The sequence below is a fragment of the Trachypithecus francoisi genome, unplaced genomic scaffold, assembly GCF_009764315.1.
Source record: "Trachypithecus francoisi isolate TF-2019V2 unplaced genomic scaffold, Tfra_2.0 Lachesis_group15, whole genome shotgun sequence".
NCBI classification, from domain to species: Eukaryota; Metazoa; Chordata; class Mammalia; order Primates; family Cercopithecidae; genus Trachypithecus; species Trachypithecus francoisi.
In genome coordinates this window covers 65,438,189-65,508,201 of record NW_022681460.1, presented here as the reverse complement: position 1 = coordinate 65,508,201, position 70,013 = coordinate 65,438,189, and the positions used below count along the sequence as shown (strand labels likewise).

The following is a 70,013-nucleotide window of genomic DNA, read 5'->3' as shown; positions in this document are numbered from 1 at the left end:
CTCTACCACATGGTTTCTGAGGGAGGAAGAGACAGAGAGGGAGAGAGAGAGGAGACTGAGATGGAAACTGCTGCCTTTATAACCTAATATTGGAAGTGGCACATCATCACTTCTCTCAACTACTGTTGATCACTCCCACCAAATACGGTGCTACATGGCGGGGGACAGCCAAGTCCCAGAGAGGGGGCTCACTGGAGGCCAGCTACCACAGACTGGGTGTCTCTTGTTGATTCAATCTCTTATTCAAAAAATGGGTGGGGGTGGTGGCTCACGCATATAATCCCAGCACTTTGGGAAGTCGAGGGGCAGGGTGTGGGGGGTATTATTTGGGGTCAGCAGTTCTAGACCAGCCTCTTCAACATGGTGAAACCCCATCTCTACAAAATATACAAAAATAAGCCGGGCTTGGTGGTGCACAACTGTAATTCCACCAGCTCCTCGGTGACGTTCCTGCATCCCACACTCAGCCCACTCAGGTCCTGCCCTCTCTGGAACACTCTCCCCAGGCGTTTCCATGTCCCGCATCTTAGCTCAACTAAGACTTCACGGAGTGGACTTTCCTGGCAGTCCTCTTGGGAGACCCCTCTCTCCTTATGTCCTTTATCCCAAAGGCTGTTTACTTTCTCTCCATACTCCTTGTTCACCTTACTTGGTGCCCCAGGAGCCTGACTTCTAGGTACCTTCTCCCAGGATCCAGGATGATGGGAGCATCTAGAGCCCAAACCTTTTGGCACCAGGAACCAGTTTAATGGAGGACAATTTTTTTCATGGACTGGGGTGGGAGTGGGAATGGTTTCAGGATGATTCAAGTGCATCACATTTATGGTGCACTTTATTTCTATTGTTATTACATTGTAATATATAATGAAATAATTACACAACTCATCATAATGTCGAATCAGTGGGAGCCCTTCACTTGTTTTCCTACAACTAGACAGTCTCACCTTCAGGTGATGGAAGACAGTGACAGATCATCTGGCATTAAATTTTCATCAGAAGCTTGCAACCTAGATCCCTTGCATGCACAGTTCACAATAGGGTTTGCGCTCCTATGAGAATCTAATGCTGCCACTGATGTGACAGGAGGTGGAGCCCAGGCGTTCACCTTCTGCTGTGCAGCCTGGTTCCTGACAGTCCACAGATCGGTAGTGGTCTGTGGTCTGGGGGTTGGGGACCCCTGGTCTAGAGCCATTTGTATCCATTAGGGCCCTTTGGCTGCAAGTGGCAGACACCTAACTCAATCCAAACAGGGACTTCGTGGTTGGCTCTGTGGGGTGTTCTCAGACAAAGGAGGGACTGGGGACCAGAAGTAAAGAGGATGAGTCCAGGGTCTTACCAGGAGGTCTCAGCAGCAGGAACTGGGGGGCAGCCTGTGCAGGCCCCATCCTGGCATCCACAACACATCTGGTCTTTGCATTTGAGGGAGAAGAATGCACAGAGCCATGGCAGTTTCATGATGCTACACACAAGGAGCTGGATTCCAAGGTCATGCAGCGTGTCCACTGTCACATGGCCAGCAGGTGCAGAGGAAGGGTGCCTCTCCCAGCCCACAGGCTCCCAGGCTTAGATTTTCCTACTGCAACAGAGCTCTCAAATCTCAGATGTTCTCGAGCTACTGTCATGATTTTTATCATTTGCATTATACAATCTCTTCTATTACTATTTTTAATTCTTATGTTTCATATGCTAGTTTTATTTTTGTCTAATGTACAAGTACTCTTATACTATTAAAATTAGCAGCACAGGCTGGGTGTGGTGGCTCATGCCTGTAATCCCAGCACTTTGGGAGGCTGAGGCAGAAGGATCACTTGAGGCCAGAAGTTCGAGACCAGCCTGGGCAACACAGTGAGGCCTCATCTCTATTAAAAAAAAAAAAAAAAAAAAGCAGCAATAATTTGTGAAAAGACTCAAATCATCTTTGGAGCCTTGTTTTGGAAACGCTGCACCATAACTTAATGTTCTTTTCTATCTTGGGGGTGATGTAGACTGATTATTTGCAGTCACTTTTAGCAAAGAACCCTTGTTGTTCACTGGAATCATTTGCAGAAGAAGTAGGGGTGGCTCTTCTGGGAAAGGAGTGTGGGGACACTCATCCTCATTGGCTCAGAACTGAGGGGTTTCCTGGGACGCGGGACTATCGGTGTTAAAACTGGAGAGTTCTGGACAATCCCGGATATTTGGTGACTCTGGAGAGCAAATTGGAGGATTAGAGTCCAGCCCACCTGGTTTCCAAGCCCTCACCATGTGGCAGATGTGAGGATGCTTCCTTGGATCCGGGTACATGAATGAAGGGGGTCTGTGTCAGGAAAGCAGAAGCAGTAGCCGGAGGTCAGTGTGTGATGAGTATTATGGGTGGACACCTCCGCCTGGGCAACTTCCAGGGCTGCAGAGACCAGAAAGCTGAAACCTACATTTCCCAGGCTCCTGGATGTGTAGGAGTTGAGGCCCCTACTTCAGTTAATGCCTCCGGCCGGTGGCACAGTGGAAAGGGTTGGGTTTTCTGCATCAGCGTTCCAGGGCATGGCCATTCAGTTTGTGGGTTTGTTCCAGGGATTTGGGGGCTGATCGGGGGAAAATCTGACCACGAAGTGGCAGTAGCACACACTCGCTTCACTGGGCAGTACTTTGACAGGTTTGCAAGCAGAGAAAGTCCCTCACAGCAAAAGCCAGGGAGGGCAAGGGAACTCTGGGGACAGGGGCTTGTGTGACGAAGTGATGTTGCTTAGCAGTATAACCTGCCAGGGAGTCTCTAGGTGAGGGTGTTCCCAAGGGCAGAGAAATTTTGGGGGCGCTATAATGACAAGGCTTTCTATCTTATGCATGAGTAAGAGCTGCCACAGGAGGTTTTGCAGGGTAGGCAAAGCAAGCAGGCTCTAAATGGCAAAAAATATCTTTGGGTTATTTTAAAAATAATTGCGTATGTAAAAATTTGAGTTTGACACCGGTGGACTTTCGAGGTAACAGGCCTCAGTTTGCTGTGAAGAAAGAAATGGGCCAGGCACAGTGGCTCACGTTTGTAATCCCAACACTTTGGGAGGCTGAGGCAGGCAAATCACCTGAGGTCAGGAGTTTGAGACTAGCCTGGCCAACATGGTGAAACCCTGTTTCTACTAAAAATACAAAAATTAGCCAGGTGTGGTGGCATGTGCCTGTAGCTCCAGCTACTTGGGATGCTGAGGTAGGAAAATTGCTTGAACCCTGGAGGCGGAGGTTGCAGTGAGCCGGGATTATACCAGTGCACTCCAGCCTAGGTGACAGAGTGAGGCTCTCTCTGAAGGAGGGAAAAGAAGAAGAAGAAGGAGGAGGAGGAGGAGGAGGAGGAGGAGGAAGGAAGGGAGGGAGGGAGGGACAGCCCAGGGACCAATACTCAGAGGCTATCTTTGGCTTCTCTGTGTAACAATGGGGTGGGGGTGCATTTTGGAAGCAGCTGCTTCTTGACCCCTGGTGTGTCCTTCAACTCAGCAGTTCCTCCCCCTGCTCCCCCAGCCAGCCCCCTAGAGTGCCTGGTTATGTGGTTTATTTACGTCCTGGTGGATCAGTTCTGGGGTCCTATTCTGGGTGTCACTTCTGAGGACCTAGACTACAGCCTGCACCCCTGCACTTCTCATGATTTTGGTGGGACCCTAGTCCCCTGTATTTAATCCTTTTCTGCCTAACATGGCTAGTGCGGTTCCTGGCATCTGGAACTAAACCCTCCTAAGACAAATAATAGCTGACATCTGGTTTTGGTGCCAGGGAGACAGTGGCCAGCACCGGGGGCTCTGGAGGGCTCTGCTTAGCTCCTGCCATGTAGGCTTGGCCAGTGTCTAGAGTTTCGGTGAAAGAGATTCTTATGTAAGATAATTTGAGTCTTGGCTGTTGGCTCATTTAACAAAAACAAAAACAAAGGAGAGAGGGCCAAATGAAACATGTCTGTTGGTGAGGACACTAATCTGCAAGGGCGGCTATAACACAGTATGCTAGACAAGGCACTTTGACAGCAGAAATGGATTGTCCTGCAGTTCTGGAGTCCTGGAATCCGAAATCAATGTGGCAGCAGGATTGGTTCCTTTTGAGGGCTGTGAGGGACGGCTGAGTTCCAGGCCTCTCTTCTTGGCTTGTAGATTGGCTTGTAGATGGGCCATATTCTCCTTGCATCTTTCCTCTATGTGTGTTTCTGTGCTCAAATTTCCTTTTTTTTTTTTTTTTTTTTAGTGAGGACACTGGTCATATTTGATGAGGGCCCACTGGAATCACCTCATTTTACTTTTTTTTTTTTTTGACAGAGTCTCACTCTGTTGCCCACGCTGGAGTGCAGCGGCACGATCTTGGCTCACTGCGCCTTTGCCTCCCAGGTTCAAATGATTCTCCAGCCTCAGACTTCTGAGTAGCTGGGATTACAGGTGCACACCACTACACCTAGCTAATTTTTTTTTTGTATTTTTAGTAGAGACAGGCTTTCACCATGTTGGCCAGGCTGGTCTCTAACTCCTAACCTCAAGTGATCCACCTTCCTCAGCCTCCCAAAGTGCTATAATTATAGGCACGAGCCACCATGCCTGGCCTTCATTTTACTTTGATTACCTCTACAAAGAAGGGCACATTCTGAGATACCAGAGGTTAGGATTCCAAGAAAGGAATTTTGAAAGGGACACAGTTCAACCCAGGACAGTGAGATGCATGGAATGGGCTCCAGGTCATGGCTGCTGGAGTATCCAGGGCTAATGACCAGCTAAAGGAAAGAAGGGCTGAAGAAGAGCAAATTTGCACAGGCTGCCTGGGCACCCTCCCATTTAGGAAGCCTGCCCCAGAGGTCCCTGTGTGAGAGCCAGCTTTGAAATGCACCTTCCCCGGCTGGGTGCAGTGGCTCACTCCTGTAATCTCACTCTGGGAGGCCAAGGCGGGCAGACCATGAGGTCAAGAGTTTGAGATCAGCCTGGCCAACATAGTGAAAGCCCGTCTCTACTAAAAATACAAAAATTAGCTGGGCATGGCGGCGCATGCCTGTAGTCCCAGTTACTTGGGAGGTTGAGGTAGAAGAATCGCTTGAACCTGGGACGCAGAAGTTGTGGTGAGTCAAGATTGTGCCACTGCACTCCAGTCTGGGCAACAGAGTGAAACTCAATCTAAAAAAAAAGAAAGAAAGAAATGCACCTTCCTGGCCCAGGCCAAGGACTGTGCTATGTGACGATGTGTGAACCAGAAAACACCCATTGGCATACCAGCGACACACCTCACAGACCTGAGACTGTCTTCTCCTCCTATAAGTAAGTCAGCAAGTTTCAGGATCAGAGCAACCAGGCAGGTGACAGGTCAGCGATGTCCCCTTTGCATAGTCTGCAGGATGCCCGGGGCAGATTAGCTGGGCAGGGAGATCACAGAGCAACCAGGCCCTGAACTGCTCCAGTGAGGAGGCAGAACTTTTCCTCCCTGCCCTTTTCAAACTTGCTGTGGTGGATTCCTTTTTTTAATCAAAGGAAGACTGATGATTTCATTATTTGTGTCACTCAGCAATAAATCTCGGAGTTGCAGCTAAAGTGAACTCTTTCTCCATGCTGCATCTTCTGCTCTGTTATTCATCATGTTTAATCATTCGCTTACCTCGGGCCACTGCCAGCCTTGGGGAGGGCAGGGTTCTATGGACTTGGGACAGTTTTACACTTTAGAGGCTGAGGGGAGGGGACTGTGGTAGAAAGAGACAGGGCTGGGGTGGGAGGGTCATGGCTCAAGGAGCCAGTGAAGCTTCAACAGAGGCAACAGAATGACCAATAAAAGCAAGTGACAGCAAAACCCTCCTGGGACTTCAAAGCCTGGCCCTGTTTGCCAATAAAATCTCTCATAAAAGGGGTCCGCCAAAAAGAAAAGGAGAGAAATGGCTGAAGGGTTCTCTGCAGAGGGAAAGTTGAAGATTTTAATTTGAAATGAAATGTGCTCTTGTTTGTGTACACTTAACTTTCTCCCCAAATGAAAGGTTTTGTCTATCACATGAGTGTTTCAATAGCAACCGCATAATTAAGGTAGCCTGTGCCTCTTCAAATTTCGGAAGCAGCCATTTGTGTTAACATGCTGGGGAAGCACACATTGCTTGGACTGGTTCCTGGGTCTAAGAAGGTAGAAAACAAAACAAAACACAGAGAGAAAGGAAGAAAACACCTCCAAATAGAGCCTTGGCTCCCGCGGGGATGGCATCATCCAGAAAATGTGAGCAGGACCTTCCCTGAGAACCAAGAGGCCTGGGCTTCCTGACATGGGAGAAAGAGAACTTAGACAGTTTCCAGAAACTCTAAAAATGGAGTCACCAATTCAAATGCCCACGGGGGTCAGGTAGGAGGTATATGTTCGGGAAGGGGTTGGCTGTAGTTTTTCAACACAAGTGTGTTTTGTTTGCATAGCAATACATGGGTGTAAATACTTCAGTTCCACAAAGGAATATGCACTCTCAGTTGTGCTGAAATTTATGGATCTCTTAACTCAACTTTCGTGGGTTTCTTTTCTTTTTCTTTTTACTTTTAATAAAGAGATGGTGTATTACTTTTCTACTGCTAGTTAACCAACTGCCACAAATTTAGGGGCTTAACACAGCAACCGTGTCTTATCTTACAGGTTTTCCAACATGATGTGGCTGGGTTTTCCTCTGAGGGTCTGACCAGGCTAACATCAAGGTATCCACCAGGCTTTGGTTCTTATCTGAGACTCAGGTCCTCTTTCAAGTTCACTGGTTGTTGGTAGAATTCATTTGATTCTTATGTTTTCCATGTGGTCCTCCCTGGGTTCAAGCTGGCTATGGAGGGTGGAGTCCTACTCATGCTTTGCATCTCTCTGCCTTCCCTGTTGGCTTTTGAGGGTTCATGTTATTATCCTGAGCCCACCTGGATAATCCAGGATAATCTTCCTATGTTAAGGTCAGCTGACTATTTAATCTTAAACACATCTACAGAGTCCCCTTTGTTCTGCAATATAACATAATAATGAAAGTCCCATCTGGTGGTGGAGGTTATGGAGACCAACTCAATGTTGAGAAGTGAAAAACCTGGTTAAAAAGAGACGAGAGATCTGAACAGACATTTTACCAAAGAAGATATCTGAGTGGCAGCCGAGTACATGAAAAGATGCTCAACATATTTGTTGATGCAAAGTAAAATCACCATGTGATGCCACGACACACCCAGTAGAACTGCTAAATCTAGAGAGACTGACAAGACCAAGTGTAGGCAAACATTTGGAGCAGACGGAACCCTCCTACGTGATTGGTGGCTGTTCCAATGGTATCACCGCTGTGTCAAAACAGCTCCCAGTTTCTTACAAAGTTAAACACACACTTACTGTTTGACCCAGTGATCTCACTCCTCGCTATTTATCCGAAAGAAATGAAAACATATGTCCACACATAGCAGCTTTATTCATCACAAAACAACACAAAGGCGCATCACCCGGTGAATGGGTAAACACACCAGTGTATGTAGTTACAATGGAATATGATACTACTCAACAGCAATGCAAAAGAAATGATTTACCACTAAAAGCAGCAGTAATGGAGTTCAAAAGTATGATGCAGCCGGTCCCAGTGTGCTGTGGCTCCACGTGGCCTGTAGTCCCAGGTCCGTACCCCACATTGCCTGCCTGCCATGGAGCCTGACCATAAGGCCCCTGCTGCCCCTGGCCTCACTGCCATCCCCGAGGGCTGGTTCCACCAGACGTGCAGCCTGTGGTCCAGGCAGGCCTTGTCTCTGCTCCACGACCAGCACTCGCACTACCAGAACCTCCTTGTTTTCTGCAGTAAAACCTACAGCAATGTGCTGGTGTTGGATGGCATCATTCTGAGCACAGAGAGGGATGAGTACTCCTGCCAGGAGATGGTAGCCATCCTGCCTCTCTGCAGCCACCCCAACCCATGAAAGCCACTCCAACCACGATCATAGCGGGCAGAGATATGTGTCTTGCATGAGGTGGGGAAGCACCTCTCCATGGAGTCTTGTGGTCCAGTGTGACATTGACAAGGATGTCATCCAAGCCTCTAAGGAGTTCCTGCCAGGCATGGCCAATTGCTACTCTAGTTCAAAGTTGACTCTTCATGTGGGTGATGGTTTTGAGTTCATGAAACAGAACCAGGATGCCTTCGATATTGTCACTGACTTCTCAGACTACATGGGCCCGGCTGAAAGCCTCTTCAAGGAAGCCTATTATCAGCAGATGAAGGTGGCCCTCACAGAGGATGGAATTCTCTGCTGCCAGGGAGAGCACCAGTGGCTGCAGTGCACCTTATAAGGAGATGCGGCAGTTCTGTCAGTTACCATGGTGGGTTACACCGACTGCATGGTCCCCATCCACCCCTGTGGCCAGACTGGCTTCATGCTGTGCAGCAGAACATGAGCATCCATGTCCCTGGGAGCCTGTGCAGCATCCAACACAGCAGCAGGTGGAGCAGATGCAGCTGAAATACCATAGCCCAGATGCACACCGCACAGCCTCCGTGCCACCTGAGTTTGCCTGCAAGGCCTTGAATGATGGGAGCTGAGCCCCATTGCCACCACCACCACCACCTGGGACCTTGGATCAGGGAGTCTCCAGGGTGCCTTGGTGCCTCCAGCCCTGGGCCAGACCTTCCGCCAGTTCTCACTGATCAACCAAGTCTTATAAGCCCCATAATGCTGCCCAACCTGCCCTGCTGGGTGAACTGTCTGTCTGTGTGTCTGGGTCTTTCTGTGTGGCATTCAACCTTCAAGCCTATACAAGCTGTGCACAGCACTGTCTCTCTCACTTCTGTTACCCTCTTCACTCACTATACACATGTACTTACAACAGCAACAACAACAACAACACATAGTATGTTTAGGATGAAGCCAGGCACAATGTAGATTCCATTTGCATGCAATTCTAGAAAATTCAAAACAAAAGTGAAAAAGCGTAGTGGTTGCCAGGGGCTGATAGTGGAGAGAAGAGATTGACTGCTAAGGGGCAGGAGAGAAATTTTTTGGGATGAGGGAACATTCTGGATTACTATTGTTATGGTGGTTATTTATATAACTGCATACAATTGTCAAAACTCAACAAAATACTCACTTAAAATTGGTGGCTTTTATTGTATGAAATTATATCCTTGTAGAACTGACATTATAGAATTACTATAATGGAAAAATCAGTGCTCCCTGCCAAAATTTCAGGCAACTGTAAAAAAAAGTACAAAAATGTGACTGGGTGCGATGGCTCACTCCTGTAATCCCAGCACTTTGTGAGGCTGAAGCGTGTGGATCACTTTGAGCTCAGGAGTTAGAAACTAGTTTGGTCAACATGTTAAAACCTCATCTCTACAAAAAATACAAAAATCAACTGGGCATAGTGGCTTGTACCTATGGTTGCAACTACTTGGGAGGTTAAGACTGGATGATCACTTGAGCAGAAGTTGAAGTGAGCTGAGATTGCACCACTGTACTCCAGCCTGGGCGACAGAGTGAGACCCTGTAACACACACACACACACACACACACACACACGAAATACATATATGTGCCAGGCGCAATGGCTCATGCCTGTAATCCCAGCACTTTGGGAGGCCGAGGTGGGCAGATCACCTCAGGTCAGGAGTTTGAGACCAGCCTGGCCAACAAGGTGAAACCCTGTCTCTATTAAAAATACAAAAATTAGCGGGACATGGGGGCACATACCTCTAGTTCCAGCTACTCTGGAGGCTGAGGCAGGAGAATCGCTTGAACCCATTTAAGAGGCATTAGGAAAACATGGCAGGCCCCCCTCCTCCTCCTCCTACCATTTGACATTGACTTATTCACGTATGAAATTGACTCTGTGATGGTGAAGTGTTAAAGACCCGGTGTAGTCAAATTACTATAATGGAACCAGCGAGTTAAAACAGATTACTAAATGTTCCTGGTTCCTCCTCATTCAAACAGGTAGAAGAAAACAAACAGAAGGCTTAGATGCAAATGTGCATTGATGCCCAGTTGTTCACGAGAAACGATATACACCAAGAAAGGGAAAGCTGGGTGGTGCCCAAGATAATTCGGGTTAAAAAGGCTTTTATCAGAAGATCAAAGACATCCAGGCACAGCTTGAAGATGCAGCCATAGTCGATCCATCATGTCTTCTTGTGAATGAGCCTCAGGTTTCATGCCAACACGGAACACACTAAGTGTCCCTGTGACATTCAGTGGAAATGCTGAAGCATCATTGAAATTCCTTGAGGCAAGATTCACTTGTTCAGGTCCCAAGATCTTTTCTGAGAGCTGGACAGAAAACGTCCAGCTCCTTCACTGGGCTTCAGTTCCCTTATTTAAAACTACACATTCCTTTGAACATTCCTTGTTTGTTGTCCTATGCGAGATAATGGAGAGGTGGTAGAAAAGTTGAACCTGTTTCTTCTGATGTTCCCAGAAGAAAAATCTTGATCTCAGGGCATCCTAAGAAGTGTCCTGGGGAGAATGTCCTTGATGTTATGAATGTATTGGGTAGGAATCACAGCCTCTAATGGAAAGTCAAACTTTCAGACTCACCAAAAGTTCCAAAAAGAGGGCTCTGAAGTGCATGTGGGATCTTCATATGTCTTTTTGCAAGTACATTATTCATTCATTCCCAAGGCATTTGGCCATTCCACTGTAATTCACAGTTAGTTGGTTAATTGCTGCTGTAGACCCCAACATTCAGATATCCTTCTTCCTTGCAAGCAGAGCTCTGATTTTGCTCAGATGTTGGGAAGCAATGTGCTGTCTGACACCAGGGAGTGGATTACCATTGGTCTGAGCCCATGGTGGCAATCTCATTTACTTTTAGTGATTGGCTTGCTGGGGGACATGTGAGTCAAAGCTAGTCAATGAGATGTAATTTGGGAGTCTTTTGGTGGGGCCTTCTGGGCTCTCTAATTTAAGGGGATCTTCCGGGTTCTCTAATTTAAGGGAATCTCTTTTCTATCTTCTTTATTCTGGTCATGACTCTGAGTGGATGTCATGGCAGGTGAGATGGCAACCGTCTTGTCTCTATGAGGGCACAAGGCAGAGGAGAAAGCTGCCGCACAGAGGACAGGAGAGTAGAGCTATGGGGCATCAGCAGCAAGTGGCTAAGGTGACCAGCAGGGGACTTGTCCATGTGTGGCTCTCAGACTTTTCCTTATTGCTGTAAGCATTTTACTCTGAGAAGGAACAGCTCTTCCCAAACTCTACTACTTCATCTATAAGCCGAGAGGTGCCTGGGAGTCCCTTGGCCTCCACATGAGGCCACCCCTTCCCTGGTCCACACTTCAATTGACAGGGAGTGATAGGAAGCCCCACAATGCTGCATGAGCCTGGAAAGACCCCCACTTTTCTGCCCCTAAACACACACCTTCCCCAGCACATTTCACCCTGAGAGCATGGAGTTAATCGTGGGATGCCTTCTATCCCTGTTGAAGTCTATCTCCTCCTGGATTCCAGGGCTCCTGGGTCATCCTTTTTCTCCTGGACTGTCAGCCCCACATGACCCAGTGGGAAATGAGGCCAAAGTTCTATTTCTCTGGCCCTTTCTGCCCTGTTTCTGTGTCAGTTTCCTTTACAGCATTGTCACCATCTGACTCAGTCTTTCCCAGGGATACTGGAGGAGATCATCTTAGCCCAGACCTCCTCACCCAGAGCCCAAGGTCAACCACAAGAGTCAGTGCCTTTGGGGTAGATGCAGTCCCAAGGGTCCAGGGTGGGGAAACAGGAAGCAAGGTGGGGAGGTTGGGAAGTGATGACTGAGCTAGTGACAGCCTCCCAGAGACCCAGCTGATCACCAGGTCACGTAAACCATCTCCAAAGAAGCTGTGTGGAAATGGCCCATATGAGGATGGTTGGGAGGGGCCATTTATAGCTAATCTCTCTTTTTTTCTCTCCCTCGAGGGTCCAGGTTTGCTCTTCAGGGAGTCGTCTTCTTTTCTTTTCTTTTCTTTCTTTTCTTCTTTTTTTCTTTCTTTCTTTTTTTTTTTTGTTGAGACTGAGTCTTGTTCTGTCATCCAGGCTGGAGTGCAATGGCATGATCTTGGCCCACTGTAACCTCTGCTTCCTGGGTTCAAATGATTCTCCTGCCTCAGCCTCCCGAGTAGCTGGGATTACAGGTGCCTACTACCATGCCTGACTAATTTTTGTCATTTTAGTAGTGATGGGGTTTCACCATGTTGGGCCAGGCTGGTCTTGAACTCCTGACCTCAAGTGATCTGCTTGCCTCGGCCTCCCAAAGTGCTGGGATTACAGGTGTGAGCCACCACACCTGGCTGCGTCATCTCTTTCTTAACATCGGGGTACATCACCCAGTCCCTTGGTGGCTGCTGGGGAAGCCAGATCCTGCGCTCATTTTTGTGGCACCTTAGCTGAATCCAGAATTGGTGGAGGATCCAGAATCTTGGGGAGTTGGTCTCAGGACATGTGTGGTGTAAGGCCTGAAATTGAGGTGCAATGTTAAGTATGGCCTTGATGTCTTTGAGCTTCACAGGGTTACAGAGGCCAGACTACTAGTTCCCTTCCTTCACTGATATGCCCCCAGCTCAGTGGGAAAGGCTCCCACCTGGCAGGTTCCCTGTCAACTGGAGCAGCCGCATTCTACCTGGTCCTCAGCTTAACTGCCTTCGCTTCCCTGCCCATAGGAACCAGGGGCATCTCATCCCCTGTTACTTCAAGGTTTGCTTCCCCCAGCCCCTCCTGTTCTCTCTGTTTCTAGGCGCACCTCCTGTGCCTCTGCAGGGTGCGTGTTGTCCTCCCCTGTGGGCTGTGAGTGTTTGTGACTGACCTGCTGCCCATCTCATCTGTCCAGCACTGGGTGTCGTGTGCTCGGCCATCTCATACTAGTTAGGGTGAGGATGCCTCCCTCACCCACGGGGTGAGCAGGAGGCAGTTGGAACACAGTGGCATCCTGTGGACCTGCACTGAGTCAGTTCCTGCAGTAGAAGTTGGGGAAACCTGAGGTGACACACTGCATGGGTCTTATACACAGCCCGGATGGTTTGCATCTTATTTGCTTGCCAGTTTCTCTCTAGTGGAAAATATACTTAGTTTTTTTTTTTTTTTTTTTTTTTTTTTGAGATGGAATCTTGCTCTGTTGCCCAGGCTAGAGTGCAGTGGCACCATCTCAGCTCACTGCAACCTCCACCTCCCGGGTTCACGCCATTCTCCTGTCTCAGCCTCCTGGGTAGCTGGGCCTGTAGGCACCCATGACCACGCCCGGCTAATTTTTGGTATTTTTAGTAGAGACAGGGTTTTATCATGTTGGCCAGGATGATTTCAATCTCTGGACCTTGTGATCCACTCGCCTCAGCCTCCCAACATGCTGGGGTTACAGGCGTGAGCTGCCGCGCCCGGCGGAAAGTTTACTTCTTAAGGCAGGAATTTGAGGCTTCATTTTCTACGGCCACATCTCAAGCATTTGTAAGATTTCTGGCACATAGTAAGCCTTCAGTAAGTATCTATGGAATGAATAAATAAATAAACCAATGCATTCACTAAATAACCCTGGCTGGGAAAGAATGAAGATGTGATTATTGAGGCTAGGTGTATTAGGGCTCTCTAGAGAAACAGAACAGATAGGCTGGGTGTGGTGGCACACGCCTGTAAACCCAGCAGTTAGGGAGGCCAAGGTGGGTGGATCACTTGAGGTTAGGAGTTTGAGACCAGCCTGGCTAACATGGTGAAACCCTGTCTCTACTAAAAATACAAAAATTAGCCAGGTGTGGTGGTACGCGCCTGTAGTCCCAGCTACTCGGGAGGCTGAGGCAGGAGAATTGCTTGAACCTGGGAGGTGGAGGTTGCAGTAAGCTGAGATCGTGCCACTGTACTCCAGCCTGGCAACAGAGTGAGACTCCGTTTCAAAAAAAAAACAAAACAAAACAGAACAGGTAGAATATATATATTATAGGAATGAGCCTGCATGATTATGGAGGCTGAGAAGTCTTGTGATTTCCTATCTGCAAGATGGAGAGCCAGGAAGGCTGGTGGTAGAATTCGGTCCAAGTCCCAAGGTCTGAGAACCAGGAGAACAAGAAGCAGTTATGTCTGCGGTCAGGAAGAGACGCATGTCCCAGCTCAAACAGAGAGTGCAAATTGGCCTTTCCTCTATCATTTTGTTCTATTATTTTATCCAGGTCCTCAATGAATGGCAGGATGTCCACCCACATTAATGAGGGTGGAGCTTCCCTACTCAGTCTACCGATTCAAATGCTCATCTCTTCCAAAAACATCCTCACAGAACTACCTAGCATAATATTTTACCAGCTATCTGGGCATCCTGTAGTCTATTCATGTTGACATATAAAATTAACCACTACACTAGGTTATGCAGGAAAAGTTGTCAATATTTCATTCCTTTTTTATGATCTTGAAGAAGACAATGTAGAGGGAGAACCTTCAGGTCTTCAATGAACCACAGCTTCTCCCCACTCTCTGTTTCTCCCCAAAGTGGTGATGGAGTGGACAGGTGGATGGTGACAATCTTTCTCCTTCCTCCTCTCCCTGTCCCTGCACTAGCCCCAGCCTCCTCCCTCTGTCATGGGAACCAACTTTCATGGCTGCAGCCTTGGGTCCAACACTTTAGCCCATTGCATTTCTTCCAACACTTAAGGTCAATGTTTTAGGGTAGGAATGAGTATGCAGTGCACCTGCCTGCTCTTCTGTGAGCTTTGGAGTAGCCTGAAAGAAGTGGGAGCCTCTCTGCTGAGCACACTTCCCATGCAGGGCAGCAAATCCTTCCTTAAAAGGGGATCGGTGCAGCACATCTCCACGTCTGCCACTGACTGGAGATGGTCCCCAGGAAGCTGAGGTCACGCAGAGGCTTGAACGCCAACCAGCTGTGCGTGAACACATCAGAACATTTTGCAATCTGTCTCTGGTCTATCAAATGGAGAGAACACTGAATTTCATTGATTCTAAGACACCTTTTTCCCATGTTAATATCTCTCTAGTCTGGTTATGTCACATAATTGATGGGATCTGATCACGTGTCAGAATTTAATTGTCAATGTTTTTTCTTTCTCAGTGGTACATAGTACAATGACGCATCATACAGTCAATCTGGTCTTAGATGTGTGACCTGCAGGATCACGCCCATTGGCCAACCATTATGAAGGTCAGATGAGGCAACAGGGTGTGACAGGCCTTTGCAAATTATAAAATGCCCCACAGTCTCTCATCCAGGCTCTACCCAGGGAGCATCTCTGGTCAGTGTTTCTCTGCCCCAGGTCTCATGTGCCTCATCCTTTCCCAAGGACGATGGACCGGACATGATGTTGATATTTGCTCTACTGGGTGATGGGTGGAGGTGATGTCTCCAGAAACCCAGGACCCAGGAGCACCACCAGGCCCCTGTGAACAGAGTTCAGATGCAATGGAGACAAAGCCCCTGGGTGAGATGGTCCCAGGGCTCCTTCCAGATCTGACATTTTAGGGCCCAGGGCTGGTTTCTCTGAGGTCTTGAGGAAGGGAGGCTGGTGAGGCTGGCACTGCACACCCCCAGTCACAGTAATGCCCAGCCCCAAGCTCACTGCTCTGGGAGGTCTGCAGCAAGGGACACATCCTCACAGCTGCCGGCCTCTGTGTGGCTCATCAGAGCATGGGGGAAAGACCCCGAAGAGGTTCTGCTCAGCAGGAGGCTGCTTCAGAGAAGAGGGACATCTCACAGACGCCATGTCCAAGAAACGTCGGCAGCGAGAAGTGTATATGCTGGCCGTGTCTGCACAGGGCAGATGGCAGCAAGTGCTGTGGTCCTGATCTAGTCTTTCCGGGAATCTCAAGGTTGGGCCACAGGAGAATGGGAAGCCCGGCTGGGTGCCCGGGGCCAGCTGTGTCCACAAGACTCACTGTTCTGAGCTCTGGGCATCGAGCACAGTGCTGGAGCCACCACGGAGACCAAACCTGTGCAGATGACCTGGCTGGAGGCATTTGTTACCCATCAGCCTTACCTGCTAGCTTGCCAGTCTCAGAACTTATAGCTTTCAAATTTTCTAAATAAAACATCACTTTTATCATAAAAAAATTCATCATAAAAGCAAATAATCCCCTGAGCACCGCCTTGCCACATGTCACCTGGAGTTGAGATGCTGAAAGGTGGTGGCGTGGACCTGTCTGTCACATGTGGAGATCTGTCATGCGTTTCTGCCCATGCTGCTCTGTGGAGAGCTGAGCTGTGAGCCCAGTGTTCAAGGCTCCCTGTGGTCCCGGCCCAGGTGACACATAGGGGAACAGAAATCATTTCTGGCTGCCGTGATCCATTTCCCCTCCCTGAAGTTGCCTGGACTTCCTTTTGGGAATTCCCCTCCCATGTGGGAGGGTTGCAGGGGTCAGGGGGGTCCCTGGTGATACTTCCCTAGGAAAGCTGAGGGCGCAACCCTGCCTCCCCGCTGCGGGTTTTCTGAGAGGCGAGCTCTATTCTAAGTGGCCCCTCACATGCGCTCTCCTGGGACTTTGAGTTTTGAGCGAGTGAGGGAAAGAAGGGAGATGGTGGGGCCGGGGATGGGAGTCTGTTGCCCCAGATGCAGCATCCTGATCTCCACTCCAGTTCTGGGTGGGGGCTGTCTCTTGGCGGATTCTGTGGTTCCTGCCACTCTTCCCCACCCTCCTCTGCTCTGGGGGCTGGAGACCCTGCTGATGAGGTCTTTTCTGCTCATGCCCTTCAGGTGCATCCTTGTTGCTCATGGGCGAGACCCTCGACTGCACCGCAGTCTGTCTGGCCCTCCAGGTGAGGACATCCCTGGATTCCCCACACTCCTGCTGCCAGAAGACACGAGACCCCTCCCCTGCCAACTCTTAGAGGAGCCCTCCTCTGAATCTCTGGAATCTTCTCTCTGGGAGAAATCAAGGGGTCTCAGTGAGGGGACCTTGGGTCGTGCATGGAAGCACCCACTCAGCGTAGCTGCAGGGGAGGACTGGAACCTGGGACCAGGACACGGGCCATCTAGAGGAAGTCAGTGGTGAGAGGTGGGTCCAGGCTTAGAAGGGCAGGACCAGACCTGGGAAGCCATCAGGATACCTGGCGGTCACTCTGCCCCTCTCCCTGGAGCCTCACGTGCTCTCTGGCCCATTACTTCATTCTTTTCTTCTTTCTGTCTCCCTAATGACATGGCTGAAAATGGCAGCCTCCATGGTCCCCAAATGTGCATTTCCTTAGTTTAGTGCCTTAAAAAGATTCTGATTGACCCCCAGGTCAGGGGGCTCTGCTCCCTTTAGTCTGCTATGGACAGGAGTCAGGTCAGAGAGGGCAGTGGCGGGTCACGCCTGAGAGTGTGAGGAGGCTGCTGTTTGAGAAGGATGTCAGGGCTGGGCATGTGTTCCCAAGGCCGTCTTCAAGAGCCCTGGAGATTGTGCCCCTTGCTGGGGAGGATGGTGGGCCAGCAACATTCGGACCTTCCCCACCGAATGGCTGAATGGATTAACTCCGCCCCATATGGTGGAAATCTACAAACTACCTTCTTTTTTTTTTTTTTTTGAGACGGAGTCTCGCTCTTTTGCCCAGGTTGGAGTGCAGTGGCACGATCTCTGCTCACTGCAAGCTCTGCCTCCTGGGTTCATGCCATTCTCCTGCCTCAGCCTCCCGAGTAGCTGGGACTACAGGTGCCTGCCACCGCATCTGGCTAATTTTTTATATTTCTAGTAGAGACAGGGTTTCACCATGTTAGCCAGCCAGGATGGTCTCAATCTCCTGACCTCGTGGTCTGCCTGCCTCAGCCTCCCAAAGTGCTGGGATTACAGGCGTGAGCCACCACACCCAGCCCAAACTACTTTTTGATGAATGGCCTCTTCGGAAACTGCGCTAGGGGGAAGGATGACTCTGGTTCTTGCAGCCAAAGTCTGTTTCCCTTTGCACTAAGACTGATTTGTAATATTCATCATAGCCATTCATTTTACTTTTGTGGAATGAATTCCGGAAGAATTTCTCTTTTACAAGCCTATCAAATATTAGGTGGTTTTGAGCAACAGCTGTCAGAAGCAGTGTGTCAGCCTAAGCCGCAATAATGTTAGAAATTTAAAAAATAATTTGATTATCTTCCTTACTTCTGCCTCCCCAGCAAATGGGATGGCTGTGACAAGTGTGATGGGGAAGATGACTTCAGAGGCAGGGCTCTGTCTTCACAGAGAGAGAGGCCATGCAGCCTGGCTTCTCCCCGTCAGACCATAGCTGTGATTTTTTTGCTCTCCTTTTATACTGAGACACTTTGTTTGTTCATTTCATTTTGATTTTTGAGATATAAATCAAAATCCACATACAATTCACACTTTTAACAGTATAAAATTCAGTATTTTTTAGGATTCGAAAGGTAATGCAACCCTCACCAATATCCAGTCCCAGAACATTGTCACTGCGGCAAAGAAACCCTGCACCCATTAGCAGTCATTCCCCAACTGTCCTAGGGAATTACTAATTTATTTTCTGTCTCTATGGACTTGGCTGTTGTGGACATTTCATAAATGGGACCATATACTATGTGATCTTTTGTGTCTGGCTTTTTTCACTTGTTATAATGTTCTTAAGGTTCATTCACATTGTAGCATGAATCAGCATTTCATTCCTTTTTATGGCTGAATAACATTCCATTGCATGGATAACTCTTTTGTTTTGTTTTTTTGAGATAGAGCCTTGTTCTGTCACCCAGGCCGGAGTACAGTGGCATAATCTCAGCTCACTGCAACCTCCACCTCCTGGGTTCAAATGATTTTCATGCCTCAGCCCCCTGAGTAGCTAGGATCACAGGTGTATGCCACTACACGCTGCTGATTTTTTTATTTTTAGTAGAGATGGGTTTTCACCATGTCACCTAGGTTGGTCTCGAACTCCTGGCATCAAGTGATCTGCCCACCTCAGCCTCCCAAAGTGCTGGGATTACAGGCGTGGACCACCACACCCAGCCTACTCTTTTGGTTTGAAGTGAGGAACAATTCAAATTACCTTAAACAAACAAACAAACAAAAGAATGTTAGGCCTCACATCACTGAAGAGTTCAGAGGTGTGGTGGGCAGATTCCAAAATGATTCCCAATGACCCTCGTCCTGGTAAAGCCTCTTCCCCTTGAGTGTGGGTGGAGCTTGTGACTAGGTTCCTACTCCTGTGACATCATATGACAACGGGGATTGTGCAGACCCAATTAAGGTTATTAGTCAATTGACTTTGAGCTAAGAAGAAGGCAGATTAGCAGGTGGACCTGACCTAATCACACTAGCTGTTTGAATCTGGGCCTAGAGATCAGAGACAGAAGTTAGGAATTCAAATCACAAGAGTGATTCAAAATGCCACTGGCTTAAAAATGGAGGGGCCCGAACGCCAAAGACTGGGGAGGCCTCTAGGAGCCGAGAGTGATTCCTGGCCAGAAGATGGAAATCTTGGAACCTTAGTCTTTTCATGTGTTGTTTTGTTTTGTTTTGTTTCTCTGCACTCTCATGTTTATTGCAGCACTACTCACAAGAGCCAAAATATGAAATCAACCTAAGTGCCTGTCAGTGGGTGAATGGGTTTTAAAAAGTCTTATATACACAATGGGTTATTATTCAGCCATAAGAAAGAATGACGTCATGTCGTTTGCAGCAACATGGATGGAGCTATGGGCCATCATTTTAAGTGAAATAAACCAAGCACAGAAAGACAAATATCACATGTTCTCACTCCCACGTAGGAGCCACAAAGGTGGATCTCATGAAAATAGAAAGTAGATTGGTGTCTACCAGAGGCTGGAAAGGGTAGGGGGTAGGGGGCATGAAAGGAAGTTGATTGATGGGTATGAATGCACAGTCATATAGAAGAAATATTTAGTATTGTATAGATCAGTAGGGTAACTACACTTTACAATAATCTATCGTACATTTCAGAATACCTGGAAGGAAGAGCCTTCGTCTTGTAACCAAATGGAATTAAATTGTGCCAACAACATTAACTAGCTCAGAAGCAGATTTTATTCGCAGAGCCAATAAGAACTCGATGCCTTGATCTCAGCCTTGTGGGACTCTAAGCAGACCCCAGTACTGCTGGGCTGAACTTCTCACCTGCAGAATTATGAGCTAATAAGTGGGTGTGGTTTTGAGCCACTAAATGCATGGTAATTTGATACAGGAATAGAAAACTAACACAACAGGCCAGCCGCCTTCAGGTACTGCTGCATCCCGGTGCTCAGACAACGTTGCGAGGCCTTCCTGTCTCTGTGTCTCTCCAGGCTCGTTTGCTTAGACTTATTGGTGCATTTGGAGGATGGCTCTCTCCTTGTGGTGACGGCGCCTCCAGGAGCCGTCAGCTTCCCTATCCCAGGGGAAAGGGAGCCTCCTTTGCCATTCATACAACAGCCCTTGGATCGAGTTTCATTTGAAGCATGATTCTCACAAGTTCCTCCCTGAACCAACTGCCACAGCCAAGGCTAAGCTCTGGACTGAGTGAGCAGGGCTGGGTCCACCCTACCCATGGTGGAGAACTGGGGAGGGGGGGCTTTTCCAAAGGGTACTCAGGACCCAGCTGGAGCAGCAGGTGCTGGGGGGGAAAACCAGGGGTGTCCCCCACACTCATGCATCTATCTCTCCTGCAGCTCATGGGGCACAGCCTGTGCCACCCCCTCTGTCCTGGAGGACCAGCACCCATCCTCCATGGCTCCAGGATGGAGCTGGCCCTTCCAGAGTCCTCACCATGGGCTGTGGAGGACGGGGTGTTGAAGGGGCAATAATTCAAGTCTTGATTAGACATCTGGCTGGAGCCCTTACACTGGACATCTCCTCGTCCTCGTCGGCTGTGACTGACTCTTCCTTGTCATTTCTGAGATGGTGGAAGGAAGATTTTTGGAGCATCTGGGAAGGGTCTGGTGAAACAGCTCTACTCTAGGCTTTTTGAAAAACTAAAAAATCTCTGTAGGATCTTAGAGACCCATGAAAGGGAATGACTTCAGTGTAACTGGATGAAGACAAACTTGGGGACTTCGTTGCTCCTGCAGAGCTGGGTCTCGGAGCTTTCATGTAGTGCACAGGTGAATACGCAGGCTCTGGAGTCAGACCCCATGGGCTCAGGTCCCAGCTCTGCCTCTTACAGCTCTGCAATCTTGTCTAAGTTACTTTGGCTGTGTCTCAGTTTCTTCATCTGTAAAATTGATGTGATAATAATGCCCACCTGAAAGTGTGGGTGTGAGGCTGAAATGAGCTAACATGTGCTTAGTGTGGCACACAGTGAGTGCCTGCAGAGCGTGACCTGCCACGATGCTATCTGAGTGCGCATTGCCCCTGAGAGAGTTAATACTTCGGTCCATTTCAAAGATCACGAGCCTGTGACCAAATGTTCAGTATTTCTGGAAAACACTTCCATTTATGCTGTCTCCAAATTGGCAGCATTAGGAATAAAAGACAGATAAATTAGATCATCCAAGATGATTTGCTCTGAACGCCCTCCTCAGGAGCTCTTCAGTGTCACCTCCTAATGTACAGTGAAACTATGCTTGGTGCTATCCTAGCCAAGGCTAGGGAAAGAAGGGAACTAACCTCCTCGGTTATTGGCCTAAGCATCTCATCACCTACCAAGTAGGGCACAAGATATTCTATCTGTGCCATTTCCTTTATCGGTACATCAACCTTTGCGGCATCACACGCATTTTACGGATGACTAAACTGAAGTCCAGGGAAGTTAAGTAACTTGCCCAAGGTCACGCAGAAAGTATGGGAGTTAGATTTGAATCTGTGCTGGTCTGCTTGCAAGGGCCAGAGGATCTCAGCTCTACCTGTTTTATTTTTTCGCAGAGAAACAAGAGAGAAGCTGAGGGCACCATCTGTGGTGGATTCAGGCTGTAGGATCGCTGAATAGTGTCTACGTTTGTGTTACGGAGTCATTTTGAAAGAGCATTTCGAAGACCCTCCAATCTGCAGCACGGTGTTTTGCCATCATCTGTCCCCATGTGCATCGGGAACCGTGTATTCACTCCAGATGGCTTGAGAGGGGCCGTGACGTTGCCCTTTCCTTGTTTCTCAGAATCCTTATTTCCTCTCCTCATTTTGCCCCTTTCTCCACAATGTTCTTTTCAAGACTTCGACTTTGGGCAAGAATCGGGCAATAGGTTCCATTGTCAGGAGCTCAATGCCTCAGATTTTCTAAGGCAGTCCTGCTCGCCAACTTTCTGCTCCCGGCCCATGTCTGATCTGGAGACCCAGGTCGTGTTGGTTATAGCTGGTGGCTTTGGTGACTGCAGCACCACTGCTCTGGAGTCATTCACTCCATAGTGAGGTTGACACCCTGAGTCCCACAGGCTCCCTCCATTGCACCCACACCCCGTTGTGTTGGTGTGACCAAAGAAGAGGAGGAGAGACAAGCTTCCCCAGAGATCTCTCCATGCTCCTCATGAGTGTTCTTTTTTTTCTTTTTTTTTTTTTTTGAGAAGGAGTATCTGTCGCCCAGGCTGGAGTGCAATGGCGTGATCTTGGCTCACTGCAACCTCTGCCTTCTGGGTTCAAGCAATTCTCCTGCCTCAGCCTCCCAAGTAGCTGGGATTGCAGGCACCCGCCACCACGCCCGGCTAATTTTTGTATTTGTAGTAGAGACGGGGTTTCGCCGTGTTGACCAGGCTCGTCTTGAACTCTGACCTCAGGTGATCTGCCTGCCTCAGCCTCCCTAAGTGCTGGGATTACAGGTGTGAGCCACCACACCCGGCCACAAGTGTTCTTGGCTTTGTTCGTCTGTGCATTTGTCTCTGGGGAGATATCACATTCACTTTCCATCTTCGTGGACTTGTACCTGTAATATGACTACAGTCTATGCTTTCTAGAATTTTCTCAAATCCCTCATGAAATGACGTTTTTCATGGCAGAGGTTGTGTCTTCAGTGTGTCCCAACAGGGCTTGATCAGGAACCTCACCCAGAGTAAGTGTGGATTTGAAGCACCAGGGTCTTGGAGATCTTGGAGGAGCTTGGTCTTCTTAGCCAGACCTGTGTGGTGGGGATGCCGAGGGGAGGAATGATTGATGGGAGAGATCGCATGATCAGCACAGAACACTGTCCTGGGGCTAAAACAACGTTAGGGTCTGCTGTTGCAGGCTGGCCAGCCTGGTGGGTATACAGATTTGGTGGGAAATTTTTGTCAGAGTCATTAACGTTTTTCTCTTCTTGTTTTCCCCTTTTCTTTTCTTCCATTTTAAGCAGGGAGGCAGTCTTGTTAATGTCAGAAGTTAGGGTTTGGGGTGATATGAAAGTTAACATTATTGTTTAGCAGATAGTCAATCCCCTCACTCTCTGACTATGGGGTAAAAAACTCATCCCTGCCCCACTGATGTTGGGCTTGGCTGAGTGACTTGCTTTGGCCAAAAGAATATGAATGCGTGAGCTGTGAGCAGAGGCACTGAGTGCACTGCCACAAGAAGCGTGTGTCCTGCGGAGCTGCTGACCCTTGTGCCAGGGTCTAGAAAAAGTCATGTATTGCAAATCCAAGCCCAACCTGTAGCCTGGAGCAGAGCTGCCCTTAGACCACCCCAGATCATCCAAACCTTAGTCACCCTGCAGACTCTCAGAGTGAGAACAGAAGCTCATGTTACAAGCCATTGAGTTTGGGCTACGGTTTGTTATGCCCCACCGTTGTGACAACAGAAGACTGATATAGGTGGTGTCTGCTGGGAGGAACTAGGTGGCAACGGCAAGTGAGTCAAAGAAGGCCAAAGTTATTGGCTTTTGCAAAATCCTGGACCCAGTGAGGAGATTTGCCCAAGTGTCCAGAAGGGTGAGAGCCTTTGACCAGCAGCTAGGTGGGCCGAGGAGCTTTGTGTAGAGCTTCGCAGGCTTGCTAAAGTCTGTGTTTGGACAGTAGTGGAGACTTGTGTTGCATTCCCGAGAGTGTCAGGAGGTATTATTGCCAGTCTTGGGCCTGAGATGGAACAGCCTCTACCGCCCGAGGAACCCCTGTTTGTGAGGGATTGGTCTAAGCATCTCCTATGGCCTTACTGTACCTTATGAGCAGGTGGGTGCTGTCACTGGACAGATGAGGAAACTGAGGTGTAGAGTGTTTAATCACTGCTCAGTGTCACACAAGGGGTAGGTGGCAACATGTGGTATGGAGTCTAGGCAGTCCGCTTCTGGAAGCTGTGCTCATGATGCTACACTGCCTGCCCCAGTGCACCTGAGGGACTGCAAGGGCTGGGTGGAACGCAGGCATCTCAAGATAACCAGGGACCGAGAGCAGAAGGCTTGGCTTGGCTTCCCTTATTCGCAACGTTAGCCTAGGCAAGGCCTGCAACATGGACCTCCTCTCAGGTTGGGAGAGGAAGACTGGCTGAGATGGCATTTCCTAGCAGCCCAGGGGGACGGAGACTGCAGTCACAATGAGGTGGACTTAAAGAAAAGTAAGAGGCACAGCATTTCTTACCCACCAGACTCTGCACAGATGTTCACCCTTGCAGCCCGTGGTGTTGGGTGGCAGGCTTGATGCTCCCCACCTGGCACAGGCTGCATTTCTGATGGACTCAGGGACCACAGGCTCTAGGCCCCTGCAGGAACCTTGGACATCACTGGCCACAAAGAAAGAGACTCCCAGAGGTCAAATGCAGGAGGCCTTGGCCTGGAGCCAGGGCTGGGGTCAGACCTGGAACTGCAGAAGGGAACATATTCTGAGCTTGCTGCTGACTCTGGGGAGGAGGCACAGCTGGCTATGGAGCTGCCCTGAAGCCATAGGAGGTGGGGGGACCACGTGGCTGAAGCACAAGATACACATTTTCTGAGAACATTTTTTTCCCCAATGCACTCCCTTTGCTTCATTTTTAGACACCACACTTAAATCATGTATAGATCTGAAATCACATTGAAAGGGAATGTGAGTTTTCCAGGTTTACCAAAGGGGACCTGGGTCAGCAGTAGTGGTGAGGGGGCCTGGCCTTGTATGAGTGAAGGAAAAGGTGATGGTGAACTCAGCTTCCCTCCTGTAGCATCTCCGGAAGATCATTTCTCAGCCCCTACTGTTGAAGAAGGGTAATAATGAACCAAATTTCCTTTGAAAGGCTTTTGACAACATTTAAACTCCATCAGGCAGCCTGAGGAATATTTTCAAGAAAAAATTCATCTTGAGCTAAAGTTTCTGCCTTACTGAATTCATCTTTTCGGAGGGGGTGGTTGTCCCTGCTGAGATAATTGTGACTGAATAGCAGGACCTGTGTTCACTGTGAACCAATGTTTCCTCCGAGGGCCCGAAAGATCCCGAGTGTGAACTGCCCGGTTGGGTGTGGGTCTCTCACCCTGTGAGTCCTCCCATGAGGGGCCCCTCCTTCCACCCACTGTCCCCAGTGTCTGTTTGTCTTGAGATCTGAGCTGGGGTGCCCAGTGAGGGGTCATCCCTGCTGTGAGATAAAACCGAGGAGTGACTCCACCCCCACGCAGGGCCCTAGAGGGTTTGTGTGGCTTCAACCATCTGGTCAAGAATAGATTCGACTTGATCATCATGCCCCAGCGGCATCTCGATGGGGTAATGTAACGGACACAGAAAACCGAAGTTTGGGTCTGACGGGATTAAACCCCCAACTGGTGTCCCTGTGTCTTCTTTTTCCTGACACCAGACACCAGGAAGAAACAACTCCAAACACACCCGTCAGTGAACTCCAAAGGGTGAGCTTGGGGCCAGGCAGCCTTTGAAGGCTCCACATGGGTTTTGAAGTTTAGATTTTTGCAGCAGCAAATCCACTGCTCTGGGCTGGGAATTGGTGCTTGCTAAATGCACAGGTGGTTTTGAGTCATGTTTTCCTTCTTTAGCAAAGTAACACATGCTCCTTACAGAGAGTTAACACGCAAAGAGGCAAGCATGTTTTTAAAGGGTAAGTTAAACATTCAACAGGTCCACAGGCACTGGTGAAAGATCTCCTGGCAGCTCAGCCCCTCAGCCTCCCAGTTTCTTCTTGGGGAAGCTAGTGCAGGGCCCTGCGGTGGGGGCGGTGGGTTGGAGGCTGTCTCAAGACACCAGGAAGTGATTAGAGGGTCTTAGTCCATTTTAATACCTTTGCTTGGGAGTCACCTGCTTGGACTGGACTCCTGGCAGCACCCAATGAGAAAGGGACAAACCAGACTGTGACTCTGGCCGTTTTCTCCTCTGTGATATGATTTCCTTGCTGCAGCCCTTTCTGGCCCATCCACAGAACACAGACATGTACTTACTGGCTGACATTTCCCCTGCTTCCTGAGCCCGGGTGTGCACCCTGGGGGTGCTCAGAAAGTGTCCTTGGATTGATTTCACGGCCCTCACTGCTCGGAGGAGATGTCATTTCCTGCAGAGCTTCATTCACCTGCTCTGAGCACTCCTCGTCCTGCCCAAGGATGTTCCCACTGGTTTGGCTGAGGGAATGACTCCACCATGCCAACTCTGGGATTCAGGCAAATCAGAGCTACTGGGTGCAGGCTGTGCTGTCCAGCCAGCCCAGGTGTTTGTACTGAAACACACCTGTGTCCCCGCCGGTTGGTGCAGAGATGCTCTCTGTATCCCAAAGGAGATCTTGTGCTGGCACCCAAGATGCATCAGCACAAGGGGCACAATTGCTGGCCCAGCAGGAACTTGGGGACCCTACACTCAAGCAATGGTCAGCGTCCATGATGACTGGTCAGGTGCCAAGTGAACAAGGAGAGGGGCGTGAGCAGACCTGCTGTGTGTGCGAGTGGCCGGAGTGCTGGGTGTGCGAGTGCTGGGTGTGCGAGTGGCCGGAGAGGGTGTCTGAGCTGTCCCAGGTGTCTTCACAACCAGACTTGGACCTGCCAAAACCTAATGGCCCGGAGAGTCCCAACCAGAACCCTGGGGGCCAACCCAACATTCTGGAAGTGACCTTCGGTGCCAGATGGGCTCTGGGCAGCTGGGGAAGGGTCATCACCTCAAATGTACCACTACCTGGCTCCTCCTCTCTCCTCAGGGACCTGAATCTGCCTACTGGGCACAGGTTCTCACACAAAGTCTAGTCCAAGAAAAAGAGGACCACATTGCCAGGTGGCCTGTCCTTCCTCTCCCCACAATCTGTGCTCTGATTCCAGAAATGATGTGCTCATGGCCAGAGATGCCAGGCAACAGAGAAAGAGAATCAAGTGAAAACTCACAATCATTCTTCATCCTACCCCTACAGAACGCTACATTTGAAATAACTAAGTTCCTTGATTGCATCTGTAGGGAGGCCTGAGTTCCCATAACTGAGCTGTCTGTTTTCCTGTTTTCTCTTTATTTTTTTTTTTTTTTAAGACAGGGTCTCACTTTGTCACCCAGGCTGGAGTGCAGTGGCTTGTTATTGGCTCACTGCAGCCTCTACCTTCTGGGTTGAATTGATTCTTGTGCCTCAGCTGTGTGCCACCATGCCCAGCTGATTTTTGTAATTTTAGTAGAGATGGGGTTTCACCATGTTGGCCAGGCTGGTCTCAAACTCCTGACCTCAGGTGATCCACCTGCCTCTGCTGGGATTCCACCAAAGTGCTGGGATTACAGGCATGAGCCACTGCACTTGGCCTTGTCTGTTTTCTCTTAATGAGTGCTTGATGTCAATGGCAGAAGCAATCCTGGCCTGAGCCTCTAAGTCAAAATGTCTGGGCTCAGCTAGGGCCAGTCAACATGGACCTGGGTATTGTGGTCCTGATGGTAGATTGTGGTCCTGGTTGGCACAGGTAGATCATCACGGTCTCATGTGTAGCTAGTTTATGGAACATCTGAACTGGATATGAGCAGGAAATGACTTCATTTCTCTCCAGCTGCTGCCTTCCAGCAGCTTCTGTGAGGCAGAGGTGGGTTAGGGTGAGCGAGTGAGGCCAAGTCATTCAAATGCAGGATTGGACTGCGTCTTAGTTGAAATGTTGATAACTTTTCCCATTAGGGATTATTTTTGCATTAAATTTGATTTAAAAAAACAATTCTGCATTCAAATATTTATTTTGATCAATGAATTTTTTGGTGCCCCCTTAAATTTTATGCCTCACTAGCTCCACCCTGATAATCCAGAGATGAGCGCCACTCTCCCCTGCCTCACCCTAGTCCCCATCCTGCTGATAGTTCTCTGGTCTCTGCTGCTTGATGACATCTGGGGAAGTTTCCCTAGGATTTTGGTCAGTTTGATTTATAATAATAGACTTGTTAATAATGAATGGAATATAGGCTGGATACAGTGGCTCATGCCTGTAATCCCAGCACTTTGGAAGACTGAAGTGGGCAGATCACTTGAGGTCAGGCATTCAAGACCAGCTTGGCCAACGTGGTGAAACCTCATCTCTACTTAAAATACAAAAATTAGCTGGACCTGGTGATGGGCCCCTATAATCCCAGCTACTCAGGAGGCTGAGGCAGGAGGATTGCTTGAACCTGGGAGGAAGAGGTTGCAGTGAGCTGAGATCATGCCACTGCACTCCAGCCTGTGTGACAGAGCAAGACTTTGTCTCAAAAAATAAAAACAAAAGTGAATGGAATTACTTGTGTTGGGTGTTACAAAATTCCGGCCAGACAAATCTAAACTTTAATCTCACACCCAGTTCCTAGATGATTCCCTTCTCCAACTCAAGTTCAGCCTCAGTTTCAGGGGTCTTTAGTTTGGGGGGTGGGCACCACCTGCTCCCTTCCCCACATTTGTTCCTGTTTTTTCTCTGCTGGCTCCTCTGGGGTTGGGTGCATTCAGAGGTAGGGACAGGCTAAAGGTCTTTGGCTTTTTGGTTCTGTTGGTAAGAGAGTTCCAAATATTAGCCTTCTCTTGTAGGATAGTTTATTTATTTGTTAAAATTGTCTATTTAGAACACATCATTCATGTGCCAGACACTGTTCCAGGGACTGGGAATAGAGTGATAAATGAGATCAACAAAAATACCTGCCCACGTTAAGCTCCTATTCTAGGGAAGACAAAAAAGAAAGAAAATACACGTGTACTTAGTACAATAGAAGGTTCCAAGTACTGTGAAGAAAAATAAAGCAGGCTGGGCTCAGTGACTCATGTTTGTAATCCCAGCACTTTGGGAGGCCAAGAGGGGTGGAATGCTTGAGCCCAGGAGTTCAAGACCAGCCTAAGCAACACAGCAAAATCCCATCTCTACAGAAAAAAGAAAAAAAATTAGCTGGGTGTGGTGGCATGCACCTGTGGTCCCATCCACTGGGGAGGCTGAGGTGGGAGGATTGCTTGAGCCAAGGACATGGAGATTGCAGCAAGCCAAGATCGCACCATTGCACTGCAGCCAGGAGACAGAGCCAGACCCTGTCTAACAACAAAAAAAAAAAAACAGAAAGCAGAGATGGGGGCAAGAGGCGGCTGGGGATGCAAGCTACCCTGAGCTCCCACAGTTCTCTGCCCCTCTCCTGTCTCACTGGGCATAGGCCACCTGGGGCTTGTAGTTGTTTTGTGCCAACCTAATATCTTATTCTTCCCAACAGTCGAAGGCTAATTGAGGCTCCTCTGTCCTCCACAGGGAACAGCATTGGCCTAAACTTGCAGACACCAACCATTAATTGCAAAGGGAAGTCAGCTCAGGTGAAACTGCTGGTGAAGAATGATTCCTGTGTAGGGACATAGAAGTTAACATTTCTTACTGTAGTTGATTTAACATTGGGCCTCAATATTTCACTCTCCCTGTAAGAGTATGACACAGCCACATCCTTGCCAGGGCCTGAGGGAGGGTGGATAGACTTACCCATCCCACAGGTATTGCTCGTGGCTGGGTGACTTTCTTATGCCAATGAGATTTCATAAGCATTAGCCTGGAATGTGTCGGCACTGCCAGGCCTGTCCTCTAATGCTCTTGATTTTTCCCATGAGATGAGCATGCCCCAGGGAACTGTGGCTCCAACTGCAGGAGGAGAGGCATGTGGAGCACACATGGTTACAACCCTCAGCCTGGAGTCAAGCCCAGACTAGATCAGACTAAGCCCAGCCAACCCACGGGTGCAGGAGTGAAAAGCAAATGCTAACTGTCCATGACATTGACTTTCAAAGGGGCGTGTCATGTTATGCAGCTCATCCCAGCAACAATGAAGGTGTTTCTCTATCAGTCAGTCAGCAAATAAGGGTTGTGGAGGTGAAGACCTAGGGAGGAACGTTGTTGTTCTACTTTGAGGGTCATGGAGCTTGAGACTCAGGGAGGACCTGGTGCTGCTGTTGTTTAAGGCTGAGGGTCGTGGAGCTGGAGACCCAGTGGCAAGCTGGTGTTGCTGTTGTTCAAATCAGAGGGTCATGTGGTTCGAGTTGCAGGGAGGAGCCAGTGCTGCTGTTGCGTGTTGAGGGTCATGGAGCTGGAGACAACCAGAAGAGCAGCAGCAGCTCCTCCCAGGGTCTCCAGCTCCATGACCCTCAGACTTGAGGAGATGGAGACTCAGGGAGGAGCCAGTGCTGCTATTCTACTTTGAGGCTTGTTGGAGCTGGCACCCAGTGTGCAGCTGCTACTGCTGTTCTAGTTTGAGGGTCTTGGAGCTGGAGGCTTTGTGAGGAGCTGGTGCTGACTTTCAAGTCTGAGAGTCATTGAGCTGGAGATCCAGGAAAGAACCGGTGTTGCTGTTCTAGTCTGAGGGTTGTGGAGCTGGAGACCCAGGTAGGTGCCAGAGCTGTAATTCAAGTTTGAGGGTGGTGAAGCTAGAGACCCAAGGAGGAGCTGGTGCTGCTGTTCACGTCTGAGGGTTGTGGAGCTGGAGATCCAGGGAAGGAGGAGGTGCTCCTTCGACCAGGGAGGAAGTGGTGCTGCCGTTCTAGTTCAAAGATGGTGGAGCTGGAGACCTGGAAAGGAGTTGGTGCTACCGCTGTTCAACTATGAAGGTCGTGGAGCTGGAGTCGTGGGGAGGTGCTGGTGCTGCCTCTCAAGTCTGAGAGTCACTGAGCTGGAGATCCAGGAAGGAGCCGGTCCTGCTGTTGTAGTTTGAGGATCATGGAGCTAGAGTCCAGGGAGGAGCTCGTGTTGCAATTGAAGTTTGACGGTCCTGGAGCTGAAGACCTAAGGAGGAGCTGGTGCTACCACCGTGTAAGTCTGAGGGTGGTGGAGCTGGTGGCCCCAGGGAGGAGCCAGTGCTACAGCTGAAGTTTGAGGGTCGGGGAGCTGGAGACTCAGGGAGTAGCTGGTGCTGCTGTTCTAGTTTGAGGGTCGTGAAGCTGGAGCCTTGGGGAGCAGCCAGTGCTGCCTCTCAAGTCTGAGAGTCATTGAGCTGGAGGGGAGCTGGTGCTGCTGTTGTAGTTTGAGAATCCTGGATCTGGAGACCCGAGGAGGAGCTGGTGCTACAATTGAAGTTTGAGGGTCGGGAGCTGTGGAGCTGGAGACCTTGGGAGGAGCTGGTGCTGCTGTTTAAGTCTGAGGGTCATGGAGCTAAACATGGAGCCAAATTTGGGGAAATAGAGAGAGAGTCACACGGTGCCACTTGAAACTGTAGATGTAGCTATAACCCAAGCAAGTTAAGCTTGGAAACTTCTCAATTGTAGTGACTAATACATTCTTTTTCCTCTTACACAGTCTGGATTTGTTTTCGGTCTCACGAGACAGAAAGATCCTGATTAATACCAGTTGGAATTGAAAAGCTTAAAAAAACTAAATGGTGTTGGTAATAATAATAATAGGAATAGGAATTAAATCACGATTATCTTGACTGACAGAGAAAAAAATTATGTACACAGACTACATATCCTTTCAATAAGTTAGCAAAATAAAAAATAAATTGAAAAATAGACCCAAGCAAAGCTATAAAAAGTTGTTTCATGGAGAAGTGATAGAGGACAGAGATTAATCTGAGAGTTGCTATTAATGGAGAAACTGAGAACTTACCATTTTTCCTGGGAAGTTTTGGTGCAGAATGATATTCTGTGAGTTCTGGCAGCTGAGTCACTTTGCACGGCCTGGTGATGCAGTAGGTGTCACAGAAGGACCCTGATCCAGCTGATCCTGCCTCTCTGCTATGATGAGTGTGGCCTCTGATCCCTGACAACTGACCAACTGACCATATCTTGAGAGAAGACCAGGCCCATGAACACAAGCATATCCATGGTGAGGTTCCATGGATGGAACACTATGGATGTTCCTGATGTTCCTTCCTGATGTGGATCTGCCATCTTGCTATTTAATGAATCTTGTTTATAACTGTCTTCTAAATACTGAATAGAAAAAAGTATTTGTACAATATGGGTAAGGTATAAAGAATATCGGCACAATGGACACCCAGGACCTCCACCAAGTTTAGGGAATAGAATCTGAAGAGATATAAGTTTGGATGCTCCCTGGAGGTCCCTCCTGAATCCCAGTCCCTTCCCTTCTACAGAGGGAATCACTTTCTGCTTTAGTCTTTATTATTCCCACACTTTTCTTCATAATACATTTCTTTCACCATGTATTTGTATATCCCTAAACAATATGCCATTTAGTTTTTGAACTTTCTGCTGTCTTTTTGAGACAGCGTCTTGCTCTGTTGCCTCAGCTGCAGTTTTTGAACTTTGATGTGAAGGAATTCTTTTGTGTGAATGCATTGGGTCTGAGCATTTGCTTGATGTCTACTTTTGTCCTCTATTCTCTTCCTGAGACCCATCCACATTGACATGATTCATTTTCATTACTGCATGATCTCCCGTGCTATGAGGGGAACATGGGAAATGTCTCTATTTTCCTGTTGATGAGTGTTTGACCAGGTTGGGGACCTTAGGACTATGTTGCTAGAACGTTCTTGGGCATTTCTTTTGTACACAAGTGCAAGTCTGTTCCAGTCAGTAGCTTTCAATTATTAAAATTTCATCCCTGGTAAGAAATGTAATTTTCCTCATAATCTAAAACACACATCCCTTCATATACAAGTATACTTAAAAAAATTCACAACCATTCTTAGCAGTGGCTGAATGTTCTTGTTGCTCTCCATTCTCCCCAACCGTTGCATTTACTGGGTTGTGGGATTTTTGCCAGTCTGGTGGGTGTCATGTGATACCTCATCCTGTTAGGCTGAGACCCTCTTCATGTTTTTATTGGCCATTCTTTCACATTTCCTCTTCTGTGAAGGGCTGGTTCAACTCCTTTGCCCATTTTCTCTTTAGTTGTCTGAATTTTTGCCTTTTTCTTTTATTATTATTTGAGACGGAGTCTCCCTCTGCTGCCCAGGCTGGAATGCAATGGCACGATCTTGGCTCACTGCCACCTCTGCCTTCCAGGTTCAAGTGATTCTCCTGCCTCAGCCTCCAGAGTAGCTGGGATTACGGGTGCATGTCAAACTCTCCCTTCTGGCTGGCAGCTTGTCCATCGTGCACTCTTCATTTCTGGGCCACCGGGAATTCAAGCCTTAGCACATTCAGAGGCCTCCAGTAGATCAGGATGACCCCATAGACTCAGCATCTCATGAACCTTAATTCCTTTGGCAATAATCCTATCACTGAAATTTCTTAAAATACTTTCTCATTTTCTCTCATGCTACCTGATGGAAGAATTCCTGCATTTAATGTTTTAACTTACTGAAGAAGAAATCTCCACAAAAAGAGCATTTTCTGTTTTCTGCTTTGGTTGTGGAAAAAAAGATGCTTCTCTAAACCACGATTTTGTTCTTCTAAAGCATTGCCACTGAAATATCATGGCTGACTTCAGAACACCAGGAATTCTTTTCATGTCCTGAATCAGAATTTTCTAATTTGTTCATAAGAAAATATATATAGGCATGATTCTTTCCTTTAGTAATTTATCTCTTACTGATATTTAAATAAAAATATCTATTTTCTAAAAGGCTTATTGACTTTCAAATGTTGCATTATAATCCAGTAGAGAATTAATGGGATTTTATTCTTCCTTATGTTATGGGTTAATAAACTAGGGATTCCGCTAGACTATTTGGGAAGCAGAGAACTTAATGATACTTCTAAATTACAGGTCCTCTGTCAGTCTTGAACATTGTCCTGATACCCTGGACAGACACCAATGTTCCTGTTCTTAAAAAACATAACTTTTCTGGTTTGGCCCTAGCACACTACACCCTGGGCAGTGATGTTCCTTGTCATTCCTCAGCCCTGAACACACCTACTTCTTTAGAAGTAATCCCCACATCAGATTAATCTCTATTTTTAAAAGTTATTTTATTCCCCTATGGACAAAAGATCAGATTTGTAATGTATAAAGAACTACAAATAAATAAAAATACATATAATTGTCCTAAGATTGGGCAAATGCTATGAGCAGTTCAGAGATTCTGAGGAAACCCGTGAAAGAGTTGACATGTCCTACATAATCAAGATAACACACATAAAGAACAATGGAATGCCCTCACACACGCATTCTACTGACAAATGTTTAAATCTGTCTATACCAGGTGATGGGCAGGAAGTGGAACATCAGAGACCTCTTCCATTGTGGGTAGGAGTCTATATTGAATTGTTCCTTTGACATCGACTCAGATGATATTCACGACAGTGGATGCTGTGCTCATCCCACTAATTAGCAATGTCAGTCAGTTCCAGGCTTCAAGCACGTTCTAGAAAGCATGGAGATATTTGGTTATTTACTTTGCTGTTGCTTTCATAACAAAAAGTTAGCAATAAAATATTCCACTAAAGTGCAGCATGTTTTCTCATTTGGTGTTACATTTCTGTTTCTATGTCAGACTAGAACATCTGAACTAGCAAAAAATTAAGCAACCCAAATGCTGGATAAAAAGATGTTAAATCTTTCAAATATATTAATGAGGACTTCTGAGTGATACACAATAAGAAGCACCACATCAATCCAAATCTCTCCACCTATTTCCAAAAATATAGAGATCGAATAGTGGGGCAAATAAAACATCATGATTTATATTTTCAGCTAAATAATGAGGTAGGAAATGCCTAAATCCATCAGATAATCAAAACAACTGGTGAATCTTGGGTGGTGTCTGAGCATGAGATGGATCTAATGTATGGATGCAGAATCTGTTTTGGTGATTGTATTGTGCTTATTAGGAGAGTGTCGTGGTTTGTAGGAAGAACACTAAAGAATGGGGCACGAGGTGGCATCATTAAAGATGAGGCATCAGCGTGGCGGCTAGCTCTCAAGTGGTGCAGGCAGAGAAATTCTCTGGATTCTGCTTGCAAATACTTTGCAATTCTTGCTTGTTTCACATTGGTTTTGCTTTGTTCTGTTTTACTAGTTGAAAATGGGAACTTAAGAAAAACATTCTTTTCGGAAACTGATGTAAAGAGATAAATCCCTCAATAAATCCACTATGGTTCCTTCTTCTGCAAAGCCAGGGCCTCCAGACGTTTCCCTCTCACCCTCTGTTTTCTGCTTTAGGCAGCTTCTCCTCCCTTCACCTCTCCTGCAGGCAACTCCCAGGCCCTTCCACAGCCTGAAGCAGCTCAGCCCAAAACAGGAGCTGGGATCATTCAGGTTCACAGGCTTTGACCTTCATTTGAATGCCAGAGCTGGCAGGAGGTGAGTCAGAGAAAAGGCTAAGCAGCTATTCTGAGATTAGATCTGCTGTCTTACTAAATAAAATAATCATGAAGGTAATACTTTTCCATATAAAATACTTAAAAATTTCTACAACAGGCACTGTGGTTCATGCCTGTAATCCCAGAGCACTGGGAGGCCAAGGTGGGAAGACTGCTTGAGGCCAGCAGTTGAAGACCAGCCTGAGCAACATAGGAAGACCCACTCTTCCTAAAACTAAAACAATTTGCCGGGCCTGGTGGCATGCGCCTGTAGCCCCAGCTATTCTAGAGGCTGAGTCTGGAAGATTACTTGAGCCCAGGAGCTGGAGATTACAGTGAGTGAAGACTCTGCCACTTCACTCCAGTATGGTTGACAGAATGAGAAACTGTAAAAAACCATAAAAATAAAAAAAAATAATAATGCAATTCTTGGTCACTGCATCAAAAGGATCCCTGAGCTTTGAAGTCCACCATGCTATTTTACTAGCAATACTGTTTGGAAGAATGTGGTCATGCTTCAGAGAAGTGTCTACTTTTCCACAATCAAAGAAGTAGAAAGAAAATGCTTTTTTGCTAGGATTTCTTGTTCAGTTAAAACTTGTGCGGGAATTCCGTCCATTAGCACTGAGAGAAAGTGGCAGAAGATGTTAAGAAAAATGGTAGCCAGGATCATCAGTAAAGGTAATGACGGGCATGAGATGTTGAGTATACAACGTCCTCATCATCCGCTGGGGGCCTGTGAGCTGGCTAAGGCTTGAATTCCTGCTTCCCAGAAAGGCACAGTGGTGAGTAGACAGGTGGCCTCCCTGAAGGGAGAGCAGGAACCAGACCAGGCTAACAGAGGCTTCTTGATATCATCTTCCACCTTCAGAAAAGATGAAGCGTTGGTTTAAGTGGCTGAGAAAAACCTGGGTCTGTTCTCCTGGGTGATCCCTCCCAGGCCCTCCCCATTTCGGAGCCTCTTCCCCAAATAAGGAACATGTTTTATGTGTTTCCTTCCAATGCTACCCCTGGCTGTGCAGCCTGTCCCAACCTCCACCCTCCTTCACCACACCACAGAGCCAGCCCAGGCCCTGCTACAGCGCATGGGGGCTCAGAACTGAGGCTGGTAATGAGGGGTCTGCACCTTCACTCAGGGACTGCTCCTCCCTCTCATAGAAGGGTCTAGAGGACCTGGAGGAGCCCTGTCCAAAGAGAGGTCTCTGGATCCATGTTCCCTGGCCTTGGGTGGGCTCGCAGGCAAACCTCCTTCTTTCCCCTTCGCTCTCAGCCTCTCCTCACCCTGGGAGCTGCACCCATAGCTCTGAATGAGACTGCCCCTGACCCGCCCCATTCATTCCCAGCCAAGCTCAGTGGCAACCATGGACCTCTAGCAGCAGCTCAGCCTCCCTGTCTGAGTCCACTCTGCTCCAGGCAGGGCCATCAGCTGGCTCAGGATCTGGAGTGTGAAGGAGGCAGAATGGCAGGGGCATCACCCTAGGGCCAAACAAGGAATCCTGTGGGTCCAAGGGACCTGGCCTTTTCCTAAACCTCACCCTGAACATGCTCTACTTTTCACCTTCCACCTTAACTGCTGGAACCCAAGCTGCTTTCTCTGGGAATGAAGCCTTAGGAACTGGGTGGGCCAAGGTCCTTACAGCCCCCTTGTCTGGGGATTCTCCCAGATCACTCTCTTCTTAGCCTTCTCCAGGGACACCCTTTCCCTTGACATCCTAGGTGAAACAGCCATGGTGCTCCTCTCCTACTGTGCGGACTGCCCATGCCTGAGTTCCTACTGCCTGCAGGCCACACACCACTACCTTTCCCGAATAGGAACCTGCTCTGAAACAGGCCTGAATTGGCTAAACCCTCTCAAGCTCAACAGGGCTTGAGCCTTGGTATGGGTCCCTCCCTTTCTCTCTGGTTCTGACAGTGAGAATCCATCAGAATTCAGGGCTGAGCTACCCAGGTCATTGCCAATAGGCGACACTAGGTCTCATTCATCTGTCTCATGGCAGGATGAGAAGGTTCCTGCCATGGGGAGATGTGGGACTCTGGGTATTCTCCTTCTGCATCCTTCCACCTCATCCACCTGCTCCTTGCTCCCCTCCCAATATTGCCCACAGTACCTGTCACTCTAAAGGACTCTCCTCAGATGCCAGGGAGGATAAAGCAGAGGATGATGAGGAGGAGGCTCCAGGCACTGAAGGTGGTGGCCATGGTTTTGGGTTGGGTTGTGCCTGGGGCCCGAGAGTGTGGTTCTGAAATGGAAACACAGAAGTGACAAGCCTTGTCCAGGCCCCAAATCTTAGGAGATGCCTCCTCAGCTCCTGCCCCCCACAGCTCATCCTGGAAGAGCTTTTGTCCCCCTCTGCTGTGGAGAAGCCGCTGTGACAGTTTCTGGGGTAGGAAGGGAGAGGGAGGATTCCCTGTCCTCAGGGAGCTCACACAGGTGCTGAGGGAAGCAAGGTGACAGCACAGCCCACCCTCCTGCTCTGGCGGAAGAGGAGGTGATGCCCCAGGGCCAGGGAGGGGAGAGTCTTGGGGCGGGCCTTTGAGGTAGTTTCGATGGATGTACAGAAACAGATGAAGGGAGAGGAAAGGAAAAGTTATTCTAGGAGGAAGGAACACTAACGAAAAAGGTCTAGAAACACTATGACACCCATAGATTCGAGGTTGGTGAGAAACGCACAGTGGGTGGAGCACAGGCAGGTGCAGGAAGGAAGAAGGGAGAGGAGGATGAGAGAGCACAGGCACACCAGCACCCCCAAAAGGAGTCCCCTATGAGGGGGTCATGTTCACACTCACTCAAACACTCACAAGCACATGCACTCACACACACTCACACACCGGGCTAAGATCTGAACTCAAGAGAGCTTCCTTTTTTGGCCTCTCACTTACTTGTTGGATCCAGCATTTTTTCCCAGTATATCAAAAATTCTTCAAGCCACATCTTACAATCCCCCATTGAAATCTTGTGGAAGAATATGGTCACCTCCGTGTTCTTCTCCCACTTATCTTTCATCTTCTTGGCTCCAGGATGAAGCACTGCCCACTTTCTGTTGTTTGAGTCAAACAGGAAGAAAGTCTGTCCATTGAAGAGGAACTGCCAAGATCCTCTGTTGTGTCCATAGGCTTCATTGTCATAAGACATCTGGGCCTGCAGAATGAGGGGCTCTGCCCTATTGGAAAGAGATCAGCTCTGATCTTGACAAATCCTGAGCCCCACCCTGCTTCCTTTCCTGGCTTCTGGACTTGCTCTCTCTGCTGCATCCTGCCCATGCTTCTCAGCCTCTTGTGTGACACGAACTTCTGACTTATTTGTTACATGAAACCAATAAATGCCTCTAAGTTACTACTGCGTCTGCTCCCTGCTGTCCTGGACTATCTGAAACTTACCAATGTGTATTAAATTCTCCACTTGAATGTCAGGCAGTTGCCCATTGAGGAAATCCACCATGTCTCCTAGTGTTTCAGTTTGTTTTTCCAGGTTTTTGTGACATCGACTTTCTTCTCCAGAGAAACAAAGGCTTTGGCCTTGTGGTTAACACAGTCATAGTGAAGAAAAGGCCTTTCATCCACCAGGCCTTGAACTTAACACTATCGTGTTTCAGGTCTGAACTTATGAGTGATGTTGAAGTCATAGCAAAGACAGTGTGTGTCTGTGGAAGCAAAACACAGGAGAGGATTGGTGTGGAAGTGGAACCTGAGACCCCTCCTCCCCCTTATGGTGACTGCAAGTGAAGGCCTCTGAGGGGCTGGGCTGTTAGAGCAAGATGTGCCCCAGCCAGGGCTGTCATGTCAACTAATTAAAGACTAGAGCGTCTCCCTTGCTTGAGTATATGGAGGAGAAGGTTCCTGCAGCCATGAAACCACATGTCCCCTCCAGACATGTCCCACCTGCCCTGTGCCAACATCAGTCAGCACATGATCTTGTCGGGGAGGTGCCAGGCCTGTTGTGGCAGGAAAAGGCCTGGATGAGGAGGACCCTCAGCAGCAGCCCACGTGGACTGCAGGAGATGGGAGAGGGTGTGGGAGCTGTCCTCGCATGCTCCAGCACAGTGGTGGTGGCGGGGGGGGGGGGGGGGGGGGTGGTGAGGGCAGAATTCAGTTTAGATACACAAGTGATTAATGTCATGGGTCACATGATTTAATATGTTGGCAAAGCCCCGGCAATGACACCCATCTGCTTTGAGGATGCATTCCTGGAACCTTGGAAAGGGATGGTTCACAGGGCAAGAAGTGGAAAATCCAGAACTTCTAAGTCAGGGTGTAGAGGAAAGAGCAAAAAGGCTCAGAGAAGCACCCATGCCAGAGTGACTGCAGTATGAAAATCCAGAACAATGTCCACTCTCCGTGCTCATGGGAAGCGTGGAGGACTCCTGTTTACCCAGAATATAAAGAAGGCCCCAGGAGAAGGCAGCAGACTGTCAAGAAGCCCAGGGATGCCTGTTGCTGAAGGCCGGGGTCGGGGTAGGAAATGCTGTTCCTGAAATGGGCTCCCAGTAGTAATGGGGGTGGAAAATCCTGAAATAACAGATCTCAAGTGGAGGCCGTCAACTGTCAGGAGGAAGGAGGGTGCAATGATAGAAATAATTAAAGAAGTCACAATGCCAGCTGGGGACCTCAGCCATAGGAAGGTGTGCTCATGGCTCATAGAACAAAGGGGTCAAGGATCCAAAAGAGATGGAAACTCAACCCGAATACTGCTAGATTTAAATAATTACAACAAATACAGACAAAACGCAAGGATGGATGACCTGGATGCTGAAATGAGTCACCCCAGGAAATAATCGAGCTCCTTTGCCCAGCTTTGAGAACTGAGCCACACCTCAGACCCAGAGTCCATTACTAGAAGGAGAGTCCAGAGGCCCTAGTGGGCCCCTTCAATTCCACAGCAACTGCAATGACTCCTTCAGACTCCCCCACAGAGCCAGATGGGCATTCACTCTGGTAAGTGTACACCATGAAACAGCAAATACCCAGACACTCCTGGTGGACACAGTGTGTATCCTCCTTCCAGAGATCTGAAGCATTAACTTGCTCCCCTGATACTCATGAGGTGCATTTGGGGCAAAGTAAAGGATGGACACCTGTGTCAGGTCCAGCTTAGGGGGATGTGCTGGGTTCATAGACTCATTTGATGGTATTTTCACATTTCCTGGATTTGTGCCGGGAATGGATAGTGTTTGTAGTTAATGTAGTAACTATTATAGGTTGTGCTGGTCATATGACCTTCCCTGTCACTACTCAGCTCTGCTCTTGTAGCTGGGAGGCAGCCATACACACTCTGTGATGAGGGACTGGACCTACTTGTATGGCTATTTGACCCTGGAGTCCCTAAGATCCCAGAAGCATGTGTGGTTGGAAAAGGTGCTATGTGGATTTCATGGCAATTGTCAACTGTAGAATCACAACAGGGTCCCCTAGTGCTCAGAAGCAAAGCTGTGCCACTCACAGCAGCGAAATCCCCTCATTTAAAAGAGGCTCCAGGTGTAGTCCTGGGCCCTGGTGGAGATGGGCCTCCAGCTATGGGAGGGCAGTGACCACACGGTCTCAGAGCTGCCCATCACAGGGTGTGCTCCTCACCCTTTACATCATTAGGAAGATAGGCCCAGCAGTGAGAAGACACAGGTGGGTCTCCTGGGATGGGCCAGAGCAGGGCCACAGGGAACCAAGAAACTGCACAAGCAGTTGGCCCCAATCCCCCAGACAACATGTGGGTGCACCCCTCACCCTCAGCTCACACCTGAGGCTTCAGGGAGGGTCCCTGATCACCCTGAGGGACCGATGATGCCACCCAGCAGCAAAGGAGGGGAGCATCGACCCGGAACCATAGAACCTCCACTCACATCCATCACATCCACACCACTCAGAAGCCACAGGCAGGGTCGGACACACCTGTGACTCTTCAACTTACACCACTTGGAGATGACACCCTAGGGAGTGGGGCAGCAATTGCCAGGACACAGCATGTGCCCTCATCTGGGGTCAGCAACCTAGGATGGTGTCCATATCTGGTCTCCCTTTTATCTCCAGGTTGCCATTGCCTGCTGTTGCTCTACAAAGGGACAGGACTTGACACACAGAGAACCCATGGCCAGCAAGGACCATAGTGCTTTCAGCCTTTCCTTTCTAGAAAGGGTTTGCTGACTCCTGTCTGCGTAGTGACTATTCTATATGACCCTGGCTCCCCAGTAGGAAGAACAGGCGGGTCTGGGTCCCAAGGGAAGTAGTGGGCGCCTCTACTCATGGACGCTCCCAGGGTCATCCTGGGGGAAATGGTCCTTCCCATCCCCCCTGCACTAAGTTCTGTGGAAAGCATGGGGTGTGTTTGCTGGGGTGTGTCCTCAGGCAAAAGGGGAGAAGGTGCTAGTTGGTGGGGGAGGTGCTAAGGACCCCTTCATGGATGGGGAGGTGAGGGAGGCCTGTGTGGTGATGGGGCTGGGCTGAGATGGGGGGACGAAAGGATGCGACCTGGGTAGTGGAAGTGAAAGGTGAAGAAGTGGTGAATGGTGGGAAGTGTCTGATGAGCCTCTTGGGTGGGGGTGAGTGCCTGCAGCAAAGCGCAGGGGAAGTTCCAGGGCGGAGCCCTGGGAGTGCTGGAGGGTTTTTGTGGTGGAGAGCAGATGAGAGCAGAGCAGGCCTGCGGCTGGTGGGTGAGTCTGTGATCGCGTTCCTGTGGAGTCCCCCTTCACCCCTGTCCTGATCCCAGCTAGGGTTTCGGGAGCTCTGGTTTCTCCTTCCCGAGGGCTAGTGGGGCTGCGGAGCTGCACCAGGGATCCCCGCTCCACCTTGTCTTCTGCGGCCCTTTGGCCCCTCCACCCTCCTGTGGTTCCTTTTCCGCCCTCTTTAAAAACCCTCCTTGTCTGCAGTGCAAGCTGCAGCCGCAGGACGCGGACCCAGCGTAAAGGAGCCGCAGCGGGGAACTCAGCGGGGGCGATGTTCGGGGAGATCGAAACCCGCTGCAATCCACAGCCCCCCAGGTTTGGCACCAGCCCCGGACTAGGCTCCATCCCGGAACTGACCGGCCCGCCCTGACCCGGACCAGCAGGACAGCAGCAGCAGAAGCGGGAAGTATGGAAGGAAGGCGGGGCAGGCGGCCGCTGCCACTGGGGACCTGGGGCGCAGGGGACCGGAGTTGGGGTCGAGGCGGATATGGGCGGAGGAATCGCCTGGTGCCTCCCACTCAGGCTAGTAAATTGAACTGCTCCACCCCGCCCCATGCTGCGATCCAAGGGGCGTGATCCGACGACTGTCCTTGTTTGGGGGTGCTCCACCCCGCCCCGCCCCCGGGTCGTCACCTGACAGCGGCCCAGGCGGGCGAACCCTCCCCCTCCACCCCGCCCTCGCGGCTTGGTGGCGGCGTCCCCGTTCCCCCCGCGGGGCAGGACATGGTTCCTTCCATGACTGCCTCATTTAATTTTTCAGCATAGCATTTATCATTACCCCAGTGTAAACACTTATGCACAGGAAGGTGAAGAAACTTAACAGGAATATTCCGTGGCGGCCAGTCACCGCTGCGCCAGCGACACCCGCCCTCCCTCTGCCTGCGTCGCGGAGTTCCCCCCACCCCGCCCCGCCCCCCCGCCGCCCCCGCTCTGTCCCGGGCGCAGCCGCTTCCCCAGTCCGCAGCAGACCTTCTTTGCCTCTCCACTAAAAGCATAAGGAGGTCTTTGAGTATATTCTATGACTTTTGGGAAAAAAAGAAAAGAAAGGCCTAGGTGGCCTACCGTGATCAATCATCATGTGATTAATTGTGTTTCCACGGACAGCAGAAGCCGAGGGTGGGGTCTACGCATGGGTGGAGCTCACTTTGCTGCACACCCATCTGTGTCCAACCACACCCAAATCTATGGCTGCATCCGCACCTCTGCTCAGTCCCTGGATGGTCTCTGCAGCCATCCTCAAAGGGGCATCCAGAGTGCATCCTCATCTCAGTCACCATGGAACCATCTAGATCTATGGACAGAAGCCAGAGGAAGGCGAGGAGCCCAGTGGCCCCTGGCTGCAAGGGAGGGCTTAGTCTGGGGTGAGGAGTGAGCAGAGCTCCTGAGCCCACTCTGCCCCCAGCCACTCAGCCCGTTCCCCATTGAATGAGTCTTCATGTGGGGAGAACCTGCACCTGGTGACCAGCAGTCCCTAGGGTCCTGAAGCTGTGGAAAAGAGGAAGAAAAGAGACAAGCCCAGGGCCTGTCTCTGCTTTCAGGACAGGGTCATGGGAGGGCAGCCACCTCTGTGACTGAGCAGGGACACAGGAGCCTAGAAGGTTCTGGCCTGATGCACTAGAGCCACTGTCCAGGAGGGGCCACGTGGAGAGTGGTCTACTGGACAACAGACACAGAGGGGTGAGCTGTTCTCAGACTTGGGAGGGGCACAGCTTGGTGGGTCTGGGCATCTGTGTGTGAAAAGAGCCTCCCATGCATAGGGCTGGGGACAAGCAATCCGGGTTAGTCCTGGGAGGAGGCCACTGGGAAGACCCTGGCAGCACCACCCCTGAGGCTGGGTGACCTGGGTCAGTGACTGGGGAAACAGGAGGAAGGCAGAAGGAGGCTGGCAGGAGATCTTCGAGCAGGACAGCCAGGTGAGAGCCTAATTGGGGGCTGGGGCCAAACTTGGGGGGCTGTGGACTGCAGCGGGTTTCCATCTGCCCGAACATCGCCCCCGCTGAGTTCCCCGCTGCAAACATCGCCCCCGCTGAGTTCCCAGATGCAAACATCGCCCCTGCTGAGTTCCCCTATGCAAACATCGCCCCGGCTGAGTTCCCCGCTGCGGCTCTTTTATGCTGGGTCCTCTTCCTGTGGCTGCAGCTTGCCCTACAGAACAGGAGGGTTTTTAAAGGGGCCTCTATGCACACCTGGACTCTCCTGCCTCACCCCTGATGCCCGCATTTGGCCACCAGACTCAGACCAGCCCAGAATGGGGATAGAAGTGGCCCAAAAGTGACTGTAATGGCAGGGATCTAGAGATCATGCATTCAGACATGGAAGTCAGCTGATACTGTGGCTGAATATTCCTGTGCAAGGTTCTTCAGCTTTCTGGGCATGGATGTCCACATGTGGAAAAATGACAAATGCTATGAACACAGATGAAATGAGCAGATTCTACAAGGAACCTTGTCCTTGCACATGCTAAGCACCCAGGGCAGGTTTCCTATTTCAGTTGTGAGCCCTGCTGCCCTCCTTGAAGTCAGCAAATGCCAGGCCCACCCTGAGGAGAGCTGGAGCTCTGAGCCCAGGCCGTGGCCTCTTCATGGCCCTGGGGGTGCTGTGAGGGGGTGGAAATGAAAGCAAGACCCACCATCAGGACTCAGGCGTGTTTTTCAGACCCACAGAGGATGATTTTTCTCTCCATCACCTGGTGAGCCTGACCTGATTTAAGGGTGGTTGGAGGCTGAGTGAACCAGTGAATGAATGAGAGAGTTGTGGGAGTGAATGGGGCTCAGAGGAAAAGCACAGGTGCAGAGGGGAGCTGGAGCGAAGGTTGTAACCCCCAGGGGCCTGAAGGTGGCTGCTTTGAGGTTGGTAAATTTTTTTGCCCATTTTTCCTGTTTTAGTTGGTGTTTCTTTTTTCTTTTTCTTTCTTTCTTTTCTTTCTTTCTTTCTTTCTTTTTTTTTTTGAGACAAAATCTTGCTCTGTTGCTCAACCTGGAGTTCAGTTGGATGATATCAGCTCAGTGCAACCTCCGGTTCCTGGGTTCAAGCGATTCTCCTGCCTCCGCCTCTTGAGTAGCTGGGATTATAGGCGCCTGCCACAGTGCCTGGCTAATTTTTACAATTTTAATAGAGACAGGGTCTCTCCATGTTGGCCAGGCTGGTCTCGATCTCCTGGTTTCAGGTGATCCACCTGCCTCGGCCTCTCAAAGTGCTGGGATTACAGGAGTGAGCCACTGGTTCCAGCTACAACTTGGAAATTGGTATGCCCACCTGGGTGTCCACAAACATTTTCCAACGAAGAGTAACTTTGGTTTTCAACCAGTCTGGGGTGCTTCATCAGGATAGAAACTTCTAGAAAACGTAGTGTGATGATGGACAGCCAACAGCTGTCTCCATATGATTTGATTGAGTCTAAAGTGCACCATGGGGAGGAAAATCTTGCCTTTTTAAAATTTTTTTATTTTTATTATTATTAATTTTTTTGATGAATCTTGCACTGTTGCCCGGGCTAGTATGCAGTGGTTCAATCTTGGCTCACTGCAACCTCCGCCTCCTGGGTTCAAGTGATTCCCCTGCCTCACCTTTCTCAGCAGCTAGGATTACAAACACCTACCACCACGGCTGGCTAATGTTTTTTATTTTTATTTTGAGTAGAGACGGGGTTTCACTATGCTGGCCAGGCTGGTCTCAAACTCCTAACCTCATGATCCATCAGCCTTGGCCTCCCAAAGTGTTGGGATTAAAGTTGTGAGCCACTACACCTGGCCGAAAATCTTGCATTTAAGCAAAGAAGGAACGAGTCTGAAAGCAGGAATGGAAATGGGAAAAGATAAGGGGGCCAGAAGGAAAGTGAAGGAGAAAAGAAGGGTTAGGGTCTGAGAGGGAGCCAAGATCCAAGTATTTCCAGCCCCATGGCCTGGAGTTGCAAGTGGGTGGGGCAAGGCCACTGGAGCTGTGACAGCCTTGAAAGCCAGGGTGACTCATGTGAGGGCCCTCTGTTTCCTCTGGGTGTGTCACACCCTGGGCTCCAGGTCCCCAGTGGCATACGTGCTGGCACAGAGTTGGGTGTCTGCATCGAGCTTCTGTTCCTGGTGCCAGGATGGTCTGGGGTGGGTCAGGTGGGTGGGTTCCAGGGCTGGACCCTAAGCAGGGGTCATGGGGATTCTTGGACTGCAGGGAGGTCAGGAGGAGGAGAGACTTCTGGAAGCTCCTGAATGTCTGCCTGGAATGTAATGCAGCATTGCGGGCTGGAGTCAGCCTGGCGTGGGGAGGGAGATGTGAGACTGATGAAAAGCGTGCAGCCTGATTTAAAGCCAAACCCTGAGCCCTTTCCAAGAACAATAAAGCATATTGTAGTTGCTAAAAGAAACAAACACAAAAAAACAAAGTAGCCTTTCTTGGCAGATACAACACCTTTTATTTTTAATCTTTACATTTAACAGTTAATTGCCTTTTGAAAATAGTGTACATTATTCGATATTTTAAAATCCAACCTGGGAGTTTCAGTGATTTATGTGATAAGTTTAGTAATTCACCTTTATTATGATAATTACTGTTTAGGATTTAGCTACGCCATCTTTTTTGTTTGCTTGTTTTAAGATATGGGATTTTCCTCTGTTGTCCAGGCTGGAGTGCAGCGGCGTGGTCATAGCTAACTGCAGCCTCTAACTCCTGAGCTCAGGCCATCTTACTGCCTCTAAGGAAGGAGACCACTACTACTCCTATTGCCATCCTCCCCCTACCTTGCCTAGTTCACAAGACAGGAGGAGACAGAAAGCAAAAAGTTAGAAAGAAACAAAAGTAAGATAAATAGCCAGACAACCTTGGCCACCTGGCCCTAGGAGTTAAAAAAAAGTAACAATAATAACATCAACCCCTAACCTAAACTACTTGTGTTATCTGTAAATCCCAGACACAGTATGAAAAAAGCATTGTAAAACTTTCTGTTCTGTTAGCTGAGGCATGTAGCCCTCAGTCACGTTTCCCACGCTTGCTTGATTTATCACGACCCTTTCCCGTGGACCCCTTAAAGTTGTAAGCCTTTAAAAAGGCCAAGAACTTCTCTTAAGACGCGAGTCTGCGGATGCTCCCGGCCGAATAAAAAACCTCTTCCTTCTTTCATCCGGTGTCTGAGGAGTTTTGTCTGTGGCTCGTCCTGCTACATTTCTTGGTTCCTTGACTGGGAACCGACGTGATTAACAGACGGTCAACAGTTGACGGTGGAGGCAGCCCCTCAGGTAGCTTATGCCTGCCCTGTAGAGCATCCCTGCAGGGGACTCTGGCCAGCTTGAGTGATGCGATGTGGTTCACTCCTGGGTAGACAGTTGCCCCGGTCAGAGCAGTGCACAGCAGGGCCCCGTGGAGGATCAAGGCAGTGGCTGAACACCGGGAAGGAACGAGCACTTTAGGTCCGGACATCTGAAACTTGGTAAGACTGGTCTTTGAAACTTGCCCACTCCATCTAAGTGGAAGCGTGGCCTGATCACCCACGACGTGCCTGTACCTGGCACTTTGGTTTTTGTTTTTGACTTGAATTAACTGCTTGATACTTTGGTTTTAGTTTTGATTTTGACTTGACTTGAATTGCTTGGTAAACAGGGGTGCCTTTATTGGCACTTTGGTTTTGGTCCTGATTTTGACTTGGCTTAAATTGCTTGACAAACAGGCATGCTTTTAACAACACTTTGGTTTTAGTTTTGATTTTGATTTAGTGTGAATTAGGCAAGTCAGTGATCTTTTACCCTTTCCTTCTTACAGTGTGAATGTTGTTTTGTCTCGAGAGAAAAATAGGTCAGACACAAAGTAAGCCCACTCCGCTAGGAACTGTGTTAAAAAAATTTCAAAAAGAAAAAAGGAAAGTCATCAAATCATCAAAACTTACTCTATTAAAATGCATGTTACAGAACCTTAAGAAAGGTTTTGCGGCCAGGCGCGGTGGCCCAAGCCTGTAATCCCAGCACTTTGGGAGGCCGAGACGGGCGGATCACGAGGTCAGGAGATCGAGACCATCCTGGCTAACCCGGTGAAACCCCGTCTCTACTAAGAAATACAAAAAAACTAGCTGGGCGAGGTGGCGGGTGCCTGTAGTCCCAGCTACTGGGGAGGCTGAGGCAGGAGAATGGCGTAAACCCGGGAGGCAGAGCTTGCAGTGAGCCAAGATCCGGCCACTGCACTCTAGCCTGGGTGACAGAGCGAGACTCCGTCTCAAAAAAAAAAAAGAAAAAAAAGAAAGGTTTTTCAAGAGATTATAGAGTTAAGTTAACCCCTTAGAGGTTAAGAACTCTGTGTGAATTAGAACTGCCCTTTCTTGGCGTTGGATGGCCCATGGAAGGAACTATAGACAGAGAACAATTAGCCATGTATTTAAGGTGGTGACAGGGGTCGGAGGACAGCCAGTGTACCTAAATCAAATTCCTTTAATTGACTCATGGTTTAATATAACATAGACAAAACCAGCATAAATTTAGCCCTGTTTAACAGCTTATTGCAAAAAAGCCAAAAGTAAAAGTAAGAGCAGCTTTGCCAGCAGACAAGTAAAAAAAAAAAAAAAAAAAAAAGGAGTCCCAGAAACAGCAAGAGAAGCCAGTTTTGCAGGAGCCGCCAGAGATAATAGAAATTCTTTCTCCATATGTCCCAGCCTACTCTGCTTTACTGAGGCCAACAGCCCCCTCAGAAATGAGATTCAGGAGCTAACATGCCCCAGTTCTCACCTCGAAGGGGAGGATCGGAGCCTCAAGAGGCCAAGGAAGGAAGTCAAGATAAGTCAAGTGGGTCACCTGAGATCTGTTCTTGCTTGAGCTATTGTAAATGCCTCTCACGGAGACACGAGGACCTGTCTATTATAATGACCAAGCCTACATCCAGGGGGTGGGGCAACAGACTTTCATCTATCAGCCCTTTTCAACCATTGATCTACTAAACTGGAAGCACCCCGAACCTGCCACCTTGCTCCCAGCAGGTAAAGCCCTGTAGAGCATGACTGTGTAGAGGTGTTGGACTCAAGTTTACTCTAGCAGACCTGACCTCCAGGACCAGACTTGGGCATCAGTAGACTAGGAGCTATACGTGGACGGGAACAGCTTCATCAACCCACAAGGAGAGAGATGTGCAGAATATGAGGTGGTAACCCTGGACATTGTCGTTAAGCTGAGCTCAATGCTTTAATTCGGGCCTTAGACCTCAGTAAAGGTAAGACTGTAAACATTTACACTGACTCTTGGTATGCCTGTTTAACCCTCCAAGTAAATGAAAAATTATATAAAGAGAAGAGCCTGTTAAACTCTAGGAAAGAGGGGAAAAAAGACCCAGAGAATGCAACTCAGCTTCAGCATTTGCAGAGGTACTGAGAAGCACTTCTGCAGAGGCTAAGAGTTAGTAGAAAAAAAGCAAGTAATATAAAAAAGATTTCAGGAATGCTTCAAGGAGCTGACAAGAGCCTAAGTCAGTTTTATAAGAGACTATAAAGCATTCTGGTTTTACATGCCGTTTAACCCTGAGGCTGCTGAAAATCAGTATATAGTGAATACTTCATTTGTAAAGCAAGCCCAGGGTAACATCAAGCAGAAGCTGCGGGCATGATTACCACCTAGTCTATAAAAGTGGCCACCAAGGTGTATGTTAACTGTGACCAAGGAACAAAACTAGGAAAGAGCAAAAGAAAAAGAAAGACTAACAGTAAGTATAAAAAAAGAGAGATTAACAATGTGAGAGGACGTGGACGTGGACGTGGATGTAAATGTGAAAGAAGTCAAGTTAGGCAAGGATTCCAGAACCAGACAAGGCTAGAGAGAGATTAATGTGCGAGATGCAAAAAGAAAGGACACTAAAAGGGTAAATGTTCAAAAGACAATAAAGGAAATGGCCAAGGCCACAAGACAAAGAGGCCATCGGCCAAGGTCTGTGGCACCTTGGAGGAACCAAATACTCATCTGATCAGGCTGACAGGAGCTGAAGAATGTAAAGACTAGGGCAGACTGGGTTCCCAGGAGCCCACGGTCACATTAGAAGTTAAAAGTAGCAAGATTCTGCTGTATCTGGATTCCAATTACTCACTGAAGGCTAAGTCACTAAATAGAGTTACAAAGGGAGGCAGCGGGAGGAGAAGAGCCCCTCCTCTAAAAAACTTAAACAGGAAAAAGAGCCATGCCGTGTGAAGACTTGCTTCTAGCCTTTGCACAACTGCCCCGTGCTGGAGGCTAGGGCTTCTTTGCGCCTTTTCAGGGTAAGTTACACTTTTCCCCACCGGGACAGAAAAACTTCAAGAAGTGACCAAAGTACTGTTAAAAGACATTCTCCCCAGGTTTAAGACTACCTCTAACTTTAAAGTCTGACAATAGGCCAGCATTGGTAGCTGTAGCTGGCATTGTGCAACATTTAACGAGACTGTTAACAATAAAACAGAGGTTACACACAGCCCATCGACCACAAAGTTCAACAAAAGGTGGAACGCATGAACTGGACACTCGAGCAGCTACTGAAAGAATATTGCCAGGAAATTCATCTCAGATAAAATCAGGTTTTTGCCTACGGTCCTCCTCCGAGTCAGGTGCACCCCCACCAAACAAACTCGGTATCTGCCCTATAAGATTTTGTTTGGTCAGCCACCCCCAAATCATAAGTCAAATTAAAGGTGACCTCCAGAAACTAAAAGAACCTTAAAAAAGCAAATGCAGGCTTTAAAAATAGCCACACGAAGTGTTCATGATTAAATAAATAAAAAGGCCTGTAAGTCTGATATCCCTTTAAATCTAGTGACTCTGTTTAAAGTAAAATCTAATTTTTCTAGGACCCATATAGGATGGGCCCTCTACTGTAACCTTGTCCACTCCCACTGCTGTTAAAGTTGCAGGTGTTGTGTCTTGGATCCCCTCAGTCAGCTAACACCGGCAGCTGAGGACAAGTGGAGCAGCCAGCAGGACACAGATCATCCAACCCGGCTAATCCTGAGACGAGACCAAGCTGCTGCTGAGGATGACAGCCCTGCTCTGGTCACTCTGGATATTGACCAGTCTACACACGACTGAAGCTTGAGGAGACAACAAGCCCTGCTCTAGTCACATACCGGCAGCTGACTAGTCTACGCATGGCCAAAGCTTGAGGACTCATCAAGCAAGTTAAAAATCTTAAGTCTAATAGTTTTCCTGTAATACTGTTTTCCTATTGTTCTGTCACGGTATTCAACCTTTTACCCAGGTAAGGACCTCTTTTGTCCTTGCTGGATATGAATATGCTGTATATTGTTTTGTTCTTGTTACCCCCGCATAACCATGCTAGAAGAAACACCTGTATAAGGTGTCCCCACTGTACACATACTACTTACGAAACCCAGACCCATCCAGCCCAGCAACAATTCCGAGTCTTTCAGTCATTCTTTAAACATACAAACCAGAAGTTACCAGAACCTCCTCCTTTAGCAAAAAAAAAAAAGAAAAGAAAAGACAAAACCTATATGTTCAGTTGGCTGAAAACATTGCTGGCAGCCTATATGTTTCTTCATGTTATGTTTATAAAAAGGCTAACATAAGACACCAATGGCCTTGAGAAGCAAAAGAGTTAATGCCTCCAGATAACTTTACTTTAACTCTTTCCCCAAACAGACACCCCAAGTTCAAGCATCTGGCTCTTAAAAACTTCTGTTATTAAAAAATACTGTGTTACTCGCTAGAAAAAAGCTTTTAAGACCCAGTAAAAAACTAACCTGCTTAGGACATGACAAAGTTGATACATGTGCCTTTACAGGTTTAACACAGGTTTGATCCTAGGTCTTCATTTAGAAAACAGTTTCCAGCTGTAAAAAATGTACAACCCTCACTGTAAGTGTATTACTTGTAATAGACACTTGCTTGCTGCTCCCCTGTGCATTACACTTGCTCCCTCCAACGATCGAAGGTTCTGTAGCTACCATGGCTCGTCAGAAAACTTCAACACAAGTGTCTGACATAAAACGCTATCACTCTGTCTCGCGAAAACACTCAAAAAGTAAAAATAAAAGTGAACCCTCCCCCCTCCCACTAATTAGTGAACATTCTCAAAGTGGGGGATAAGGACGGAGACCTCTACTACTCCTGCTGCCCTCCTCCCCGCCACCTTGCCTAGTTCACAAGACAGGAGGAGATAGAAAGCAAAAAACTAGAAAGAAACCAAAGTAAGATAAATAGCCAGACAACTTTGGCACCACCACCCGGCCCTAGGAGTTAAAAAAAGTAGTAATAATAACATCAACTCCTGACCTAAACTACTTGTGTTATCTGTAAATTCCAGATACTGTATGAAAAAAGCATTGTAAAACTTTTTGTTCTGTTAGCTGAGGCATGTAGTCCCCAGTCACGTTTCCCACGCTTGCTCAATTTATCACGATCCTTTCCCGTGGACCCCTTAAAGTTGTAAGCCTTTAAAAAGGCCAAGAATTTCTTTTTGGGGGAGCTTGGCTCTTAAGACAGGGTCTGCCGACGCTCCCAGCCAAACGAAAAACCTCTTCCTTCTTTAATCCGGTGTCTGAGGAGTTTTGTCTGCGGCTCGTCTTGCTACACCTCAGCCTTTGAGTAGCCAGAACTACAAGCAGGCACCACCCACTGGGCTAATTTTCTATATTTGTAGAGATGGGGTCGGCCTATATTGCCCAGGCTGGACTTGAACTCCTGAGCTCAACCGATCCTCCCACCTCGGCCTCCAAAAGTGCAGGGATTACAGGCATGAACCACTGTGCCTGGTCCACATGTATTTACTGTGCTTTTTATTGCTGGTATTTCCCCCTCCATACCTGTGCTCCATTTAGTAGACTGAGGTTTTCTTTGGTTGGTTAAAAGTTATATATTTTAGTTTTCTTCTCAGGGTGGCCGCCCTTAACCTATGACTCATACCAATATGTATCACATTTATTGGTATTAATGGTTTTGTTTTATTCCTAATTTTAGAAGTATCAGCATGTTTTCCTATTCCTTTTGTGTGCCACCTCCAGCCCCATTTTCCTGATATCTTTCCTAGCTGTAATTCCCGGTTATTCTTAGCTACACTTCCTTGTTTCTGTGATCCTAACTTCACATTTCCCTTGTTGTGAGATAACAGTAATCTGGAACAGATTCTTTGGTCACTTGTCCGCCTCGGTTCTCTTGTGGCATCTCCTATGTTTCTCTTGCTATTGAGGTACCTTCCTCTAAACTATTTCCAACTTGGATCTTCAGGAGGCAAATATCCTTCAGGTTTTCTATAATTTCAAATATTTCTAATACACTGTGGTGGGCAGGATTCGGAAGCTGCCCCTTCAAGTTTCCTGTACCTTTTTTAGAACGATATGTTCTAGAAAACACTGATGATAGGACAACTAACCGCTGTCTTAGCTTGTTTGATCGAGCCTGGAGCGTACCAGCCGCAGGAAAATCCAGTATTTTAAGCAAGGAAGGAAGGAGTATGAAAGTGGGAATGGAAACGGGAAAGAAAAGGGGGCCAGGAAGAAGGGGATGGAGAGAATAAGGGCTGAGGGGCCTAGAGAAACCAGCTGCTCCTAGTCTAGGCACCGCTAGTCTAGGTACTGTGAGTCTAGGCACCGCTAGTCTAGGCTCTGCACATTCATAATTAAAGCTACTAATCAGGTGACCTTAAAATAGAGAGATTTTCCTGGATTCTCTGAGTGGGCCCAGTGTCATTACATGAGCTCTAAAAAGCAGAGAATTTTCTCAGGCTGGAGCCAAGAAAGATGCATCTGATGTCAGAGAGATTCTAAGCATGAGAAGGATTCCATGCACTGTTGCTGACTCTGAGATGTGGGGGCCATGAGCAAGACTGGAGAGGGGCCTCTAGGAGTTAGGGAAGGGCCACAGCTGACAGTCCGCAGGGAAGCTGAAACCTCAGTACCGCAGATCCAAGGACTGGATTCTGCCAGCAACCTGCATGTACTTCGAAGCAGAGGCTTCCAAAACCTCCCAATCAGAGCCCAGCGGGTGGACACCTTGACCTTGACCTTGAGGAACTGGGAGCAGAGAAACCAATCAAGCCATCTCAGACTTGTAACCTAGAGGACTGTGAAATAATAAAGATGTACTGATTTAAGTAGGTAAGTATGTGGCAATTTGTTATGGCTGCAACAGGAAGGATACCTTCTTATTTAAATGAGAATTTGACTGGATATAAAATTCTAGGCTCAAGTTCTTTTCCTTCATATTTTAGAAATAATACTCCGTTGTTATCTTGCAACCAGGGTTGCTGTTGTGTAGTCTGTTGGCCAAGTGTTTCCTTCTTCCTTCCATTGTTTCTCTGGGGTAATTTGGGTGAGGGAGCCAGAAGCCTGAGCTTCTTTCCTGTCTTCATCCAGTGAATTTGTACTGTTCTAGGCTGTTAGTCACAGTCTCAAGGAGGTAGAGAATGGTTTATATTTTAACCCACCATTTCATAGATGCTCCTTGTAGATCAGATAAGCTTATTGTTTTTCTCTTATACAGCTACTGCTAGTCTTCTCTCCTCCACCTTTTATAAATACTATACTTATTGAGATATAATTTATAGACAATACTCCTCTGTGAACATAGGAGCTTAAAGTCTCTTGGCCGGGCACGTTGGCTTATGCCTGTAATCCCAGCATTTGGGAGGCTGAGGCGGGTGGATCATGAGGTCAAGAGATTGAGATCATCCTGGCCAACATGGTGGAGCCCCATTTCTACTAAAAATATGAAAATTAGCTGTGTGCGGTGGCACACGCCTGTAGTCCCAGCTACTTGGGAGGCTGACACAGGAGAATCACTTGAACCTGGGAGGCAGAGGTTGTGGTGAGCTGAGATTGCACCACTACACTCCAGCCTGACGACAGAGCAAGACTGTGTCACACACACACACACACAAAAAGTCTCTTATCTTTGGGAGTATATTGAAATATACAGACATTTGGCCATGTTGTAAAGCATATTCCCAGGCTATAAATACAAAACAATTGAATAATATTACTTCAGTCATGAATCATCTTATCAACCTGTCAATTCTGTAGAAAATCACATTGCTAGCAGTGCTTGCTTCAGGTTTGCAGAGGGAGGAAAACAACAGTGTTTTCACTGGACATTGGCTTTTAGACAAAAATGAATGCTTGAACTCTATTAAATTCATTTTTACTTCTTATCATTTCTATACTTTATAGATTTCATAAAATCAGCCCACAGTCTTAAACTTATGATAATTATGATAGATAACTTAGTAAAATACCCAATCCCTTTCAGTTATTGGAAACACTTAGGACTTTTAGGTTTTAACAACAAGTAGCACATTGTAGAACAGCAGTGCTGTTTAAAAACTGAACTCAGTTGAATTAATCAGACATGACAAGATATTTTATGACTCAGAAGCTTAATGAACAATGTTGAATGGATTTAAATGATTTTTTATAGTATATCTAAACTGTGTGAATTATGGTAACACTACCTTTGAGAAGAAATCATCAATTTTAAATTTAACATACAGGATGGCACCCTAGGAAAACGTTAAAAAGTCAGGAGAATTGTACCTTTAAGAGTGCAAATGAGCAATGAAAATACACACTACCAGAGTCACCTCCTGGGACACCTAGACATTTACTTGTGATATGAGCATTTTTCTGCCTAGAAACCACAAAAGTGACTGTTTAGCTGTAACTGGCAGGCACCACATGACAGAGCAACAACAGAGCAAGAAAACCAGGAAATTTTTTTTCTCAAAATAATTTCAAATCTTGTTTTAAAAGCTTTTTTGCTAAGGTGTCTCCTCCTCCCAAGAAACTAACGAAGAGCCACAGCAGCAACAATAATGCCCAGCGAGAGCAGCACTGCGCGTGTAAAATCCAGTAAAGCACTCTGCCCTGAGGATTCGTCACTGCAGCTGTCCTGAGGGTTAGAATGTTTTCTACCTGACTGCTCCAGGAATGTGCCAGCCAAAAAATTAACAAAAATGATCCCTGGCTTGTGGCGATCCACAGGTGTTGACAGAATCAAACATAATATCTCTGCAGAACACAACCTCACGTAGGCAGCAGAGGTTTCCTACAGTAAAAAAGCCATGCCACAAAAAAGCTCAGAAACCTACAGAATATACCAAGAGTCAAACCACAGTAAGTGACTGAGTCAATCCCACAGAGTAGGTTACGCCCTGAAGAACTACAGATATTAGAACTACAAAGGAAATAGCAAAATATGTATCCTTAAACCATTAAAGACATAAAAGAATAAAACACGCTGCAACTATTAAGACATTGTCAAAAAGACTAGTTATATCTGAAACAGAAAGAACAAAGCAGCACTTATAGCAATGAAAAATTTGTCAATTAAAATTTGAAACTCAACACACTGATGAAGCAGCATATTAAATATAGGATGGGCTGGGTGCGGTGGCGCATGCCTGTAATCCCAGCACTTTAGGAGGCTGAAGTGGGTGGATCACCTGAATTCAGGAGTTCGAGACCAGCCTGGCCAACATGGTGAAACCTCGTCTCTACTAAAAACAAAAAAATTAGCAGGGTGTGGTGGCGGGCACCTGTGATCCCAGCTACTCAGGAGACCCAGGCAGGAGAATCGCTTGAATCCGGAAAGTTGGGACGTCACCATCCCACTCGGATCCGTGGGGCCCTAGCAGTGTGGTCCCCGCAAGGATCCCCCATTCTCCTTGCCCTGGGGCTCCTGCAGGAGGGAGACTGAGATTCACTAGGTGCTAAGTGTCCAGGGTCCGGCAGGGGCTTCCGGTTGTTGCCTCCCCAACCTCGACACTCCCTGTCCAGGGCTCCTGGCTTTTCCCCTGGGCTGGGGGCCTCAAGTATGGACGTCTTGAGGGGGAGAAAACCTTGGAATGGGTGGAACAGAAGGATAGGAGGGAGGGCAGGAGAAAGGGAGAGGAAGGAAGGAAGTAGGGCCAGAAAAAAGGGAGGAACCTCCGCCAGGAAAATGGGGAGAGGGTGACACGCACACATCCCCCACACTCATGGACTCCCCATTTCCTGCTCTCTGCCCTGTAAGGAACGCAGGCCCCACCCCCTCCAGCCTCACTGTGTTTGGGGTCAGCCATTCCAGCGGGGTGAGGCGTCCCCTTGTGGGTGAGGTTGGCATTTCCCTGAGGGCTGTGGACACTAAGCACCGTTTCCTGGGCTCACTGCCCTTCTTCTCCTTCTCCTTCTCTCCTTCTTTTCCTTCTCCTACTCCTTCTGCGTCTCCTTCTCCTTCTCCTTCTTCTGCTTCTCCTTCTTCTTCTTTTTGAGACTGAGCTTCCCTCCTGTTGCCCAGGCTGGAGTGCAATGGGGTGATCTCTGCTCACCGCAATCTCTGTCTCCCGGGTTCAAGCGATTCTCCTGCCTCAGCCTCTCAAGTAGCTTGGATTACAGGCATGCGCCACCTCGCCCGGCTAGTTTTTTGTATTTCTAGTACAGATGGGGTTTCTCCATGTTGATCAGACTGGTCTCCATCTCCCCACCTCAGGCGATCCGCCAGCTTCGGCCTCCCAAGCTCCTGAGATTATAGGCGTGAGCCACCGCGCCCTGCCTGCATTCTTCTTCTGATGTCAGTGGGGAAGGGGAAGTCTTCAAACCGCAGTGGGACTGTGACCCCAGCCGGTGTCAGTGTCTTGACACCGCCTGGGAAAATGAATTCAAGGACCAGTAGAAAATAAAGAACGGATATTTATTGTAAAAGGAAAAGTACACACTCAAGTAAAGGGAGTGCGGGGGAAATCAAGAGAGAGGCAGGTGCAAGGGGGTTTGGGGCTGCCACCTTTATGAGTTTCTTCAACGAAGGGGTGGAATGTTCATGAAAATTCTTTGAAAAAGGAGAGGGTTTCTCACAACTGTGGTGCCTGCATTTTCACACCAAATACGGGTATCCTCAGAGCTGCTCGGGAGCTGGCTGGTGTGGGTTTAGTATGTTAATCAGCATGTAATGAGGTCCTAGATGAAACCGAGGACAAATCCAGGGCTATGTTGGGTCCACTCATTCTTAGGCAGCTTGGTCTACATTCTGGTTTTCAGCATCTTACCAGCCCACAGCCTCTGCAGATATTTGAACAGATTATTTTTGCTAGTTACCTGAAACTGCTGCCTAAAGTTTTCTATTCTTTTGTGACCATCCTGTAGTATACCTATCTCACTTTGGAGAAATGTCTATTCCAATTCTCTTGCATATATATAAATTGGGTTATTTCACTTTAGAATACTGATTTGCAAGAGTTCTTCGGATATTCAGGATACCAGTTCCTTACCATATTTGAATATGATTTTCAAATATTTTCCTCATTCCGTATAGTTTTTTTCTAACCTTCTAAATGGAGTTCTTTTTGAAGCACAAAAGTTTACATTTGCATGAAATGAAATTAAAATACCTTTTATTTTGCCATTTGTGCTATTGGCATACAGTACTTAAGCGTTTGCCAAATCTGGGGTCACAAGAATTTACAGCTCTATTTTCTTCTAAGGCTGTCATAGTTTCATGTCTTAGGTGGACATCTGCCATTCATCTAGAGCTAGTTTTTGTGTGTGCTGTAAGGAGGGGACCCGCCTCATTCTTCTGCATGCACCATCCAGTTGTCCCAGCACCGTTCACTGTAGTGTAGGATGCACCTGCCCAACCTCCTGTCCCTCCCTCCTGCACTTGGTGTCAGAACTGTGTCCTGCTGAATGGTTCTCCCAGGGTTTCCACCAATGAAATCCCCTCATGTGAATCCCATTTGCTTCTTCTCGGAGGACCTGGACTAAGGAGTGGATTCACCAGAGGAAATTATATTTCATGAGATGGAACATTCTGGGAATGCTGACACTCAGCAGACTCCTTACTATATCAAAAGTAAGAAGTTGCATGATTTGGTCATTTGGGTCCCACAAGTCCTCTGTCAAATTTGCTCGTTTGTGTTTAATTTTTTCTTTGTCATTTCTTATGTTGTTTTTGTTGTTGTTTTCTTTGAGATAGGCTCTCACTGTGTCACCCAGTCTGGAGTGCAGTGGTATCACCTCAACCCCCTGCAACCTCAAACTCCCTGGCTCGAGTGATCCTCCCACCATAGCCTCCTGAGGAGCTGGGACTACAGGCTTGTGCTACTACGCTTGGTCAATTTTTAAAATTTTCTGTAGAGACATGGTCTCACCATGTTGCCACGGCTGATCTCCAACTTCTAGCCTCAAGCGATTCTCCAGCATTGGCCTCCCAAATTTCTGGGATTGCAGGTGTGAGCCACCACTCCTGGTCCAAAAAGTTGCTACTTTTTAGTTTTTACTTTTGTCATGGTTGTATGACATTATGTAGATTTTTAAAATTCTGTATAATTATGTGGGCAATGCTATACAATAAAATGTTTCTTCAGCCACAGTTTCTTAAAAATAGAAGTGGCATGAAAATATTGTGCATTTGTCAAATCTTGAAGAAGTTTCAAATATTTAGGGTGATTCTGACCTCTAATTTTGGTTGACATAGTAATCCATAAAAACAAGTAAAGCACCCACTCTGATCTGGAAGGGGTAAGGAGGTGAAAGTTTTGATAACCCAAAGTTATAGCCTCTTTTGTAGACATGATCCTGCCTAAGTTTCTCATGCCCCACAAAAGAGGGTCCTGAACTCCCCACTTCTCCAGAGCTCCATGCAGTCCTTGAAGCACTCTCTCTGGCTGTCTCTGCAAGTGGCTGAACAGTTCCTCCTCGTCTCTGTGGGGCTGCGGAGACCCCAGGTCCCCTAGAGCCAGAAGCTGTTGTGCTTATCAGGTCCCACCAAGAGTGCACCCCACCATGGGTGGTGGAGGAGACCAGGTGTAGCTGCTCCCGCCCCTACCGCTCTCCTGACTGGCCAATCTTAATTGGAGGAAGGAGTAGGGATGAGTGGAGCCATGGAGGTTGGTGCTGGAAAGAACAGAAATGAAGACCTTTATCCAATCCCCCAAATTATGGGGATCCCTTTCTGAGTTCTAGCAGCCCTGGGGTAGTCTGATGATTGGATTCTTCCCATGTGTCTTAAACCCTATCATAAGGCAGCCACTGTGCTAGGTGCTGGGTTTACATGTGGGTGATGGATGTTTCCTGTCTTCCAGGAACTTAGTATCTAGGGACAGAAACAAACACCCATGTGGCTGCTGCTGATGATGTGATGTCCCCGCAGTGGTTGGGGCTATCAGAGGACAGAAGAGGGGGTGATTCATTCTGCCTGGGGAGTTGCATGGAGGCTTTTCAGGAGGTGGCATTTCAGACTGTTCTTGTAGGAATAGAAAGAATACAGCGTGGCCAGATAGGAGAAGACAGGGCACCCGGCAGAGGGACAAGCTTGAGGAGGAGGCCTGGGAGTGCAAATATCACAGAAGTTTGAGGAGCTGTGAGAAGTCTGCAGTAATGAACCCTCAGTTACTGGGATAGATTCTTTCCACAAGGAGGAGGGAATGTCAGGCGGGATGATAGGCTAGGTGGATGAAGAAACTTCCTTGGAGTCCCTGTCTCCCTCCACAGCAAATCAACCAGGAAATCAATTCACCATTTCACCATTCATACATGTATGTTATCTCACACACACACACACACACACACACACACACACACAGACACGCACACACAGGCACACACACATTGGCACACACACTCAGAGAAACAAACACAAACACATGCACACATACAGACAGGCGCACACACACACATGCGTGCACACACACACACTCACTCACAGAAACATATAGGCACACACACAGACGCACGGGAGAAACTGGGTGTCATCTCGAGAGCTGTCATGTCCAACCAAACCTGCCTACTCTCTTGTCACCTCAGGTGCTGTCTCTCAGCTCTCCAAGGATTTCTGAAGCCATCAAGTAGGATGTCACTGTGTTATCTGAAACAACGTGGCTCTGGGATGAAGCAGCATCCTGTTTGTTTTCGCTGCAGCAAAAGAGAAACTTCTTCCCTGGGGCAGAACTCCTGGGCCACCAGAGAGCACCCCCTGCTCTTTGCCCTCAGGGAATCTTGATCTGCAGGGTGGGAGGAACTGCCCCAACTCTCCCAAAAAGGAACTCTTTATGGACCCCTCATCCGCCATGATGTCACTGCCTCTTTTGTCCTCTCTCTAGACCATGGCTGTGGATCCCAGGCTGTGTGCCAAGGAACTCAGCACAAACTCACTGTGAGAAAACACTCTGGGGTTACTGAAATATTTGAAGGATGAGCAGTCACATCTGCGGGACACCTCAGGAAGTGCTAGTGCAAGGTATTTCAGTTTCAACCTTAAGACTATGCACCATTGCTTTAGATGTAATTTTACAATCTGTGCTTTCAACAGATGGTGTGATTAAAAAACAAGAACCCCTGTAAAAATCTGTATGAAATAGGAAATGATGGCAACTGTGTCCAATCGGCTCCCAAGGTTTGAGAAGTTGTTCAGTGCCCAGTAGGTACACATGTCCATTAGTAAACACTTGTGATTATTTAAGAATGAAACAAACATACTACTTTTTCAATTTATGTGAAATATTTTCTTAAACGGTGATGAAATTGCTAAGTCATAAATATATATTGTTTGGTCCTAACTACTTAATATATACATTCTTGGTTATTTCTTTTGTTTTAGGGCTATCTTGAAAATGTTACGGAGGCACCTTCTGGATTTTTCCTGGACCACTCCAGGCCATTTCTCAGGCTCTGCCTCCTGTGGGAAAGCTCACCTCCGTGAAGCCAGGACTCACATGTCACCTTCTTGGGAGACCTTTTTGTTCTGGCTACTGAGGACCTGGGGCCTCCCCCTCTCTTTCTTCCTTCCCACATCCTTGTTCTCCACCCCCTAAGACATCTGTCGCTTTCCTACATTCTGGAATACACCTGCTCATTATGTTCACCTGCTGTCTCCACTGGAGCAGGGATTTTGTCTGTTTTCCTCAGGGAAGCCTTCATGGCACAGCCCCATTATCAGTGCTGAGGCTGTACCTACCCTGTGAGTGAATAAATGAAAGGACAGTCATTGGGGTAGGGGCCTCTTTGTTGCCCATTTGTTCGCTACACTTTAGATGGTAACTTAGGACATGGTGGAACTGGTGTTTTCTGGGCACAATAAAGCAGAATATATTGTGAAGGCAAGAAGTAGAAATAAATGTTAGGAGGAAGAATATGAATTTTCATCAAGGAGTTGAAAAGAGAGAAAAAAAAAACAATCAGGAAAGGGGCAAGTTTGTCTTGGTTGTAGATAACCTGGTGGAGAAACACAGCTGTCTGCGATAGAGATTGGGCTCTGTTAGTTTCCTCTGCAATGTGAGACCACCTCCACCACCTGCCCTGCTGAGGCTAAATGCAGCTCTTGTCCCTTGAGTGCTAAGGAAGCCACAATCCCAGGCCAGAGGAAGGACTGAGGTGGACAGTGAAAAAGGAGGTGGTGGATGCAGAAGGGGAAGCCTGAGGATAAACAAAAAATGTCACTTGAAAATGGGACAAAAAGGAAGGGTATAAAGAACAAGGTGGAAATCATCTGATATTCCATCACACAGTGTTTAATGTTAGGGTTTTGGTGCAATCATATGTAATTTTTATACAGTTATGATCATAATTTAGAATTATTTTAGATCACTAGAGATCTGTATCTTTTTTTTTTTTTTTTTTTTGAGATAGAGTCTCTCTCTGTCGCCCAGGCTGGAGTGCAGTAGTGCGATCTTGACTCACTGCAGCATCCGCCTACCGGGTTGGAGCAATTCTCCTGCCTCAGTCTCCTGAGTAGCTGGGATTATAGGCATGTGCCACCACACCAGGCTGATTTTTGGGGTTTTTTTGTGTGTGTGTGTTTTCAGTAGAAATGGATTTCACCATATTGGCCAGGCTGGTCTCAAACTCCTGACCTTGTGATCCATCCACCTTGGCCTCCCAAAGTGCTGGGATTACAGGTGTGAGCCTGACCAAGAGTGTGTATTTTTAGAGCAGGGATAGAGTTCATAGTGCAGAGCTCTCTCTCGCTCCTATCAGTTAATTCTTTTTTTTGGCCTCATGTGATTTTATTTTATTTATTAATTTTTTATTTCAATTCTTATCGTAAAGGGTACACATGCAGGTTTGTCACATGGGTCAATTGTGGGAGGCTGAGGCTTGGGGCCCCAGCGATCCCATCATTCAGCCAGTAAGCATAGTACCCAACAGGTAGTTCTTCAGTCCATGTTGCCCTCCCCACTCCCCTGTCTAGTGATCTCCAGTGTCTCCATCTTTACATTCATGTGTATTCAATGTTTAGCTCCCACTCATAAATGGGAACATGCAGCATGCGGTTTTCTACTTCTGTGTTAGGTCGCTTATGATAATGGCCTCCAGGTCCATCCATGATGCTGGAAAGAACTTGATTTTGTTGTCTTTCATGGCTGCATAGATTTTCATGGTGTGTGTGGACCACATTTTCTTCATTCAATCCGGTCTCACACAGTGAAGTCCTCTCACTGTGGGTTCAGGACACAGGAGCGGGAAATAATTTAGCCTGGGGAAGTGTGATATCATGTGTCAACCTGGAAGGTGATTTGGATGAGACTGATGTTTAAATTGGTGAATGTTGAGTAAAGCAGATTACCCCTGTAACAGAGGTGGGCTTGATCTAATTAGTGGATGCTTTGAAAGATCTAAAAGACTGACCTGTCAAAAAAAAAAAAAAATCCTCCAGCAGACTGCACATGCCCCATCAGCTCTCCTGGGTCTCCAGCCAGGTGGCCCACACTGCAGATGGTGGGCTTACCAGCCACATATTGGTGTGAGGCAATTTCTAATAATAAATCTTTCTGTCTCTCTCTCTGCCTACACACACACACACACACACACACACACACACACACAGTTACTTCTGTTTCTCCAGAGAATCCTAACACAGGAAGGTATGGCTAACCTCATGAGAGGTGACATTTGTGCCCACCTATTAAATCATGACTGACTCTGAGCTGGTGGGAAATGGAATACTTGCCAGAGGATGCACCACAACAGAAAGCCTGGAGGCAGCAAGATAGGACCAGGAATAGGCCAGGAGAGTTTGACCATAGAGGATCAGAGAGGAAGAGATGTCAGGAGGTGAGAAGGGACAGGGAGGAAGTGTGGGAAATTTCTATTATAGTCATGAGTTTCAGGCAGAAAATCCATGGAAACACACATACACACAGAGACACAGACACACATGCACACACACAATGCACACCACATGCACACACCTACGCAGCTAACACAGCTGCTCTAATCTCAGAAGAGTTGGTGAGTCTTTGCTCTGATTCGCCTCCTGCCAGCACCGGCGTTCAAGTGAGGATCAAGGCCTGTGAACCTGAATGACCCCAGCTCCTGTTTTGACTGAGCTGCTTCCGGCTCTAGAAGGGCCTGGGAGTTGCCTCCAGAAGAGGAGAAGGCAGGAGAAGCTGCCCAAAGCAGAGAACAGAGAGTGAGAGGGAAACACCTGGAGGCCCTGGCTTTGGAGGAGAAGGAACCGTAGTGGATTTATTGAGGTATTCATCTCTTTACATCAGTTTCTTAAAAGTATGTTTTTCTTACGTTCCCACTTTCAACTAGTAAAACAAAACAAAACAAAACAAACAAAAAATCCAATGTGAAACCACCAAGAATTGCAAAGTATTTGCAAGCAGAATCCAGAGAACTTCTCTGCCTGCACTACTTGAGAGCAAGCTGCCACGCTGATGCCTCATCTTTAATGACACCACCTCATGCCCCATACTTTAGTGTTCTTCCTACAAACCACGACACTCTCCTAATAAGCACAATACAATCACCAAAACAGATTTCACATCCATACATTATATCCATCTCATGCTCAGACACTACCCAAGATTCACCAGTTGTTTCGATTATCTGTTTTACAGACAAGGATCTGATGGATTTAGGCATTTCCTATCTACTCATTTTACTGAAAATATAGATCAGGGTGCTTTCTTTGCCCTATTATTTGATCTCCATATTTTTGAAACTATGTGGAGAGTTTTAGATTCATGTGGTACTTCTTATTGTGTGTTACTCATAAGTCCTCATTAATATATTTGAAAGATTTAACATTTTTTTAATCCAGCATTTGGGTTGCTTAATCTTTTGCTAGTTCAGATGTTCCAGTCTGACATAGAAACAGAAATGTAATACCAACATGAGAAAACATACTGCACTTTAGTGGAATATTTTACTGCTAACTTTATATTATGATGGACATGCTGCCAGCAAGAATAAAGAGTTTGAAGGAGACCATGCTCACGGTGCCTTCTTGGGAACATGTTCACCCTTCCAAAAAGACACAGCGTTGGTTTATGTTGCTGAAGAAATCCTGGGTCATTTGTCCTGGGAAACCCCTCCATAGTCACTACTCCCCATCTCTCAGCCCCTGTCACTGAGGGGCAGGTTTTTCCCTGAGCACCCAGCCCTAGCCCTGAAGCCTGTACCAACCATTTCCTTGATGTACCACATCAGAGAGCTTCCCACTTCACCTTGAAGTGGCACTCATAACTCTGAATGTGACTGTCCATGGCCTGTGCCATCCATTCCTAGTGAGCTCAGTGGTAAGCATGAAACTCCAGCAGCAGCTCACCTGCCCCCATGTGCCACCATATCCCTGGTCTCTGAGTCCACTCTGCTCCAGACAGAACCATCAGCTGGCTCAGGATCTGGAGTGTGATGGAGGTGGGATGGCAGGGGCATCAGCCCAGGGCCCGGCCAGGAATCCCATGTGTCCAAGGGGTTTGGGCTCTTTCTAAACCTCGTCCTGGACACTCTCTTCTCTTCACTTTCCACATTACTTGCTGGTACCTGAACTGGTTTTTCTGGAATGAAGCCCCGAACTTCTGCCATAGGAATTGAGTGTGCCCAGGAACTAAAACCCCCTCCTCTTGGGATTACCCCAGATCGCTTTCTTCTGAGCCTCCTCCAGGGATACCCACTTGAGATCCCCATTTCTCTTTCTTCTGTTACCTCCTGCACTTGGCTCCAGGGTGCTGTCCATGCCCATCAAGAAGTCCCCAAGCCATCTTGTGCAGTCTCCTACTGAGATGTAATGGAAGGACATGGTCACATCCTTGTCATTCTCCCACTTTTCTTTCATCTTTCTGGCTCCAGGATGAACCGTTGTCCACATTCTGTTCTCTGAGTCAAAGAGGAGGAAGACCTGTCCATTGAAACCGAACTGCCAAGATCCACTGCTGTGTCCTTCGGCTTTCTGCTCACAAGACATCCTGGCCTGCAGGGTGAGGGGTTCTGCCCCCATTAGAGAGAGATTAGCTCTGGTCTTGACAAATTTTGCACCCCCATCCTGTTCCCCTTACAATTTCCTGGTCTTACTCTCTCTGCCACATCTTAGCCTTGCCTCTAGACCTCTTGAGGGGTAAGATGACCTTCCCATTTGTAATTTTTTTTTTTGAGACAAAGTCTTACTCTGTTGCCCAGGCTGGAATGCAGTGGCACAACCTCAGCTCACTGCAGCCTCTGCCTCCTGGGTTCAAGCGATCCTCCTGCCTCAGCTTCCCAAGTAGCTAGGATTACAGGCGTGCACCACCACACCTGGCTAATTTTTGCATTTTTAGTAGAGACAGGGTTTCACCATGTTGATCAGTCTTGTCTCAAATACCTGACCTTGTGATCGGCCCACCTCAGCCTCCCAAAGTGCTGAGATTACAGGCGAGAGCCACGGTGCCCAGCCCCCATTTGTATTTTTACATGAAAACTATAAATGCCTCTAACCTACCACTGTGTCTGCTCCCTCCTGTCCTGGGCCATCGGAAATTTACCCTTGGGTGTGTAATTCTCCAGCTGAATGTCAAGCAGTTGCTCTGTGAGCATGTCCACCACCTGTCTCAGTACTGGGTTCTGTGCTTTCCAGGCCTTTGTGACATTTAGTTTCTTCCCCAGGGGACTGACGGGTGTGACTGTCTTGTTGCCACAGTCATAGTGAAGAAAAGTCTTTTTACCCACCTGGCCTTAAACTGCACACCACCGTGGTCCAGGTCTGAACTTAGGGATGATGGTGATGTCATAGCAAAGAGAGTGAGGGTCTGTGGAGAAAGGCAGGTGAGGGGTGGGTGGGGAGAGAAAGACCCCTAGTTAGCCCTCCTCCACACTGTGACAATAAGAGGACACCTCTGGAGGGCTGGGCTGGCCCAGAAAGGAGTTCCCCCTCCAGAACTGTGGTGTCCACAAGTTTAAGGCAAGTGCTCACCCCTTGCATGAGGACGAGGAGGAGAAGGAGAAGGAAGAGGAGGAGGAGGTCTCTGCCTGCTGAGAAACCACATGCCCCCAGACATGTCCCACTGCCCCTCTGTCCACATCGGTCAACACATGAGAGGTGTCAGGCCTGCTAGGGGAGGAAGGGCCTGGATGGCAGAGGATCTTCAGCAGCAGCCAACGTGGACTGTGGGACGTGGGAGAGGGTGTGGGTCCACCCCTGAGGGTGCTGGTGCATGGTAGGATGGAGTGAGGATGGAACCCCACTGGATAAAGAAGAATTAATTATTATGGTCACAGGATTTAACATGTTGGCAAAGCCCCTGGTGATGGTGCTTATCTGCTATGAGGATGCCTTCCTGAAACCTTGGGCAAAGGGATGGTCCACACAGCAAGAAATAGAAAATCTGAATATCTAAGGCCAGTAGTAGAGGGAAGGAACACAGATTCAGAGAACTGCCCATGTCAGAGGGATCTGTGTGTGAAAATTCAGAACAATTTCCATCCACTGTGCTCATGGGAAGCCTGCAGGACTCCCGTTTACCTGGGGTATAAAGAAGGTCCCATGAGAAGGCACCAGAATGGGATGAAGCTCAGGGATGCCTATTGCAGAAGGCCAGGGTTGGGGGTAGGAGATGCTGTTCCTAAAATGAACTCCCAGTAGTAATGGGATGAAAAATCCTGAAATAACAGATGCCAGGTGGAGGCTGTGAACTGTCAGAAGCAAGGAGTGTGCAATGATGGAATTGATTAGAGAAGTCACAATGCCAGCTGGGGACCTCAGCCATACAAAGCTATATCTATGGCTCATATAACAAAGGGGTCCAAGATCCAAAAGAGATGGAAACCCAACCCAGGTACTGCTGGATTTAAATAATTACAACAAACACAGATGAAACAAATGATGGATGACCAGGAGGCTGAAAGCAGCCACTCCATCAAGAACAAGGCTGCTTTTCCCAATTTGCAGAATTAAGTCACTTCTCAGACTATGAACCCATGACTAGAAGAAGACACCAGTTTCCAGTGAGGAAGGACCCTTTAACCCCAATGCAAGTGCAATGATTCTTTGTGACCTTTTCCAAAGATATTTATGGCCACTAGAGTTTGCTGTGACGGGCAATTTTGTAAATATGTAAAGGTGTGCAGGGAATATATTCTCCATTGTGACTACTCAATGCTGCTGGTGTAGCTCAAAAGCAGCCATAGACAATCCATGAATGATGAGTGAGGCTGGACCTGCCTTAAGTGCCCAGTGACCCAAGGGCCCCTAAGATCCTAGAGGTATATGTGGTTACAATGTGTAATTGGCGAATCACAACAGAGATTCCATGTGAATGTTCAGAGGCAAGGCAATGCCACACACAGCAGGGAAATCTTCACACATTAAAAAGTGGCTCGTGTAGAGTACCATGCCTTGGCAGTGATGGCCTTTAGCCATAAGAGGGCAGTGACCATGTAGCCTCAGAGCTGTCCATTACAGATGGGCTTCTCACCCTCTAGGTCATTAAGAAGATAGGCCCAGCAGTGAGAAGAGGCAGGTGGTTCTCCTGGGATGGGCAGGAGCAGGGCCACAGGGAACCAAGAAGCTGCACAAGAAATTGGCCTCAATCCCCAGGACACCACATAGCTGCACCCTCTCACCCTCAGCTCGCACCTGAGGCTTCAGGGAGGGTCCCTGATGGCCCTGGTGGACCACAGATACCACTCAGCAGCAAAAGAAGGGAGAGCAGACCCCGAACCATGGGAACCTGACTCCCATCACATCCACACCACCCAGAAGCCACAGGCAGGGCAGAACTGGTTCTGACTTTTGGAGTTGCACCTGAGACCCCATCTGGAGATGCCAACCTAGGGGATGGTCCATCCACTGTTGTGTCACTCTGTGTATACTCATCTGGGGTCAGTAACCTAGGATAGTGTCCAATTCTGTTCCCTCTTTTATTTTCAGGTTGTCCTGGACTGCTATTGCTCTACAAAGGGATAGGACTTGACATAGAGACAGAGAACCCATGCCCTGAAAAGACCAAAGCGTCTCCTGCCTTCCTTTTCTAGAAAGGATTTGCCACCTCCAGCCCACCATTCTATATGATGCTGGCTCCTGAATAGGAAGAATAGGCAGGTCTTGGTCCAAGGGCAGAAGTGGGTGTCTCTACTCACCTGCATTCCCATGATCATCCTGTGGGGAATGGTACTTCCCATCCCCCCTGCACAGGTTCTGGGGTGTGTGGGTGTGTACTCAGCAAGGGGGAGAAGGTGCCAGTTGGTGGGAGAGGTGGTGAGAGCACCCTCATGGATGGGGAGGTGAGGGAGGCCTGTGGGGTGAGAGGGCTGGGCTGAGATTGAAGGTAAAAGGATGTGGCCTGTTTGGTGGCAGTGGGTGGTGAGGCGATTGGGAGGGAAGTGTCTGGTGAGCCCCTGGTTGCAGGTGAGTGCAGCAAAGTGCAGGGCAAAGTTTAAGAGCCCTGGGGGTGCTGGAGGGTTTGTGTGGTGGAGAGCCAGTGAGAAGACAGCATCTCTGTTTGTCTGGGATGTGTGTGCTCCCGTTTCTGCAAGATCCCCTCCCTCACCTCTGGTCATGCCTGTGTCCTGGTAGCTCAGGCTTCTTCTGCCCTAGGGCACGGTGGAGGTGCCAGCCTCACCAGAGAGTCCCACTGTGCCCTCTGGCCCCCTCCAAAACTCTCGTCCCTCCCATCCTCCTGCTACTATAGGAAATAAGAAAGAAATCATTCAGGTAGACAGGGTAAAGAGAGTCCCCAGCAAAAAACTTTTCTTCTAACAAAAAGCAGCTCAGAAACTGCTCCCTTTCTAACCTCGAGCAGTTTAAAGAAATCACTTGTCTTCTAACAAAGAGCAGCCTAGAAGATCAGGCTGTAAAACAAAGATAAGCAGCTTGGGCACAGAAGGAGGAACTACCTGGATAATGATCGAACTTCACATACATAGGATGGGTCCCTGCAAAAACAGTGGGGCTCAGTGAGCATATTCCTGTCCATTTCCCTTCCCTTCTTCCTTTTTTTTTTTTTTTTTTGTTGT

General features: G+C 48.1%; 2 protein-coding genes, 2 long non-coding RNA genes and 2 pseudogenes across 7 annotated transcripts; 3 read left to right on the top strand and 3 right to left on the bottom strand.

Moving 5' to 3' along the window:
- The first annotated feature begins 7,604 nt into the window (after positions 1-7,604).
- LOC117097278 lies at positions 7,605-8,494 on the top strand (annotated as a pseudogene).
- A 20,635-nt stretch (positions 8,495-29,129) lies between these two features.
- Positions 29,130-31,922, bottom strand: LOC117097390. The gene is made up of 4 exons (XM_033235251.1): positions 31,804-31,922; positions 31,639-31,709; positions 30,779-31,005; positions 29,130-30,579 (listed from the first exon to the last, which is right to left on the bottom strand). The coding sequence occupies exons 1-4, from the start codon at positions 31,920-31,922 to the stop codon at positions 30,286-30,288; spliced, it is 711 nt and encodes a 236-aa protein (XP_033091142.1). The 3' UTR covers positions 29,130-30,285.
- A 3,778-nt stretch (positions 31,923-35,700) lies between these two features.
- Positions 35,701-38,785, bottom strand: LOC117097283 (UL16-binding protein 1-like). The gene is made up of 4 exons (XM_033235091.1): positions 38,622-38,785; positions 38,124-38,399; positions 37,352-37,483; positions 35,701-36,108 (listed from the first exon to the last, which is right to left on the bottom strand). The coding sequence occupies exons 1-3, from the start codon at positions 38,680-38,682 to the stop codon at positions 37,374-37,376; spliced, it is 447 nt and encodes a 148-aa protein (XP_033090982.1). The 5' UTR covers positions 38,683-38,785; the 3' UTR covers positions 35,701-36,108; positions 37,352-37,373.
- A 2,955-nt stretch (positions 38,786-41,740) lies between these two features.
- Positions 41,741-58,818, top strand: LOC117097285. Of its 4 annotated transcripts, XR_004442901.1 has the most exons (5): positions 41,750-41,881; positions 42,098-43,570; positions 43,651-44,582; positions 48,516-50,990; positions 58,551-58,818. It is a non-coding gene; the product is annotated as an uncharacterized LOC117097285 (long non-coding RNA). The 4 variants fall into 4 exon arrangements; XR_004442900.1 differs by having other exon boundaries at positions 41,741-41,881; positions 42,201-44,582; XR_004442902.1 differs by lacking the exon at positions 43,651-44,582.
- Positions 58,819-58,966: 148 nt separating this feature from the next.
- Positions 58,967-62,367, top strand: LOC117097286. The gene is made up of 3 exons (XR_004442903.1): positions 58,967-59,027; positions 60,603-61,035; positions 61,396-62,367. It is a non-coding gene; the product is annotated as an uncharacterized LOC117097286 (long non-coding RNA).
- A 225-nt stretch (positions 62,368-62,592) lies between these two features.
- On the bottom strand, positions 62,593-68,722 carry LOC117097389 (annotated as a pseudogene).
- Positions 68,723-70,013: the final 1,291 nt, after the last annotated feature.

What these genes read in the sequence shown, in the direction of transcription:
- LOC117097390 (XM_033235251.1), bottom strand. Translation starts at nt 31,922, where the DNA reads ATGGCAGATCCACATCAGGAAGGAACATCAGGAACATCCATAGTGTTC. An exon ending in TCTCAAGATATGGTCAGTTG is followed by an intron (nt 31,710 to 31,803) that starts GTCAGTTGTCAG and finishes CTGCATCACCAG; the next exon opens with GCCGTGCAAAGTGACTCAGC. An exon ending in AAACTTCAATTGCAACACGA is followed by an intron (nt 30,580 to 30,778) that starts GCTCCTCCCTGG and finishes CATCTTTGAACT; the next exon opens with AGAACGGCAGCACCACTTCC.
- LOC117097283 (XM_033235091.1), bottom strand. Translation starts at nt 38,682, where the DNA reads ATGGTGGATTTCCTCAATGGGCAACTGCCTGACATTCAAGTGGAGAAT. An exon ending in GGAGAATTTAATACACATTG is followed by an intron (nt 38,400 to 38,621) that starts GTAAGTTTCAGA and finishes CCAATAGGGCAG; the next exon opens with AGCCCCTCATTCTGCAGGCC. An exon ending in AAAAATGCTGGATCCAACAA is followed by an intron (nt 37,484 to 38,123) that starts GTAAGTGAGAGG and finishes TTTCCATTTCAG; the next exon opens with AACCACACTCTCGGGCCCCA.